Raw genomic sequence first — 70,666 nt, forward strand, 5'->3', positions numbered from 1 at the left:
AGGCCTGGATCTGAAATGCTCTCTGCTGTGTTTCTGTAATCTCTGCACCCTGAGTGGAAAAATAATTGGCAGATACCTTTCTCAGCCATTAATTCTTCACAACCAACACTGAGCCCTTGGGGCAGAAGCTGATTGTCTGCTGTTACTGCCAGCCTGGTCCTGAATTCAGAACAGGAATCCTGACTCTCCCCCTCACTCTACAGACAACCACTCCTCTGCCCTGGTGCCATCTCCCACCCACTCCCAGAGCCCAAGAGGGGCCTGAGAAAGCTGTTGGTGCAGACTGAAGGCAAGAAATGGCCCTCAATCACTAGACTAAGGGATGGAGTCAAAAATCATGGAAGGTGGAGAGTTTATGCTTCCTTTTTAGGAAAAAAAATTTCCACATTCACACTTTTCCCCATGATCTCCGTTAACACTTGCAACAACCATATGTACTAGGTATGATTATCACGCCCACTTTACAGATGAAGAGGCTCAGAGAAGGCAAGCACGTTAACTTAGATAACAAAGAGACACTCTTTGAATAAACTTTAATCAGATTTCTCTGAACTCTCTTCCCAGCTAGGGCCTGATTTTGAAGCTTCTGTGTTCATCTCTGCTAATATATACAATTTTTCCAAGAATCCTGTCAAGTTGGTTTAGCTAGAGCTCCCCACCCTAGGTATCTGATCACATTCAATATTTGATCAGGTTCCCTCATCTTCTACCATCTTCCAGGTGATGACTAATCACCCTGGCCTGCCTTCAACAAGAATCCTGTTAGGTTGGTTTAACCAGAATTTCTCCCTTACTCCTGTTGTTACTGCTCCATAATTTTCCACTTGTCAACCTGATACACCAGGCTCTTTGGCTATAAATTACTTGTTTTCCTTACTGTATTCTGATTTGAGCTGAATCTCATTCCCTACTACAAAACCCCATTACAGTAGTCCTTATGTACTTGTGTGCGTGCTAAGTCACTTCAGTTGTGTCCAACTCTTTGCGACCTTATGGATGGTAGTCTGCCAGACTCCTGTGACCATGGGATTCTCCAGGCAGGAATACAGGAGTGGGTTGCCATCTCCTCCTCCAGGGGATCTTCCTGACCCAGGGATCTAACTCACATCTCTTTCATCTCCTGCATTGGCAAGCAGGTTCTTTACCACTAGTGGCACATGGGAAGCCCAGTAGTCCCTATACTTATCTCAATGTTCCCCCTGAATTGAGTCTGCTTTCCCAGTTTGTTTTTTTTTTAAACAAGGGTGGTGAATAATTTTTTTTCTTCAACACAGGTCACAGGATTTGAACCCAGGTCTGCTTGATTCCAAAGACCATTCTCTTCCCAGTGTCGTATGCTGTTTTTCTCCCTTCAGTAAACACTTCCTGAGCACCTACATGCACCAGGCCCTATGCTGAGCCCAAAGGAGGACAAAGATGAGTAGGAAACATTGCTTCTCTCTAGGAGAGAGAAATAAAAACCTCCCCATTCTGCCCATTTTCAATTCTGGGGCAGAACTTGTTTTTCTTTTTTTTGGCTTGTGCTGGGTCTTCATTGCTGCATGAAGGCTCTCTCAAGTTGGGAGCGAGGGCTACTCTCTAGCTGTGGTGTGTGGACTTCTCATTGAGGTGGCTTCGCTTGTTGCAGAACATGGGCTCTAGGGCTCACAGTCTGCAGTAGTTGTGACACACAGGCTTATTTGCTCTGTGGCATACGGAATCTTCCCAAACCAGGGATGGAACCCTGCAATGGCAGGCAGGACCTCCAGGGAAGTACAGAACTTGTTTTTAAGACGTTTATATATACTCTATGGGGGCTTGAGCCTTACAAGGGTAGATTGGAGTAAACGCAACAGAGATTTAGCCCACAAAGCCAAAGTATGCATTGCCTCACCTGTTACAGAAAACATTTGCTGACATCTGGTCTACCGGGCCATGAGTTACTTCTCAACTCAACACTATGACCTTATCCTATAAACATGTCCATTTTACAGATGAGGAATAAGGTTCAGAGTCATGAGAGGACTTGGCAACACTGGCATAAAGTTGAAAAGTTGGGTAATTCCCAAGCCCTCCACCCTGTTCTCCCAGGCACTCCTCCAAGTCACATCAAAAACACTGATGGCCAAAGTTTTGAAACACTGACATTTACTCTTGAAACAGCCCACAGTTCCCACCAGGAGTGGGCCACGGGGTCAGCCCTGGTCTCTACCCTCCCCATCTCCAGACATCTGCCAGGCTGCTCTTAGAGCTGAAGTCCATCTGGTCGCCAACCCTGTATCATGCTTTTCTCCAGCTGGTATCAAAAAGTCTTTCATGTGATAAATATGCTGGGAGGGATTGGGGGCAGGAGAAGATGGGGACGACAGAGGATGAGATGGCTGGATGGCATCACCAACTCAATGGACATGAGTCTGAGTAAACTCTTGAGAGTTTGTGATGGACAGGGAGGCCTGGCGTGCTGCGATTCATGGGGTCACAAAGAGTAGGACATGACTGAGTGACTGAACTGACTGACTGATACATTTATGTGCTAATACAAAATGTGAGGTCCCAATTAATTACTTCTGTTGGTTTTATTATTGAATCTTTATGGGAAGGGCAGAGGGACAATCACTGGGGTTGGCATGTCAGGGTGGGGCTGGTGAAGGCAAGAGTTGGGGGGGTGGGGGACTTCAGTGTTCTACATGACAAAAGTGCCCTAGATCAGTTCACAAGAAACCGACATCAATTCATTCTTAGCAGGGGAATAGGCCCTGAAGACAGAGTTGCAAGGGGAGGAAAGTTGGTCGACCTGCCCATGGCAGATGCTGAGCCAGCTGCTTCATCTTTTCAACACTCACCTGCACAGCCAAGGTCGGAGTGCTGGGAACACCTTGCTTCTCTGCCCCAGAGCTTGATTTCTGGCTGCAAGAGACATTCAGTTACTAGGGCAGCTGGAAGTAGCCCTCCCTCAACACAGGTAGCCAGCTGATATACAGATTCCCCGGCTTCCTACCACAGCTGTGAAAAAAACATTCTCTTCGCTAGCGTGAGGTGTGTTCTGCACTGGCTCCCAGAGTCCTCAGGGGCTTTAGGGCCCAGTGGCTCACTATGACATCAGCCCAGTAACACACCCCTTATGGCTTTCTTCCCTTCCTTGTCCCATATCTTCTCTCTCCTACCACTGTTTCCCGGGATCACCTCCCACATAAACTATTTGCACTTGCATGTTGTTTCAGGGCCTCCTTCCAGAGGACTCCAAACTCAGATAAGCACCAAGAATGTCACAAGCCATCTCATCTGATCTCACCAGAGCCCTGGGAGTTGGAATCATCCCACTTTCCAGACATGGAAACTGAAGAACTCAGAGAGGTTAAGTGATAAGAAAGCCAACCTGACAGGCATCATCAGCAAAGTCTAGAGAGTGCTCAAGAAAGATTTCCAGGGAGACGGGATTGGAGCTTGTCTTCTTGAGAACAGGTCAAAACTGTCCCAGACCCAACTGAACTCACTCTGCTCCAGCTACTACTCCTACCTCTCAAGCGGCCATTCCCTTGGAACCCTCCATCAGTGAAGACAACTGGAATGGGATGGGAGACTGCTTCTAGAATCAGCCTGTCATAAACCATGAAGAACCAAGAGTTCTCAGCTTGCAGCAAGTTCATAAAAATGATCTCCATAGGGAAAAAAGTGGGATGGATGAAATCTGCACTTACTAAATGATAATAACCAACATGTATTTAGTACCTACTATGTGCTAGGCACTGTTCTAAATGCTTTACCATATAATAACTTTTTAAAATTTTCACTCTTTGTGACAGGTGTTATTCTTTTCTCCATTTTACAGATAAGGAAACTGAGGCACAAAGAGGTTAAGAAATGTGTCCAAATTCATACCCCAGGAGATGGTAGAGCTGGAAATGGAAGCCAAGTAGTGGGCTACACTCCACAGGCATGTAAGGCTTGTGCTTGCCCAACTTCAAAACTGGAGAAAGAACTTGGAGTCAGCAACAGAGACATCAATGGTTTTACGGATGAAGGATCTTACATGTCTAAAGCAAGGTCCTGGAGTGACACCCCACCGTGTGCAGTCTGTACTTGGGGTGGGGTAGGGGACAGATCCACATCAGGTTGGCTCCTTGGTTACCAGGGAAACTAGCAGATTGGCACACACCTCACTGCCCCTTTCGTAAGAATTCAGTTGCTAGCTGGGCGTGGGGCAACTATGTAGCAAGGTCAGTCATGTGAGCAGGGTATAGATGAAGCACTGGTCCAGCAGGAGAATACAGAAAGCAAGAAAATAGCAACCTTGAGCGGCCTGACCATATACCAAGTAATCTGGCTTCCAAGATATGCTTTTATTACTTGTTGGAAGATAAATGGAGGCACATTAGATTTTATATGAGAAAAATGGATCCAAATTAGGCAGCAACAAACCAACAAACGCTCTCTCCCACAGGGTCATTGGAAAGACTTAAACAGAGAAGGAGGAGAGGAAAAGAAAGGCTGCGGCTTACAGCCTAGTTGGTTGTGATGGGTTATCCTTACATTTACATTTCTTAACCTCAAGACATATATACCTGCTTAGGTTTTGGTTTGCTTACATAGGGCACCAAAGAGTTAGAGCCACTTCAGCCTGACAGTGTTCCTTGCTTAATTAATTTCACACTCTCTTCACTACACTCTGCCTATAGCAGAAAGTAAATTTCTCCTAATGTCCTATTAAAGGGAGACACTGCAAGAGACAGTGCCCCCATCAGGCCTGGAGAGCCAGGGCTCATTTTTGGCAAGATGAGGAGGAAATTCAGGTATGTGGAGTGAGGTGCAAGACAGTGAGGGGTGGCTTAACCTAGGCTCTCTGGAAACAATACAGATGGTTGAAAGCACCGGATGGTCTTGGTCTTATTGCATGTCTTTTTTTTTTTAATCATTTTTATTGATATATGTGTGTTTGTGTGTGTGTGTGTGTATGTGTGTTAGTTGCCTAGTCGTGTCCGACTGTGACCCCAAGGGCTATAGCCCACCAGGCTCTTCTGTCCGTGGGATTTTCCAAGCAAGAATACTGGAGTGGGTTGCCATTCTCTTTCCTAGGGAATCTTCCCAACCCAGGGATTGAACCCAGGTCTCCAGCACTGCAGGAAGATTCTTTACAATCAGAGCCACCAGGGAAGCCCTATCATTGACATACTATTTATATACAATCAAATACACCCATTTTAAGCATCCACTTCAATGAGTTTTGGTAAATGTATACGTTTGTATTCATACCACCACAATCATGACACAGAACTCACTCCAAAAAGTTCCTTCCTAACCTTCTGCAGTCAATCCTCAACTTCATACATTAGCTCCCTACAACCACTAATCTGCTTCCTGTCCCTTTAGTTCTGCCTTTTCCACAATATCATATAAGTGAACTCACACAGCATATAGATATTTGAATCTGGCTTCTTCCAAAAAGTATGACACATTAATCCACATTGTTCCTTTTTATTGCTGAGTAGTATTCTAATTTGTGAATCTATTTACCCATTCACCTGGGCTGTTTGTAGTTTGGGGTTATTACGGATAGAGTTGCTGTTTACATTTAAGTATGAGGTTTTCCTGGCTTTTGCAAAGATTTTCATTTATTTAATTACCAAGTAACACATAAATACACTCTTCCTTTCATCAAAATAATAAGTAGAGTCAAAAGGAGGACTCCCTTGCAGCTTGCCCTGGCAATGCTTCTCAACCTTGAACGTGCACACAAATCTGCTGAGGAATCTTGTTAAAACGCCTGTTATGATTCAGCAGGTCTGGGGTGGAGTCTGAGATTCTGCATGTCTAACAAGCTCTTGGGGAATGATGATGGGAGGGAGGTCCACAGACCACACTTTGAGTAGTAAGACCCCAGGCCAGTATTTCCCAAGAATGCTCACTTGACCATGTGCTTTACAATCATGCAGGAGGATGTTAAAAATGCAGATTCCCAGGCCCTGCCCCTCCCCCACTGACCCCATCTCTGAAGATAGAGCCTTCATTTGAGTTGAAATCATGCTCACCAGTCTCCAAAGATCACAGCTTTGGGACTAGCTTTTGGAGGGTCTGACTGGATCTGTTTTGACCCTGCTTATGTCGCCTGAGCCCTGCACAATGCCAGGGCCATGCAAAACGCCTTTTATTTATTTTTATTTATTTATTTTTGCAAAACACCTTTTAAAAGACTTAATTCCCCTCCCTCTGCTAGGAGATGGGTTTCGTGCCCTGGGAACACCCCTGGATGCTTTCCAACAGGTTCCACTCAGCTTTTCTGCCCTACAACGTGAGAAGGCCATCATGTGACACAGCTTTTGCTGCCAGGATAAAAGCTGTAGTGACAAGCATGAGCACTGACAAGGCATTCAGGAATAAGCTTCAGTTTAAATTTGTCCAAATAACAGCAACAGTGGAACTAATGATGGGGAAAATGTCTGCAAACTGAGCTCAGTGCCAGGTGGAAGAACAGAAACCTTCATGCAGCAGCCTCAGGGAATATCTGCAAGGGGACCCACCGTTGCCTCTCATGGGACTCTGACAGGCTTGGAGCCCATGGCACTGGCTGAAGTCTGCTGTGGGTTCTGTAGTGATTTTTCTCAGATTTCCTCCCCAGCCCTGTGTTCCTCACCTGACACATGGCCAACTTGGATCTTCCTCATCAGCACTTCTATCTCCCGGCTGACCCAGGAATTGGAGCACTGATTCTGCATCCACCTGCCCAGAAGCCCTGGATTTCCATCCTGCCACCTTGCCTGCTTCCATTCGCAAGCACTGGTTGCCACAGTGGGCTGTTCCAGGAGCTTCTCGAAGCCAATTTGGCTCCATTCAGAAGGAGAGGCAGGGCTGAGTGAGGAATCAGACAGCAGCCACCATCTGTGCCAACAGGGGCCACAGCTCTTAACTGGCCCAGAGAACACTGGGGCTGCAGCAGCAATGGGAAGGTCCAGACAAGGTCCAGGGGAGGCAAGCTTGAATCTGAAGGCAGCGCCTGAAGAGGGTCACAAATGAGTCTCAACACATGAACATTCAGCAGCCCAGGTGACAAACGGACTTGAAAGTAGCCCCGGGAAAGTTTTGGGGGAAACTAAAAATCAGCCAAAAGAAAGAATGAACAGGAAGAGGGTCTGTGTGCTGCCCCCAAATATTTGAAAGACCTACGTGTGGGAAACAGGTATGGTTACTGAATGGCCGCAGGGGCACACTCAGGACCAGAGGGTAGACAATTCAAGAGAGCAATTTTTTTTCACTCTCTTAAAGAATGTAATCACAGTGTGAGATGCCCTAGAATGGACTTAGCTGCCTAGTTAGGCAGTGAACTCTCTATTAGGAGAGGTGTTCAAGTCAGGGCCAGAAAACCTCTGGGTAAGTACTGCTACTGCTAAGTCACTTCAGTCGTGTCCGACTCTGTGCGACCCCATCCCTGGGATTCTCCAGGCAAGAACACTGGAGTGGGTTGCCATTTCCTTCTCCAATGCATAAAAGTGAAAAGTGAAAGTGAAGTCGCTCAGCCATGTCCGACTCTTCCCGACCCCATGGACTGTAGCCCACCAGGCTCCTCCATCCATGGGATTTTCCAGGCAAGAGTACTGGAGTGGGGTGTCTGGGTAAGTAAGGGTTTGACAATTAGAAGGTTTGGATTTAGAGACCTTTAAAGATCTATCACTGAGCTTCATGAAGCACGGAAGAAGCGGCAGGTGGAATTTATCTAATACGCTAATAGCAAATAGCCACCAGGTGGCGACAGAGCCATATCGTCCTGGCCAAGGAGCAATTCAGTAACACAGAAACCTAATTGGAAGCAAACAAACTGATTCAAATTGACATTTATGGACAAAATCTATGAATCAAATCCTCAATAGATCTTTGGTCCCCAGCAGGACCTGGGGGCTCTAAGTAAAGGAAGTTATAATCTTTTCTGAGAGAGGTAATCTTTTTTTTTTTTTTAAATTTTCCACTGAAGTACACAAATCATAAGCATACAGAGCAATGAATTCTCACCACTGGAGCACACCCTTATAACTAACACCTAAATCGGAAAAAATATGACCAGAGCCTCAGAAGCCTATCTAGTCACTCCCACAGACCCCATACCTGATTTCTAACAGCATAACGTAGTTTTGCTTTTCAGTCTCACATACATTGAATCATATAGTGTGGATTCCAGTGGAATCTTAGAGGGTTACATCGTTGTGAGAGCCACTGATTTTGCTGTGTATGGCTGTGATTCCTTTCTTGTTGCTGTGTAGTATGAATATAGTAGTATGCTCTGTAGCGTGAATAAACCACAATTGATTTGTTTACTCTCTGGTCGATGGTATCTGAGTGATTTCTTATTTGGGGGGCTACTACATGTTATGTTGCTATGAATTTCTAGCACATTCCCTAAGGAGAGCATATATGCATGGTTCTGTTGAGTGTATAATTGTTAGGTCATGGGGTAAACACTAGCAGCTTTCACCTTTAGTAGACACTATCAACCAGTTTTTCCAAAGTAAGAGTATTAATTTGCATTCCTACTGACAATATATGAGAATTTTGGTAGCTCCGTAGCCACCCCAGCCTTCTTTCTCTGTCTAGATAAGTGTGGGTGGAGGAAGTGTAGGATACTTATAGCTATAAAAAACCTAGACAACATATTAAAAAGCAGAGATATTACTTTGCCGACAAAGGTACGTAAAGTCAAAGCTACAGTTTTTCTAGTAGCCATGTGAGAGTTGGACCATAAGGCTGAGCACCAAAGAATTGATGCTTTCAAATTGTGGTGCTGCAGAAGATTTTTGTGAGTCCCTTGGAAAGGATGGAGATCAAATCAGTCAATCCTAAAGGAAATCAACCCTAAATAATCACTATAAGGACTGTTGCTGAAGCTCCAATAATTTGGCCACCTGAGGCAAAGAGCCAACTTATTGCCCCTTCATTGCCAACTCAAAGCCCCTGATGCTGGGAAAGATTGAAGGCAAAAGGAGAAGTGGGCGGCAGAGGATGAGATGGTTAGATAGCATCATCGACTCAATGGGCATGAATTTCAGCAAACTCTGAGAGACAGTAGAGGACAGAGGAGCCTGGTGTGCTGTAGTCCGTGGGGTCACAAAGAGTTCGGACACGATTCAGTGACTGAACGTGAAGGACAACACACCTCTTACCCTCAGATGAGAGTGAGTGTCTGGGCAGCATGAGTGGGTGAGCACGAGCCAGGAGGAGGAAAATGCCATCCCACCAGGATGTCCTGATGAGCCCTTCGGAGCATAGGTGTCTGCTGAATGAAGAGCCTCACTTCACAGGCTCTGAACAATGACCAGACTAAGCTCTTACTGTGGGCCTGGCACTTTCCTTTATGCTGGGGATATAGCAGTGAAGAGACAGACACCATTCTCACTCTAATGACACATATGCTCTAGTCGGGGTGGGGAGAGAGTAAACACATGTCACATGGTGAAAGTTTTATATTGTTGTTGAGTCGCTAACTCATGTCCAATTCTTTGCGACTCCACAGACTGTAGCCCACTAGGCTCCTCTGTCCATGAGATTTTCCCAGGCAAGAATACTGGAGGGGGTTGCCATTTCCTTCTCCAGGGCATCTTTCCAAACCAGGGATCGAACTCGAGTCTCCTGCCTTGCAGGCGGATTCTTTACCACTGAGCCACCTGGGGAAGTTTAATAAAGAAAAATAAAAGAAGGTAAGAAAATATAGTGTGCAGGAAGGGATGCTGTTTTTTATATATATATACTTATTTACCCATCTATTTGGCTATGTTGGGTCTTAGTTGTGGCACCAGGATCTTCATTGTGTCATGCAGGATCTTTTGTTTATCAGTTCATGCACTCTCTGGACTTCCCTTGTACCTCAGACGGTAAAGCGTCTGCTTACAATCCAGAAGACCAGGGTTCATATCCCTGGGTTGGGAAGATCTCCTGGAGAAGGAAATGGCAACCCACTCCAGTGTTCTTGCCTGGAAAATCCCATGGACGGAGGAACCTGGTAGACTACAGTCCATTGGGTTGCAAAGAGTCGGACATGACTGAGCAACTTCACTTTCTTTTTCTTTCATGGACTCTCTAGTTGTGGCCCTGGGGCTTAGTTGCTCTGTGGCACGTGGAATCAGTTAGTTCCCAGCAGGGGGGATATCAGTTCCCCTCACCAGGGCTCCAATCCATGTCCCCTGCATTTCGGAGGCGATTCTTAACCACTGGACAAGCAGGGAAGTCCCGGGATGCTATTGTAAAGTGGGTGATCACAGCATCACCTCACATCTGTTAAAACTGCTGTTCGGTCACTAAGTCGTGTCTCACTTTGCGACCCCATGGACTGCAGCTCACCACACCTGTTCAAATGGCTGTGATCAATAAGTGAAGATGTGGGGAAAAGGGAACCCTTGTGCACTGTTGGCGGGAGTGTAAATTGGTGCAGCCACTATGGAAAACAATGTAGAGGTTCTTCAAAATATTAAAAATATTGCTCTTGTATAATCCAGCAATTCCACTTCAAGGTATACAGTATATCCAAAAGAAAAGAGAAAGCTATCTCAAAGGATATCTGTACTCACATGTTCACTGCAGCATTATTCACAGTAGCTGACACATGGAAACTTAAATGTATGTCAACAAGGGAATGGATAAAAACCATGTGGGGGATATGATATATATATATATATATATATATATATATATATATGATATACACACAGTGAAAGGTTATTCAGCCATAAAAAAGAAGAAAGCCCTGCCTTTGTTACAACGTCAGTGGACCTTGAGGGCACTATACTAAGTGAAATGTGAGATAGAGAAAGACAAATGCTCTTACACACAGAATCCAAAAAAGTGGAACTCATAAAATCAGGAGTGAAGAGTGGTTGCCTGGGGCTGGGAAGTGGGAGAAATTGGAAGATGTAGGTCAAAAGGTACAAACTCCCAGCTGTAAGATGAATAAGCTCTAGGGAATCTCATATACAACATGGTGACTAGATTAATAATACTGTGTTAACAACTTGAAAGTTGTCAAGAGAGTAGATCTTAAAAATTATCACCACACACACATTCCAAAAATGGTTATTATGTGAGGGGAATGGAGGTGAAGGGTGTTAACTAACCTTATTGTGGTAATTATTTTGCAATATATACATGTATCAAATCATCACACTGCACATTTTAAACTTACAAGTTATATGTCAATACTGTCTCAATAAAACTGGGAAAAAATAAAATGAGTGGCTAGAGAAGTGACACAGTGATTTTGAGCAGACACAGAAAGTGAGGGAACCATCAGAAAAGAGAGCTCCAAACTCTGGGAGATGGTCAATGCAAAGGCCCATGCGGTGGCTGGGTACTTGGCACATTCAAGGCACAGGAAGAACCAAGTGGGAGGAGGAGTAAGGAATGTTAGGAGAGCATTAGGAGGGAAAAGATTGGGTAGGACCCACCTCTGAGAATGACCAAAGACAACTACAAACCCAACCCTTATAGACATGTATGTTCATATATAGCACTGAGGCATCTTTACAAATACCTAACTTGGGTCAGAGGTAAGCAGACTTTCCGTGAAGAACCAGCAAGTAGGCTTTCTGGGCAGTCTCTGCTATTGAATCTCTGTTGTGACTTAAGAGCAGACAATAGGTAAGTGGATGTTGCTGTGTTTCAAAAGAACTTCATTTACAAAACTCAAAGGCAGGCCTGCTTGCGCCTGGGGCCATAGTTTGCCACAGACACTCCACTTCACCCTCTTGGGTTGTCAAAATCCATTCAAAAGTACAGCCTCTGGTATATAAAATTTTCAAACAAAAGACAGCAAAACCTGTCAGAAACCAGCTTATATCACTTTGAATCACATGGATGCTTGGGAAATACTTTTGATTTCCAGCTAAGTATGTTAAGAATTCCTATTGGATTTAAAACCACAACAACTATGCCCTACTCCAGATTGTACTTTACAATTTCCGTAATCACTGTGGATGGTGACTGCAGCCATGAAATTAGAAGACCACTGGTTGTTGGCAGAAAAGCTATGACAAACCTAGACAGTGTGTTAAAAAGCAAAGATACCACTTTGCCGACAAAGTTCCATATAGTCAATCCTATGGTCTTTCCATCCAACTTCCCTTGTAGCTCAGTCGGTAAAGAGTCTGCCTGCAATGCAGGAGATCTGGGTTCAATCCCTGGGTAGGGAGAAGGAAATGGCAACCCACTACAGTATGCTTGCCAGGAATACTCAATGGACAGAGGAGCCTGGCAGGCTACAGTCCATGGGGTGGCAAGAGACAGACACAAGTTAGTGACCAAAGCACCATGGCCTTTCCAGCAGTCATGTACAGATGTGAGAGCTGGACCGTAAAGAAGGCAGAGCACCAAAAAATTGATGCTTTCAAATTGTGGTGTTGGAGAAGACTCTTGAGAGTCCCCTGGACAGCAGGGAGATCAAAGCAGTCAATCCTAAAGGAAATCAACCCTGAATACACTTTGGAAGGACTGATGCTGTAGTTGAAGCTCCAATACTTTGGCCACCTGATGTGAACAGCTGACTCATTGGAAAAGACCCTGATCCTAGGAAAGATTGAAGGCAGAAGGAGAAGAGGGTGACAGAGGGTGAGATGATTGCATGGCATCACCAATTCAATGGACATGAACTTGGGCAAAATCCTGGAGTTGGTGATGGACAGAGAAGCCTGGCGTGCTGTAGTCCACGGGGTCATGAAGAGTGGGACATGACTTGATGACTGAACAACAACAATCATGGATTTGAAGTTATTAACTCTCTTCTGGATCAGGTTGTGGCTCCTTTCACCCTCTCTTGCTGACAGATTCCCTCTCTTGCTGACAGACACTCCACAACTTTTAAGTGAGCAGTGATCTTTATCTGCCACCATGATTATAGACACTTCAGACACTGCCAAATGCTGTACATCCATCATTTCTCCTTTGAGTTGTTCTTTCAAAATATCAACAGAAGTAAGTTAGATTATCAGCAAGACTCCACAGAATGCTGCTGGCCCAACACTCCCTTCAATAATGATATTTGAGACCATTTCCTCTTAGGCAATTTAAATTTTTCGTTAAGAGTAACCACTGGGAAGGAATTCCCTGATGGTCCAGTGGTTAGGACTCTGTGTTTCCATTGCAAGGGGCAATCAATCCCTGTTATGTAGGAGATAGATGGGCTCCATATTGTAGACATTTACAGCTGGCCTCCTATTTACATTTTATAGGGCAGGAAGACATGGGCTTCAGGCAAGATACTACAACAGCCTTTCCTGAGACAAGAGCTCACATTCCTTATTAGTGGGTGAACAATTCATCGCTTGGTGAATTCAGCTTCACAATGATAGGAAGAGCTGACATTGAAGGATCAAAATGCAACGTCGTTATGAACACTTGGCTGCCACAAGCCAGTTATCACTGTGGTAACTTTTCTGACACTTCCTGCTTAAAACCTCAAAAGTTAGAAGGATGGTGAGGCCCCCTTTTCACAGTCTGTGTTCATACTGAAAATCAAGATCAAGCGAGCTTTAGCCCTTCTTCTGTTCCACAGCTTTCTGTTCTCCCTAAGCTCACCTTAGGAACCTGCATTACCGTTTGACAGGTGTACTGCCCCAAACTCCCCACCTGGCACTGTCCCTTGACGCCAGAAGTGAGAACGCCTTTGGGCTCACCACCCCCCCACCCCCAACTCACTGAGTCAATGAAAAAACAATCAGACAAGAGCTAGGTGGGCTCCAGTTAAGGAGGAGCCTTAACAATCAGCCTGCCATTTACAACCAGCCTCCCTGTTTGCCCTCGAAATGGAAGTAACAACAGAAACAGGGTAAATAGCCAGTGCTTGTCTCTTGTCAACACCTTATGGTAATAGTCATGGCAAGGACAAAGAAGGGCAAGATCCTGTTTGAGTAAAGGATTAACGATCAGGCTTCCCTGGTGGCTGGTAGTAAAGAACCCACCTGTCAACGCGGGAGACAGGGGTTTGATCCGTGATCTGGGAAGATCCCACATGCTGGGGAGCAACTGAGCCCATGTGTCAAGAGAAGCCACTGCAATGAGAAGCCTGTGTACCACAAATAGAGTAGCCTCCGTTTGCCACAGCTATAGAAAAGCCTGCTCAGGAACAAAGATCCAGCACAGCCAAAAACTGAAAAATAAATAAATTTTTTTAAAAAAGGATTAACAGGTCTCCCGTCTCCCCTTCTTTTGGGACAAGGGAGACACTACACAGCACAGAAAGGCTCCTTGTGAGTCAAAAGTCAGGAGATAATGTCAGACCAACCTTCCAGAAGCCTTTACTTCCGAGATTCATGTTGGTTGACGGGTGTGTATGCACTCAAGGGAGAGTCCCAGGGTAGGTCAGGTGTGGAAAAAGAAACCGGTAATTGGCCTGAAGCAAGAGAAAGGCCCAGAAAAACTGCCCTATGTAAATGTCTTAACTGCCTTTTTACTGCACTCCTCCTCACTAGGGAGGACACCCACACCTTTCTGTCCAGGTGTGCATCTCTGCCTTGCTTCTGTCTTAACTAAACAAACCTTTTTCCTACGTCCTCTCCCACTCATTGTGCCTTGTCTCTAATAATAAACTTTGTACCTGCATTTACAGTTTCTGCCTCTGGGTGATAAATGCATTTTTTACTGGGGCAAAGATCCAGGGGGGAAATAGCTTCTAGCCCCTAGCCCTCACTGATTTGGTGGCTAGGATTTCTGGTTTTCATCCCAGCTACCCAGGTTCAACTCCTGGGCAGGGAATTAAGATCTCATTTCATGCCATCGCTCACTGCTGCCTCACCAAGATCATCACCTGGTTAGGGAACTAAGATCCTCCAGGTCCCACTGTGGCCAAAAAAAAAAAAGAGTAGCCCCTGGGCTCTGGAGAAAAAGAGGTGAGGGAGAGGAGGACATGTCAGCTGCATCTTTCTCTGCACAAATGAACTGCAAGGAGAGAGGAGGTGACACCCTACTTCCCATATGCATCTTAGTTCAGAGTGGGGTGTCGCCTCTTGCCAATAATAAACTTTTGGACAGCTTATGGGATATTAGTTCCCGGACCAGGGATTGAACCTGGGCCCGAAGGCAGTGAAAGTGTGGAGTCCTAACCACTCGACCTCCAGGGGATTCCCAGACAACAATGAATTTCAACAAACTTCAAAATACTGACAATTCAGTGAGTGAAAAAAGTTATCCCGTTAATTCTCCTTTCCCCAATTACTATATTCCACAAACACACACACAATTTTTACGATCCACCTATATATTTTATTTTTCTAACTTTAAGCACAGTGTAGCCTCTACCACCAGATGCCAGTTATTAACACTCCCCCTCCCCCAGCCGTGACAACCGACAGACTCTCAGACTTTGCCAAATGCCCCCATGAGGGGAGGGGGAGGGAAAAATCATTGTCTTTAAACCAGAAACTGTAGATCAAGGCTGCCCCGCTGGAATACACGAAGATACCCTAACAGCCAGTATTAACCCCATGATGCCCTTTCCCCTCAGCTTGCGTTACACCTTGCCCTCCGACCCTTCTTCCCACTTTTCTAGTCACTTCTTACCAGCATCTTTTCCTGCACTTAAGTTTCAGAGAACTACAGGGTCTTCTGATCTCCACTTAAACTTACTCCTCTGGGGTTTAAATAGTATTTCTAGTGGTAAACTCCAAAATGTGCGTTTCTGCCACATAGATAAGACACCCTTCAAACCAACGGGTGGGGGCGGGGAGGGATCACGTTGGGACAACGGACGCTCCACTGAGGGAAGGAAATGAGCGTACCTCTGTGGGAGGGCTGTCAGGGCTTGCTCAACTTTGTTGGGCCAGAGGTCTTGGCCCTGCTCCCTGTGTCAGTACCTACAGCAAGTGGGCTTCCCAGGTGGTGCTAGTGGTAGAGAACCCGCCTGCCAAGGCAGGAACCGCAGAAGACGCGGGTTCCATCCCTGGGTCGGGAAGATCCCCTGGAGGAGGGCATGGCAAACCTCTCCAGTATTCCTGCCTGGAGAATCCCATGGACCGAGGAGCCTGACAGGCTACAGTCCATGGGGTCGCACAGAGTCGGACACGACTTAAGCAACTTAGGACGCACATTGATCGTGGGATTGCCATGTATACTTCAATCTGCAGGTCTCCAGGTGTCAGTGCTTCAGAAGACTCCTGGAAGGACAGTTGGACCTACTGGGAGGCAGTGAAGTGAGACCGCAATGGCGGCTGTGGGGGCACGAAGGACAGAAGCCAGCAGGGCTGTGAACCCCGGTGCGGGTCCACACGGCCTCGGAACATAAACTTTGTATGCTGTGGAAAAGGGCACTTAACCCACTAACTAGGTGCCTTCCACACAAGCGGAGCGTGAGCCCAATGATCCGCGAAGAAAATTCGAGCCTCGTTTGGAGGGACCAATCAGAGATCGTGGAGGCCTATTATGACAACCTTCAGAACCAATGAAATAAGGGGATTCTCCGGGATGGCCTCCCGAGCGCCCGTCCAGAAGAGCTAGCATGGAGAAAGTTTGTGGGTTGTTTTTTTTTTAAGCACAAACTAGAAAACAAGTCCTTGGCTGGAGACAGAATGTGACGCTAACAAAGATGTGTGGGAAAAAACTCGGTGAGCGGGTAAAGCCTCACTTCCCCGAAACTTGGCGGGCTGAGGAACAGCAAGTCACCCTCGAGCGCCGCGCTCCGCGCTCCAGAGCGGGAGAGTACGTGCAGCGCGCTGACGTCACACGCAGGGCACCGCCCCCTACCGCCCGCCCTTATAGCGTAGCCCAGGCGCGCGCGCACCATTGTGTGGCTGGACTCGGCCGCCGCTGTGGTGTGAGGTGCGTGTCCGGGCTCTCGCCGTCACCGCACCCGCACCGCGGCTACTGCCGTGCGGTCCGCCATTCGACCGCCAGCCCTCGGGCCCCTTGCCCGCTGCGGACATGCCGCGCGTCTACATAGGACGCCTGAGCTACAACGTCAGGGAGAAGGACATCCAGCGCTTTTTCAGTGGCTATGGCCGCCTTCTCGAAATAGACCTTAAAAATGGGTGAGTCGGGCCCCGGGAGCCCGCGTCCGCCCGCAGCGCCCCGGGCCTGCGGTGGCAGGGTCCGTCTGAGGGAGAAGACGGTCAAGGCCGCGGCGCCGCGTGGCAGGGCCGCCAAGATGGCGGCGGCGCGGAGCCGCGAGAGCGCGCGGGGACGGGGGCGGGTGCGCGCGCGTGCGCGCCCTCGACCTAACGACGCCCGTCGGTCTCCGGCCCTCGCACCGCCCCCCAGGTACGGCTTCGTGGAGTTCGAGGACTCCCGCGACGCCGACGACGCCGTTTACGAGCTGAACGGCAAGGAGCTGTGCGGCGAGCGCGTGATCGTGGAGCACGCCCGCGGCCCGCGCCGGGATCGCGACGGCTACAGCTACGGAAGCCGCAGTGAGTTCCACCCCCGCGCGCTCCGCGTCCTTGGGACCCCGGGGGGTGGGCGCAGGCTTAGGGGGGACGGGGTGGGGCCTCCCAGCCGGGCAGGCGAGGTGGCCGCGGCCGTTTGACTCGGGTGCTCCCGGGGTTCGCTACCTTCGCGCCTGCCCGGGGAAGACACGGGACGCCGGAGCGCGGGGACTGGGTGGTGGGTTTTGCCTAGGCAGGGTTTGGGTGTTTGGGGGCGGGAATTGCCAAGTCGGGGGGGGGAGTGACTTGTTGGGCCCCTGTCAGCACTGTCGTGGGCTCTACCCACGGAGGAAGTGAGGGGTGGCTGTATTTGTTGTATGCCCTCAACTTGCCTATCAGTGCATTAGCTAGAAATGTGAATGACTTAGCGTAGAAGTTTGGGACTGGTTGGGGTGGAGGTGGGGGCGGGGCGGGGAATTAGGTGGGGTTTTAAGTGTAGGTTTTAGCTTTACGAAAATTGACGGGGGCCAAAGAAAATATAAGTAAGGTGGTTTTACACCACAAAGGAGATCTAAATGAACTTTATGCTGTATATGCACTAGTTGGGGCATGTTATTGGGAGGAGGGGGGGGGTTGGTTATGTTAAATGTTTGATGTTGAAATTGTTGCATGTTGAATTCAAACTTTTTAACAAGTCCTTGATGTTTCAATTTGAAAGTGACCAATGGGGCTGAGGCTGTGTCCACTGAGGCTAAGATGACTGCCTTTCCTGATTGGCCTTGGCTTTTCCATACATTGTGTGACCCTTGCCCTATGACCCTTTGGCTGACCTTACCGGAAGCCATGACGACAGCAGCCTTTTGCCATTAGACGCAGGGTGATGGTGAGGATTCCAAGGGTTAGACAAAACTGGTTAATCTGAACTAGGTGACTGTTACCTTGCGTGTTTTGTGGCCAAACCACCACCAAAAACCTCACACTGTGATGTAAGTACTTAGTGTAACTAGTAAACATTTTTGTAAAATGTAGAAATGCATGTAATCAGTTAAGTTTTATATTTTACAATGTTCTGTAAAATAAAACTTAGCGAGGTAAATTGAATAAAGGAGCAGTCACTCTCTAACAGAATGTAGGAGAAGTTTAGTTGGTTTTAGTCTGTTTTGACTTGCCCTTAATTTAATTTATGGCAAATCATAACTGTATCGAAGGTTTAGCAGTATAATAGCAAAGTCCTACTCCAGTAAATAAAAGTTGTTATGTTTGTACTAACTTTCAAAAACTTTATGCATGCCTATCATTGCAAAGCATCTAATTTTTCTCTTCACATGATAAAGGTGGTGGAGGTGGATACAGCAGTCGGAGAACCTCTGGGAGAGACAAATATGGGCCACCTGTACGCACAGAATTCAGACTTATTGTAGAAAATCTTTCTAGTCGTTGCAGTTGGCAAGATTTAAAGGTAAGTGCTATAATTTGGGATAAAAGATTTGACTTAATGTTTAGAAGATAAGTTTTTGTATTCTTTTATATCTGAGAATCAAATACAGCAAATCTTTTTTCTTTAGATTTCTGGGAATGACTAGTCATATTGCTCTTTTAGGATTTCATGAGACAAGCAGGTGAAGTAACCTATGCAGATGCTCACAAAGAACGCACAAATGAAGGTGTCATTGAGTTTCGCTCCTACTCTGACATGAAGCGTGCTTTGGATAAACTGGATGGTACAGAAATCAATGGGAGAAATATTAGACTCATTGAAGATAAGCCACGAACAAGCCATAGGCGGTCTTATTCTGGAAGCAGATCTAGGTAATTTATTGAAGGATATGGGGGGAGACAATATTTGCCACAAACAAAAGAAAATTCAAACAGCAGTATTTCAATTACTGCTGAATTGAAATTAGGTCAGCTTTTAGTTTCTTTTGTTATTGGCCTTTTTGAGTTCTTTTTTAAATATTTTGATACTAGATTTAATTTGTAGTGAGCAATTAAGGAGTTTTATGTTTGGCTTGTCTATAAATTGTTCATTCGTGTTGTGGTGTCTTGAGATGAAAATGTATTTACCACATTTCTTGTTACAGGTCACGATCTAGAAGACGGTCACGATCTAGAAGTCGTAGGAGCAGCCGCAGTAGATCTCGAAGTATCTCAAAAAGTCGCTCCCGGTAAGTGTGTTCTTGAGTGTTTTTTTGAATAACTTATTTTGTTTATAGAGTGCTTGTGTGCTCTGGCAAGGTACTGAAAAAAAAAATCTGACTTTTCTTGTCTAGATCCAGGTCTCGGAGCAAAGGTCGGTCACGGTCTCGTTCCAAAGGCAGGAAATCTAGATCAAAAAGCAAATCTAAACCCAAGTCCGATCGGGGCTCCCGTTCGCGCTCTCGGAGCAGATCGAAGGATGAGTATGAGAAATCTCGAAGCAGGTCTCGTTCTCGATCTCGTTCCCCCAAAGAAAATGGAAAAGGTGATATAAAGTCCAAATCTAGATCAAGGAGCCAATCCCGTTCCAATTCACCCCTACCTGCTCCACCCTCAAAGGCCCGTTCTGTGTCCCCTGCACCAAAAAGAGCTTCAAGATCCCATTCTAGATCTCGTTCAAAGTCAAGGTCACGATCCAGATCAAGTTCCAGAGATTAACCCAGAACTCTCCATTCTTTGCACACTATTACAGAACACTTTCCTACTTGCTTAGTCAGTTACTCTTTCATGTTTCTACTTGGCCTCTTCTGCAAGAAGAAACCTCCCAAAACGGGCACACAGAAATTGGATTTGTAGCCAAATTTGATGAAAAAGATGAGGTTCTAAAGAAATGGCATGAAGTCAAAGATCCTCTCCCTTCTTTGTAGAATTAAGATAACTTTGATTTTATAGCTTTTGAGCTAAAATAACTTTTGTAAAGATTAAGCTCATTTAGATTTTTTTTTTTTTAAGTATTTCAGCAGGATCTGCTGGAGGGGTTTTGTTATTGTTATATTTGTTTGCTTAATTTTAAATTAACTGTTTCAGGCTTTGAATACTTAAGGCTTTAGAGGGAGAACCCAATTTTCAATTATGTTGGCTTTTTATAAAGCTTGAGTTATGTAAGATTTCAATAAAAGTTTGCTACCAAGATGATTGCCTTACTTGAATAGGTCACTCTTATAAATTTCTCGAGATATTGATAATCTATCTGTGGAAACGATGTAAACTCTACTTAAGTGTAAAACAAGGCAAGTCTCAGATGCAATAAGTTTGGATATGTTATTGTGCTGTTAATCAAATTTGCCAAAGTCATTTTGGCCCCTTAAAGAGGTTTAAGTTAAAAATAAAAGATTTTGTAGTGGACCTGTTATACAGTTTTGCCTAAGTTAATAGCTTTTTAAAATGTTCTTTAAACTAAAATTGGTTGAACTCAAAAAAGTAGTTCTAATACTTGGGATCTCATCTAGCCTGGTAATCCCACTTTCTGAAAGTGATCATTGTAATTAGTGTTTTGTAAGAGTAAGGTTCCGTGATCTTTACTGTTTGTTATGTAAAAATAGAAGTAACCTTTCTTTGATCAGAAATTTAGTATGTTATTCACAATGAAAAAGCAAATACTGTGTTTTCTACTGGAAAATCCTTAATATTAACAGGCACTTAACAGATCATTTGGTAAATCAATTACCATTTAAAGCAAAATTCTGCCTAACAGTCATCCTTTTGTAGCTAGTGGGATTCTGTGATAATTGGTTAGATCATCCTTATGAACTTAATGTGGTTGGCTTGGAAAAAACTTAAATGGGTTAAACCCTAGTACTTCATCATAAAGTGTAATAAATACTGTGGAAACCAGATTATAATCTGCAAATTCATAGGAGTTACTGGGTTACAATTAGTCCTTATGTCCGTAAGCCTAGTTAGTCGAAATTGCAGTTTGAGAAATGAATTACCTTATATCTCTCTGTTCAGGTTCGTTAAGGTAATTTCATTTTAAAAACCATTCATTAATCTTAGTCTGAAATTGGGCTGTAGGTTGTTTGGCTCAGCTTTAACATCTTTCTAGGAGCTGTCAGTGTATAAAATGTCATGGGCTGGGTAGTGTTAGGGTACAGTGTGATGGATACCGTCATTTTGAGAATTTCTGGGCTTCCTGTTATGAAATCTTAAAGAGTCTAATCTTAGGAACATAGTGCCCCAAAAGGTTGATGCTTCTTTGACGACCTTATTATTTTCTTAAATGCTTTTGATATTTTTTTAGATATTCATAAGAAATATGGTTTGTTTTTGTTTCCCCATGTAGACCTTGGATTTTGAGAGAAAAAAACTGGTATCTGTAATTATAGTTTATTGTTCTGCCTGTTTGAAAGAAAAAGAGTTGCGACTGTTGCATAAAGAGGCAAGTCTCCACTGCCTTTCAAAATGTGTTTAAGGACAAGTTACTTTTAAGAATTGGCTTTGACCAAAGTTCTCTTGTTTTCAGGGAAAGAACAAAAGCTTTTAAAACCACAGCCTTTTAAAGTGAAGGAGGGGGGAATACTACAATATACAATATGACTTTCTAAAAGTATGCAGCATCCTTCAACTGGGCTGTCTTATGACATCACATGGTAATAGGCAGGTTTTCTATCCTCGTTAGCTGCCACCCCCACAGGTGGGTAATTGTATAGGTGAATGCCTGCACCCATAAGGATTTAATAGCAAAGACCAGTTTATTAAAACTCTAGTTCCTATTCCACGCCTGTGGACCCCCATCATTGGACATGCTAAACTACTGTTTATATATAAACACTGGCCCACTTAGAGTTGACCAATAAAATGCTTAGTTCCTTGCTAACTTAAGTAGAATCTGAGTCTCTGCAACTTGCCACGTTTTTACCTGTGGCTAGATGGGAGTGTTAAACTGGTAGAGAGCAGAATAGAAGTGTGATAACCTGGATCCCCCGTTCTTTTACCTGATAGTGTGTTAACATGCCATAGTGCCTTTATGGCCAGTTCGAGTCTTTCCTGCCCTGTGACTTAACGTTCCACTCCTGTGTTGTTACCGTCTTTTCTCTTGGTATCTTCTTTCTCCCACTTTGTTAACCTATTTTGTGCTTTATTGCCTCAATAAAATGTTCACTGAGGGAAAGGCTTGATTTGAGTTTCTTGTGTATTCCCACTTAGCATCAGATATTTGGCAAATATCTGATATTTGGTGTTTTTTGATTCGGAGTTGCCATTATCAAGTTTGTTTCTTTTCCTGACTTGAATATGAGAAAAGGACTTTTCAGCTCCTCAGAAACATGAGGTTAGGACCAACATGGTATTAATAGATGGTGTATCATGGGCTTCCCTTGTGGCTCAGCTGGTAAAGAGAATCCACCTGCAATGCAGGAGACCTGGGTTCAACAATCCCTGGGTTGGGAAGATCCCCTGGAGAAGGGAAAGGCTACCCACTCCAGTATTCTGGCCTGGAGAAGTCCATGAGGTCGCAGTCGGACACGACTAAGTGACTTTGATCATCATCATCATATCTGGGGCAAGCCATTAACCTTCGTGCTTCAGTGTCACCCACAGTGGTAGGGATAACCCCTCATGGGTTATGAAGAGAAAAGTTTAATACATGAAAAGTACTTAGATTAGCACCATAATAAATAATTGCTGTTATGAAGGGCTAAACATGCTAAGTCTTTTGTATTCAACTAAGTCTTTAGATTTCACATAAAATTTACCTCCTTTTATCTTGTAGCAGTTTATGTGATAGAAACTGTAGAACATTTTCTGTGATAATTACCCAGATAAACTAGGAAACTGTCATCTTTCCCCAAGTCCTCAACCTAATTTCACTCTTACTTACCTTGCTTTCAGAAAATGTTTTCTGATTTCAGTTTTTGTGGTTGTGTGCAATTTTAGTCTTGTGAAAATGGAATGTCTCGTAAAGTATCTCTCTTCTAGCGTCCACTTACTAAGGTAGCCTCCCAAGTGGCGCAAGTGGTAAAGAGCCTGCCTGTCAGTGCTAGGAGACTTGAGAGACAAGGGTTTGATCCCTGGGTCAGGAAGATCCCCTGGAGTAGGGCATGGTTATCCACTCAGTATTTTTGCTTGGAGAATCCCTTGAACAGAAGAGCCTGGCAGGCTACAGACTGTAGGGTCACAAAGAGTCAGACACAACTGAAGCGACTTAGCATGCATGCACTAAGGTAGCTGCTTCGAACACTGTATTTACCCAGGCTAATCCATCCGTAATGCCTGTGTTCTTCAGTAAGCAGTTCATACCATGAGTGTGTTCTGCAGCTCACTTAGAGTAGTACAGAGATCTGCCACTCTAAATGGTGCACTACCATGAAATATATAAGAATTTTTTTCAGTGCCACCTTTTTTAATGAAGTAATTTTTTGGTTTATATAACCAATAGTCCTTCATAAAATATGTATTTTAGAGCTCTTAAAACATTTTAGCGCTTGGTAATTACCAGTTTATACTCAAGTTTTTCTTTTTTTTGTAAAGCTGTGCAGCTTGAGGACCTCAGTTCCCCAGCCAGGGATAAAACCCAAACCCTTGGCACTAAAAGTATGGAATCCTAACCACTGAACTGCCTGGGGATTCTCTAAATTTTGAGCTTTTTGAAGCAGCAACCACATCTTAAACTTCGTGTGCCTAAAACCATGTATGCTTCCATTAATTGAAAGGATGAGTAGGTGCAGTTGTGTTTTGTAGTTGGTCTAGATCCTAAGTAGCTTGCTTAGATTTGACTGTTTTACAGCAACTTCACAGATGGGCCCCAGGGTAGTGATTGGTAGAGTGATTAACTTAAATAGAAAGAAATGGTTCAGAAATCAAAAAGTGAATACAAACGGGTAATAAACAGTAAGTTCCATCCTTGACCCCTTGAAGGAAGTCAGGATTACTAGTTTTTTGAGATCATTACTGTGGAAATTATGATATTTGTATGGGAATTTGTTAACAGGCAGGATTTAAATCCTGGTTCAGTTCCTAACAGCCTTAAAGAGTGTTTTTTTAAAAAAAAAAAAAACACGCCTATTTCAGATACTCAGTTCCTCTTCGTGAAAAGCACGGAAGAAACCTGAATGAGCAGGCTTCTTTTACAGTTGTTTAGACAAAAGTTTCAAACTTAGGGAAAATTTGCACTGTAGTACAAAAAGTTATATCCCCTTTGCCATTTACCAATAATATTTCATTTTACTTACACTGTTCCTGAGCCATCTGAAAGGTAAGTTAGACACATCTGTTTTATTCTTAAAACTTTGTGTATTAACTATAGTTAATACTATCATGTTTACTTAACAAAACCAGGAAATTAGCTTTGATATAATCTTGTCTTTTCCACTGTTTTGTCAGTTGTCCAATAACGTCCTTTATATATATTTCCACTGGCCCTAGGATCACTTACTCCTTTTTGTTGTCATGACTTTAGTTTGCTTTAAACTGGAACAGGTCCTCAACCTTTCTTGACCTTGTCATTTTTTAAGAGTAAAGGATGATTTCATAGAAGTTTTCTCAATTTGGGTTTGTCTGATGTCTCCTCATGATTGCATTTTTGGCAGGAATATCACCCAAGAATGAGATTGTCTTCAGTATATCATATCTAGTGGCATCTTCTAATAATAACCTGAGTCACTTACATAAAGTCACTTTTTCCCTTTATAATCTAATTTGTGGGAGGTAACTAGAGCCTGTTAAACATCCAGTTCCTTTCAAACTGTCACCCACTGTTAACATTTGTTGATTTTCTAAGTTCTGTTCATTGGCATTTCACTAAGGTGGTGCTTTCTGTGTGGGGTAGCCTTAAATAAAGGTCAGGAGAAAAGAAGGGGTGTTTGGTTTTTAAGAGGAAATGGAATCATTTTGGAGCCTGAGAAAGTTGCTGAAGAGAGAGCTTGAACTACATCAGTTTGTATTTAATAGCTCTGAAAGTAGGACAGTGGTTCTTCTGGCCAAGGGCCAAAAAGAGCCGGAGGTAACTTACATAGATGAGAGGAATGTGCAATAGAAAGCAAGCTGCGTCCTCAGCTGTAAAACTGTCTTCTAATACTGTAGACAGTAAATGCTCTTTTCAGAGCATTTGGCACAATCACTTGTGAAATAGTAGCTGCTTTTATCATAAAACATTCCAGGGACTTTGCTGGGGGTCCAGTGATTGAAAATCCATCCATCTTCCAATGCAAGGGACGTGGGTTTTATCCTTGGTCAGGGAACTAGGATCCCACAGGCCATGGGACCCACAGGTTACAATTAGAGGCCCAGCTCAACCGACAGTGGTTAGGACACTGCTTTCACTGCCAAGTGATGAAAAATCATAAAACCAGGAATGCCCAGTGAGGGATCATTTAAATGTGAAGGAGAGGGACTTCTGGTTGTCCAGTGGTAAGAATCTGCCTGCCAAAGCAAGGGACACGGGTTCGGTCTCTGGTCCAGGAAGGTTCCACGTGCTGTAAGGCAGTGAAGCCAGCACACCGCAACAAGAGAAGCCACTGCAGTAAGAAACGTGTGCACCACGATGGAGAGCAGCCCGTCAGTACAACTAGAGAAGTCCCACAGGCAGCAGTGACAACCTAGCACCACCAAAAATGACAACTAAAAAGTAAATTTGAAGGAAAGATAAAAGAGTTTTAGGGATAAGCAAAAGATAAAAAGAGTTCATCACCATTTGGATTTCTGACTTCCAGAACTAAAAGATAATAAATTGGTATTTTAAGCTACTTTGTGGTATTTGTTCTGCAGCAGTTAAAAACTAATAAGCTTAATTCAGAGGTTCTTTTCCCCCTTTGGGTTTTCGGCAGCCGCATGAGACATGAATTCTATCAAATGTGTTGAGAACAAAAGTCAGATATTTAGCAGGGTTGGAGTAACTGAAATAGCTGAGGCTCTGGCCCACACAGACAAATTTTCCTAGTGCTTGGAAATACAAGCTTCAGTTACAAAGCTAAAATATAAATTTTGTCAGTCGAGTCTTTGGAAAGCATACACCCATACACGTATGTCCAGGGGGAAAGCAGGACCTGAAGCTAATTATATTTGGAAACTTGGGCCTCCCCTGCCTTTTCCACTGTGGGGCCCCCAACTATATAGTCTGGCGGTCAGGGGTGTCCAGTCTTTATACAAGGGATTCAGTTTAAACTCCCAGTACTGCACGGACCCAAGATCCCATCTCCCGTCAGTAGTGTGTGTTGAAGCCCAAATCCCTGTCCAGTAACCACCTCCAGGATGAGAGGTGTCAGGCCACCCCCTGGTTCCTCTGTGTCCATCTTTGTTTCTGACTCCTGCTGATTTCTCTTCTTGCAAATTCAGCCATAAATTTACTCTTTTTTCGTTCTTGGCTTGCCTGCATCCTTCTTGTAATATTTTATCCAGGATTTGGGTGTGTTTATGCTAGAAAGTGCTCTGTATTAGCAAAATGTGCCATACCGCTGGAACCAGAAGTGTTTTCCTATTTATAAAAAGGGTGCATTTTCCTAAAATACATGCACTGTCCCAACGGTGAATTAAAATCTAGGAACGGAAAGGTGTGGGCTGCTCACTAGCAGTAGTTTTCTCTCTGCTTCTGTTCACCAATATTTCAAAAAATTTGAGGTCCGTCCACTCTCGACTACAGACTTTCAACTCTAAATATTCACTGGAAGGACTGATGCTGACGCTCCATTACTTTGGCCATCTGATGTGAAGGGCCAACATTGAAAAAGACACTAATGCTGGGAAAGATTGAGGGTAAGAGGGAGAAGAGGGCAACAGAGGATGAGATGGTTGGATGGCATCACCAACTCAACAGACATGAGTTTGAGCAAACTCAAGAAGGTAGTGAAGGACAGGGCAACCTGGCATGCTGCAGTCCATGGGGTCGCAAGGAGTCATAGATGACTTGGCAACTGAACAACAGTCCACTCTTGAGTAGGGAGTTAACTTGAAAATACTGAAGGCTATTAAAACTTGTAGAAAATGGGGTTGTCACTTGAGGGAAGAATAGGACTTCATCACTTTTGAGGGCAGACTGGACCAGCAGAGCAAGCTATGGTTACATTAGAGGTAGGACCTTCCCCAAACACATCTACTTGGAGGAACTCTCCATCCCTGAATGTGTTCAAGGAAGCAAGACCACCAAAATACTGCTAAGGAGCAGAAAATATATCGTCACCTCGGACCTGCATTCTTTGTTTATTCCTGCATCCCACTGGCCCAGATTCCCTTAGTCTAAAAGATACATTCCTTATTGAGAAGCTAAGTGTGTGGCCCAATCACTTTCTTTTAAACTTCTGAATACCTAAAATAAACCTTTTGGAATCTAGAACAAGCACAGTCTGGGTAAAGATGAAAGAAAAGAGTGGATGGGGGTGTATGTTGGTGTGTATAAAGAGACTTATATTGTTATGGCAACCAGCATCCTCAACTGATGCAATCCTGTTCCCAATAATACGAGTTTTAATTAAAATTTGACACTGCAGTGAGGAAGAACACATGTAATGCGTTGGTGTAGCAACCGGAATAAAGTCTGCATAAATTTAAACCTGAGGATCACAACAATTTGTGGGATTTGCCTACAATTAATTAGGAACCCTTTTCTCCTCTGCACTGGCGGTTGAACCTGGTGGCCTGACCTTTGGCCGTGACCTTAGGCCAGATGGACCTCAATATCCTGTTCTGTAAAGTAAGAGATTAAGTCACTATGAGGGAGTGGACACAATTCCAGACTGTACCAGGATCCTTGTTTTCCTCTGCATGCAGTCCATCAGTCAACAGACAGTTATTGAGCACCCACCGAGTGTCCAGCTCTGTACTAGGTACTAGAGATACACGTAGATTATCGTGTTTCCTTCCCTTTTAGAGCTTGCAGTCTCTCAAGCTCTCAATTACGCAAATGTACGTGAAGTCATAGCTGCCATTATGTTTTAAGAGGTGTTTTGTACTACAAGAACCAATAACGGAGATTTGATTAGTTAGATGAACTAAGGAAACTGAAGCACAGAGAAGCAACAATTTGCGCAAGACAACACCATCACGGTAACCCATTCAAAAAACAACAAAAACCCTTTGCGGTGAAGTAGGTGATAGTCTTTACAAACAGAAGAATGGAGGACCAGGAGGATTAAGTGAGTCACACCACCAGCCAACAGCAATGGGGTCAGGTCATCCAAACTCAGGCGCCGCTGATGCTTTCCTTTAGGCTATGAGGGTCAGGAAGGGAACCGCATCTCACAGGGGGGCTCCTTTCTTCTGGTGGCACGGCCCTCCTTTCACCCTCCCTGAGATGGTTTTCCGATGTTCCCTGGCTCGCCTATCTCAGGTGAGGAGCAGGAGCCGAGGAAAGGCGTTGGACAGCGAAGCGACCCAGTTGGGGTGCGCGCGGGGAGCGCAACCTCGCTTTTTGTCACTGACCACTCAGTTCAGGGCCCACCAGGCTCTCCCGGCTCCGTGGTCCCCATTGCGTGCTGTAAGGTAAGGAGTTGGGGGCCGGAAGAATCTCGACCCGCCTCGCCCGCGCAGCAATCCAACCCCGGGGCTAAAGGACACTAGGCCCACGCAGCTGTGGCCTGGCCAGAGGGCCCCCGGCCCGCGCTCCCCAAACCTGCTCTGCCCGCGGTTTGCTCCCCGCGTCCTGCGGGAAGGCGGGCCCGCCCCCCTGTGCGCGCAGGCGCGCGCCGCGCGGGGCTCGGACCGCAGCTCGGCGCTCGGCGGCCGCACGCGGGCCTTGCAGGTAGGGACCCGGGGGTATGAGGCTCCGCTGCGCCCGGCCCCGCCCCGCACGGCAGTGCTGGGGCTTGGAGCCCCCGGGCATTGCTCCTCCCGAGCGTGAGGCGGGGTGCACCGGTCCAGGAGGAGGCTCGGGGAGCTGGCGTGCAAGGGGACCTGGGCGGTCACGGGGCTCGAAGGCGAGGCGAGCGCGTCCACTGTGCTGCCGCTGGAGGCGATCCAGAGGGTGGAGAGGGAGGCGGCTTGGTTTTTAGAGAAATGCAATCAATTAAGAGTTGTTCATTAATAAAGAGAGGGCGTGGAGGGCGGGGGGTTGGTTTTCTTAGGAAATGGGTCATTTGGCAAACTTTCTCTTTCCTACCATTAATTTCCAATTTTTATAACGGAAAATTGAATTATTATTATTATTTTGCCATAAAGAGAAAGAATAAAAAAGAATTCCGCCATTTTGGCGTTTTAAAAAGTAACCGTTCTGCGGGGCTGGCGGATCGGTGACCGCCCCGCCCGCCTCCGTTTACACCAGTCCCGGGAGGACTCGGAAGGCGGGCGGCGGTCCCAACCCTGGAGCCCGCATCCATCCCTCCCGCGTTCCAGCAGCAGCTGCAGGGGGGGGGGGGCGGGGCCGAGGCCCCAAGTTTGAGGCGCTCAGTGTTGCTGGGGCTCTGAGTGTGTGTCAGGGGTTATCTGTCTGGGGCGATAGCGCCCCACCTTCCACACCTAGAGTGAGAGTATTTATTGAGCGTCTGTTGTATACGAGGCCTTAATGGGCAAGAGGTAGGGGAAATCTTGACAGACAGACCAAGAGAAAATAAACACGGACACATTCACTCAATAAATATTTATTGAACACCTGCTATGTGTCAGACACCAATTTGGGTTGGGGATCCAACAGCTGTTTTAGGCCGGGTTCTCTGGAAACAAGACTCTGAGGTTTAAGTGTAGATGTATTAGGGTGCCCTTGGTGTTATCCACCTGCAGGAGAGGGAAGACAGCAGGGCAGTTGGGTGGACGACGTTGAACTGCTGATGTAGTCTTAACAGAGGCCTCCGTCAGTCCCAAAGGAAGTTCTGGAGGGGAGATGGCTCTGCTGAAATGCCCCAGATGGAGGCAAGGGGGCGAGGCCTTTATACCTCGGGTCCAGGAGAGGGCACTTGGGCGAGGCAGCTCCCCTGGCTGAGGGCAATTCAGAAAGGAGATGATAGCTGAGGGCTGCCAGTGACAGCCTTCACTGTATCCCCTCCTCTTCTAGCCTCTGAGAGACACAGAGGAGGAAATAGTGCTCTAGCCCCTAGGGCAAGAATGTCTAAGCCATTTATAGGTTTCAGAAATTTGTGTTTCTTGTGTTATTGACCACTCTTTACTCCCACCTCTTTTTCTTTCTTTTTAAAAATATTTATTTTTTCGGTTGCACCAGGTTTTAGTTGCGGCACGCAGGGTCTTTAGCTGGGGCATGTGAACTCTTTAGTTGCAGCTGTGTAGGATCTAGTTCCCTGACCAGGGCTCAAACCCCGGCCTCCTGCATTGGGAGCATGGAGTCTTAGCCACTGGGCCATCGGGGAAGTCCCCCCATCTCTCATTCATTCCTTCACTGACTTTTTGTGAGTGCAGTCTCTGGATCAGGCTCTTTAATGCTTTGTTCTGTCTCGTGGAAGAGAGACAAGTCAATGCATAGATAGACTGTGATGAAGTAGAGCAGAGCAGAGAGAGCTGTGTGTTAACTTTGTTTGGGGGGGACATGGATTCTGGGCCTTTCAGAAAAGAGGTATCACTCAAGCTGGATCTTGAAGGATCATCAAGAATTTCCCAGACATAGGGATGTGAAAATGGACCAAGCAGAAGAATCAGCACGTGCAGAGGCCACAAAAGTGGTGCTCTGAAGGTGTGACCAGACTGCAGCGGGGGAGTGGATGGATTCCTGGTATCTGGCTCAGGCCTGGGAGCCATGTCAGATTGGTGGTGCTGCTTTGTGGACCTAGTGGGACAAAGCTTATGAAAATGCTGTGTGAGCTGCAAATTTGGGGGTTGGCAGTGGTAGAGGATGGAGAAGGCAATGGCACCCCACTCCAGTACTCTTGCCTGGAAAATCCCGTGGACGGAGGAGCCTGGTAGGCTGCAGTCCATCGGGTCACTACGAGTCGGACATGACTGAGCGACTTCACTTTCACTTTTCACTTTCACACATTGGAGAAGGAAATGGCAACCCACTCCAGTGTTCTTGCCTTGAGAATTCCAGGGACGGGGGAGCCTGGTGGGCTGCCGTCTATGGTGTCGCACAGAGTCGGACACAACTGAAGTGACTTAGCAGCAGCAGTGGTAGAGGAGAAGTGCATTCAAATCACAGAGAAAGTAGTTCCCAGGTCTCAGGAAAAGCTAACAGTCTAGCTGGGGAAAAACACAGTTGGTACTGCTAGCCAGGAACCCAGAGCCACATGCAGTGGGTCTCAAACATCACAGGTGCCCTGGAGCCTCTCCCCTCCTGTGTTGTCAAGGACTTGTCTTCTAGAATTATTCTTTTTCCCCTGCTCTGTCAGTTTCTCCCTCTATAGGCTTATTTCCATCAGTTACAAACAGGCTGCATAGCATCTTCTATTTAAAAAAGCAAAATGGGGGACTTCCCAGGTAGTCCAGTGGGTAAGACTCCGAGCTCCCAATGCAGGGGACCTGGGTTCGATTCCTGGTCACGGAACTAGATCCCACATGCTGCAACTAAGACTGAAGATCCTGCATGCCACAACTTAGACCTGGCACAGTCAAATAAATTAAAGTTTTTAAAAATAGTCTTAAAAAAGCAAGATGGAGACTTCCCTGGTGATCCCAATGCAGGGGACCTGGGTTCCATCTCTGGTCAGGGAACTAGATCCCACATGCTACAACTAAGACTGAAGATCCTGCATGCCACAACTTAGACCTGGCACAGTCAAATAAATAAATTAATTAAAATTAAAAAAAATAGTCTTAAAAAAGAACAATGGAGACTTCCCTGGTCCCAATGCAGCGGACCTGGGTTCCATCTCTGGTCAGGGAACTAGATCCCACATGCTGCAACTAAATAAATAAATATTAAAAAGCAAAACAGGGCTCCCCTGGTGGCTCAGTGGTAAAGAATGTGCCTGCCAATGCAGAAGACAAGGGTTTGATCCCTGGTCTGGAAAGATCCCACATGCTGCAGGGCAACTAAACCTGTGTACCACAACTACTGAGCCTGTGCTCTGGAGCCCCAAAGCCACAACTACTGAAGCTCCCAGAACTAGAGTCTGCGCTCTGCAGTGAGAGAAGAGAAGGGAAGTGGCAGCGCAGACCCCCAACACTGCAATGAGAAGCCCGGACACGGTGCCTAGAGTAGCTCCCACTCGTCATAACTAGAGAAAAGTCCGCAGCAACAAAGCCCAAGCCCAGCAATAAATAAGTAAATAAAACTTTAAAATAAATAAATAAATAAAAAGCAAAACCAACATCCCTTCCTTGAGAACTCATCACTCTCCAAATATTATCCCCCACATCAATGTTTTTTGTATCACAACTCCTGGAAAGAGCTGTTAGTCTCCACTTCCTCCACATCCCCCGACAAGGACCAGTTCTTACTGTCAGTTTCCCCACTAGCATGCAGACTCAACAGAGGCCTTTGTGTCTTCTGTTCACTACAAATTGCATAGAAAAGTGCCTGATACATATTAGATGCTCAATAAATACTGAACTAATTGATGATTTCTCTCCGGAACCCACTCTGATCAGGTTTTTATGTCCACAGCTCCTCTGAAATGGTGCTTGTCAAGATTTCTCATGATTGCCTTATTGCTAAAATGGTCAGCTCTCTGCCCTCATCTGACTTGATCTGCTAGTGGTATTAACACCATTGAGCAGCCCCACTTTCTAGAAACTTCCCTCCAGAAGCTCAGATGCTGCTGGATATTCTTTCATCTCATTGCAGGCTCTTTCTCAGTCTCTGGCTAGATCTTCCTCTTCCCAACCTATTTTGATGAGCTCCAAGGCCCCCACCATTTTCTTTATACCCAGTTTTATGATTTTTCCCTGCCATCTGTACAGGATGGTTTTTAAATTTACATCTCCAGCCTCCACTTTATCCCTTACTTCTAGAATGTAGGCTCCATAAGAGGACTTTCTCTTGTTTGAGACTATTCCCACAGCACAAAAGGAGGATGCTGACTCCCAGTTGGTCCACCAGTGTCTGCTGGGAAAAGGACAGAAACCTGAACAGAAGGGAAGTTCTCTCAACCACCTTCCCTTAATAGACCTTGAGACAGAATGGAATTCTTTCAGGAGTAACCACATTCACTCCTAATGATTGCCAATGTTTTGAATAAAAAGATTGTTTAAAAGAACTTAAAATGGTACAACTATGTCAGCTGTGCAAAGCAAAATAATTTTAATTTAGAGAATGCTATTTTATAATTTTTTTAAACGGGAAGTAGTAGGGAGAACAAACCATGTGTGTGTGTGTGCGCGCACGCATGCATGCATGCAGACGCACTCAGTGGTGTCCAACTCTTTGGGACCCCACAGACTGCAGCCCACCAGGCTCCTCTGTCCATGGGATTTCCCAGGCAAAAATACTGGAGTGGGTTGCCATTTCCTCCTCCAGGGGATCTTCCTGACCCAGGAATTGAACCCATGTCTTTTGCCTATTTCTCCTGCATTGGCAAGCAGGTGCTTTACCGCTTGAGCCACTTGAGAAGGGGTAACAAACCTTGGGTTTTTGTTTGTTTGTGCCACGCTGAGCAGCTTGTGGATCTTAGTTCCCTGACCAGAGATTGAATCTGGGCCCATGGCAGTGAAAGCACTGAGTTCTAACTGCTGGACCACCAGGGAAGTCCCCAAACTTTGGTTTGAATGTTGCTTTAATTAATCAGGTTATATCTCTAAGCCTTTGCCTACTTGAATATTCACTCTATATATACTATATGGGGTGTCCTGTGTATTTTATTTTAGGGAGGAAAAGCTGGAAGATATATCAGTGACAAGAATGGATGGAGGGAGGAGTGGAGGGTGGGAAAGACAGCAACCATTACAAGCTGATTTTCCCATTTTTACTGGAGCTGCCAAGCTCCTCAAAATTTCTGTTCAGAGGGAATGAGTTGGTTTTTGTTGAAGGCCTGCTAGTATCAAGACTTTACATATTTTTTCCACTTAATCTTCATCAGAGCCCTTTAAGATAAATACCATTATCCCCTTCATTTTACACATGAGGAAACTGAGGCTCAACGACAGAAAGCTACTTACTCAGAATCACAGGCGTTTAAGGGGGGATCTGAGATTCAAACTGACTTAAGTCTAACTTAAGCCTGCACCTATGTTCTTTCCTTTAACATATATGCCAGAAGCCATTGTCAAGCCCTACTGACATCTTAAAGCAACCAAATATCACTTACTCATACACTGCTTTTTTTTTTTTTTTTTTTTTTGGCTATGCCTCTCGGCGTGCAGAATCTTAGTTCCACAACCAGGGATCGAACACGGGTCCCCAGCAGTGGAAGCACAGGGAATTCCCTATATTGTTTTTTATTAACAAGTTCAAATTAGTGAAATCCAACACAGCACCTGCTGCATGCCAGCATATTTAAGGAGTTAAGTAAATGATAGATATTAAGTATATTTGTTACGTCACTAGGTCTTTTTTCCCATATATGTACGTGTTCGACCCTTTATTAAAGGGTCTGCCTTTGCTTTATTAAAGCAAAATTTTGCACTGCCTGCATTCTCATACATTACCCCTTTGCTCTTCAGATGATGGGGTTTTTATGTTTTTTGTTTTGTTTTTGTATGTGTGTGTTTGTTTGGCTGGGTTTTTTGTTTTGTTTTTTCTTTTTTTTTACATGTGGGATCTTAGTTCCCCCAACCAAGGATCAAACCTGTGCCCCCTGCAGTGGAAACTTGGAGTCCTAACCACTGGGCCACCAGAGAAGTTCCCTCAACAGATGTTTGAGTGCCCACTCTTTGCTTGGGGTTGGAGGGAGTGGTGGGCAGGAGGCATAAAAGAACACTATCAGGAAAGATCATCTCCCAGGAAAATGACCTGTATGATTGAAGGAGAATCTGGTACTTGAGGGTTCTGAATTCCCAGAGGGAGAAGGGAGTGATTCTACTGGGGATGGAGGTGGAGGTTGAGAAAGAGGGGAGTTTGGACTTGGCCTGGGCTGTGCCATGAGATAGCTGACCAGGTAGAACCTCGGCCGGAGACACTCCCCGAGACTCCCTAGAGAGTGCACAGCAGTTTACAAAGCATCTTCACACATGCCCATCTTACAGGGCCTGGGGGGAGGAGCAGGGTCTGGCCAGAGCTCTCACCTGGGTGACCTGGATAGAGCCAGGAGCCAAACTTTATGCTGGGCTCCTAAAACACCTTACTCCCCTCATGGCTGAGGCTTTTCTCTGAGGGTGGGCAGCTCCTCCTCATGGAGGCCCCCTACCTCCCTGATCCCCTTGGGGGCTGTGTTCCATTTGTAGGCCTACCAGGATGGAGGGGCATGCTGAAATGGAGATGCTGAGGACACTGAAGGGACCTTCCACAGGGGAGGTCAGCGTGCACCTGGTGGCCAGAGATAACCCAGGCTCCGGCTCTCACCTGCCCGCTGCTGCCTTTATCATTCCAGGTGGGCCGAGCCAGGGGTCTGGGGGAACAGGAGCATCCACATCCATGTCCAAGCAGATGTGGGTCCTGGGGAGGAGACGATACTTTTCACCTGCCCCCACACTTGCATGGCAGGGTTGGGGCAGGGTCGTCAGGCTTCACCTGTGTCGTGTCTGTCCGTGTATCTGTTCGCAGCCAGCTCGGCCGCCCTGGGTCTGCCCAGCAGTGCCCTGGATGTGTCCTGCTTTCCGCGGGAGCCGATCCACGTGGGCACCCCGGAGCGAGCGGCCGGCAGCGTACCTGTCACAGCCACGGTTCTCCCGCAGTTGAGCACGGGGCCAGCGGGCAGCCCCAGCGCCAGCACAGTGCGGCTCCTGGAGTGGACCGAAGCCGCGGCCCCGCCTTCGGGGAGTGGCCTGCGGGTCAGTAGCCGTGGGGATTGGAGGGGTCCCGCGAGCCGCAGCTGTGGGGCGGGGCCTGCGGGCCCGGAGGCGGGGCCAGAGGCGGAAGGTGGGGAAGCTGGCCGAGAGGGAGGATTCTGCGGGCGGGGCTTAAGGTGAGGGACTCTGGGGGCGGGGCTTGAAGTGCTGCGCTCCCAAGAGGAGACAGTTGGGAGGTTCTAGGGCCTGTCTTACGGTGAATGAGCCTTGGAGGCGTGGCTTGTAGTGTGGCGGCGGGAGAGGGGACCATGCTGACTGGGGGTGGGTCAAGGGCCAGTCCAGGAGTTGTGCCCCTCTGACCCTCCCGCGCTACAGTTCCGGATAAGCGAGTACGCGCCGCCGAACATGGTGGGAGCAGAGCAACCCCCAAGCCCAGAGCTGCGGCGGGAAGGCGTGGCCGAGTACGAAGATGGCGAGGCCCCGGCGAGGGGTGGCGGCGCGGACCCGCAACAGCCGGGTAGGAGCCTCAGGCCCGCAGCTGGGCCCCTGCGGAGGCTGGGAGAGTCCCGAACTCGCAGGGGAGCCGAAGCCAGAGGCGTGGCCCGAAGGGGCGTGGCCCGGGTCCCGGGGGGTGTGCCCGGGCCGGCGTGTTGGTCTTGGGGCGGAGAAGGCTCTGGCGAGGGAGGCAGGGCTGTCCAGTGGGGAAAGTGGGGAACAGGACCGAGGTGGAGGCCCAGAGTGGGCTCCGAGATTGGCGGAGCCTGAGTGTGGATGTGTTGGGTGGGCGTTCTGAGGTGCCTTTGGTCTCCCCCAGCGGGCCTCTCCCAGGACCCTCCAGAAGGTCCGCCTCAAGACCCACCAGAGGATGATGGCACCTGCCCGTGCCAGGCTTGTGGGCCTCAGCAAGGCGCTGGTCCAGATCCTAGTTCCTGCAATGATGGCTGCCCTCAGCGCTTCCAGGAGCGGTAAGCCGGAAGGAATTAAGCCCCACTTCTCTGCCTTCTCCCGCCCCAAAGCCCCTTTGGGGCTTCTCTGGCCCCAAGGCCCCTGCTCCTGTTCTGAGCTTTGAAGGGAGGTGGATGGTGCAGGGTGGGTGGTTCCTTCCCTCAGGCTGCCTGTCCCTCAGGTCAGTCATAGTGGAGAACTCCTCAGGCCAGAACAACTGCACCAGCGCCTCTGAGCTCCTCAAACCCGTGAAGAAGAGGAAGCGCAGGGAATATCAGAGCCCATCCGAGGAGGAGTCTGAGCCCGAGGCCATGGTAGGAGGCGGACAGCTGGGAGGGCAAGGGAGGCTGGAGGCTATACCTCAATTCTCACCAGCCCCTCCATTAATCCAGATGGTGGGGCTGGGCCACAGAAGACACATAGTAACTCACTCATCATAATTTGGGGTCCTGTCTGGAGTCAGATCCTGGACTTGGTTCCAGGGAAATAAATAACCCCCTTTCCTGTTTTTCTAGAGCCCCCATCTCAGTCTAGAGGCAGGGCTGTCACGTTGACATGAACCAGCACCCAAGCAGGTGTGCAGGCAAATGGACAGATTCCTCAGTGGGGCCCCAGCTCTGGGCTAGAGGCCATGGAGCACAGGGCAGGTATTCATGTCCTCAGTTTCCCCACCTGGGAATGAGGAGAACTATAATCAGGCTGTGTAAACTAGGGGGTATGAGACTGTGCCCATGTGGTAAAGGGTTGTCTACCAGAGCTGTGTTCCTGCTGGTAGCCTAGAAGAATATCCACCCGTTGGGAGCAGAACACCGTGTGACCAGAGAGCTAGGCCTGGATCAGGAATAGAGATAGGGGCTTCACGCCAACTCACAAAGACAGGAAGCTGGGATCTGTTGCCTTCTACAGGAGAAGCAAGAAGAAGGAAAGGATCCAGAGGGACAAGCTACCACTAACACCCCAGAAAGTGAGGAATGGAACAGCAGCCAGCCTGGTATGATAGCCTGTGTATATATATTCATGAGCTGTGTGTGTACGCCTTTGGAGGTGTGAAACTGGGAGTGCAGGTTACCATTGTGATGGTGTATTGTACATATATAGATGACCATAAGTTAGTATGTATGTGTGCGTGTGTGACAGAGCATGTGTGTTTTTGGTTTGTGCCATGGTATATGTATCTTCTTGAGGCTTATATCATGTGTTTGTTTATCCTCTGTTATCCAGTGACTTAGCAGCAATAGCAGCAGCATCCAGTTGTGAGTAGGCCTCATAATATCTAAAGACTTGAGCAGACTTTAATGGCACCACATGGTATTGCTTCCCTGTGGTGGTGTGGGCAAGTCCATACTGGTCATTGGTCTGACCTTGCTATTTGGGCCTCCATTCTAATCCTTTGGATCCAAGAAAAATGGAACAAAGATCATTAATAGCCAGCTGTGGCCCTCAGACCTTCTGCATTACCATCTCCACTTTCTGTGACAGCAGCCAATTGGAGCCAAGTAGAGTTTATCAAACTCACCCAGAGACTGAAGCAATGTCTCGCTGCCTCCCTCAAAACTGAATCTCTTCTGCTAGTCATTATATCCCTGGTCCTTAGCCCAGAGGCTGGTGTGGAGTACACTCTCAATAAATGTTTGTTCAGTGGATGAATAAATGAGTTGTATGTCAGTGCTTCCTCTTGGACCATGGGTTAGTTGCATGAGTTACTGTCTTTCCTGTTCCTTAGAGAGCCAGAGAGTGAGGTCAGTTTTAGGACATCTTTCTCCTTTATGAACCCATTGCTAGTCAGAGGAGCCTGATCTGTGTCCAGGGCTTCAAACTCTATAGTACCTATTCTATATTCTGCCTATCTTAGCCAAATCATATTTTCATGGCTCTCTTTCTCACCCAAGGCTGTCACATCAGAAGTCAAAGTCTTAGCGCTCATTAGTGTTTGTCCTCTTTTAATTAATTTAATTATTTGGCTGTACCAGGTCTTTGTTGTGGCACAAAGGATCTTTGATCTTCATTGTGGCATGTGGGCTCTTTAGTCGAGGCATGCAAATTCTTAGTTAAGGCATGTGGGGGCTAGTTCCCTCCCCAGGGATCAAACCCAGGCCCCCTGCTTTGGGAGAATGGAGTCTTAGCCACTGGACCACCAGGAAAGTTCTGGTTTATGTCCTCTTAAGTCTTAAATAGAGGCTGCTGCTGCTGCTGCTGCTAAGTCACTTCAGTTGTGTCCGACTCTGTGCAACCCCATAGACGGCAGTCCATCAGGCTCCCCCGTCCCTGGGATTCTCCAAGCAAGAACACTGGGGTGGTTTGCCATTTCCTTCTCCAATGCATGAAAGTGAAAAGTGAAAGTGAAGTCACTCAGTCGTGTCCGACTCTTAGCAACCGCATGGACCGCAGCCCACCAGGCTCCTCCATCCATGGGATTTTCCAGGCAAGAGTACTGGAGTGCAGTGCCATTGCCTTCTCCGTAAATAGAGGCAGGAGCTAATATATCTAACTATATTGTATATATCTAACTATAGATATATAGATATATTGGCTCCACTGCTCTGTCTTTCTTAAGAAAGTACGTTCTTAAACAAGCATTTTTTCTGCTGGGTCCTGTTGACCAGGTTGAAGTTATCTTTTGATTTGTACATTTCACCATCTCAACTGTGAACATTAATGTGTGGCATTAGTTTCTGGATATTTTCTCCTTTCTGCCTTTTTCAAGGGAAGAAACCTTGTCAGTAGATAGAAGTTTGCTCTTATGGCTAAAATCTTTTCCCACTCATTTTGGGGATCTTTTGACAGAAGAATCTGGGAGTAGGAGTGGGCACGGCAGGGCTGCTCATGTGTCCTATGTGTGCAGAGAATCTGTGTCTAACATATCCATTTTTTTCTACAGTTAATGCTTTATACATGTTTTTGTAAGAAATAGCTTTCTAATAGTTTTATTGAGTTATAATTCACAAAACATGCAATCTACTCATTTGAGATATACAATTCAGTGGGTTTTGGTCTATTCATGGAATTGTATAAACATCACAATCAATTTTAGAACATTTTCATAACTCTAAAAAGAAACCCTATACCCATTAACTGACATTCCCCCCAAACCACGAATTCCCTTCCAGCCTTAGTCAACCACCAGTCTACTTTCTGTATATGTGGATTTGCCTATTTTAGACATTTCATATAAATGAGATCATATAGTATGTGGTCCTTTGTGACTGGCTTCTTGCACTTGGCACAGTGTTTTCATAGTTTATTCATGTTGTACCATGTATCAGTATTTCATCCATTTTTATTGCTGAATAATATTCCATCATAGGAAATATCACACTTTATCAACTGATGGGTATGTGTGTTCTTTCCACTTTGAGGCTGTTATGAATAACACTGATATGAACATCTGTGCACAAATTTTGTCTGGCCATAAGTGTTCATTTCTCTTGGGTATGTACATAGGAGTGGAATTGCTGGTTGCTGCGGTAACCATATGTTTAGCCTCTTAAGGAACTGCTAGAATGTTTTCCAAAGTGGCCAAACCACCGTATATTCCCACCAGTGGCGTATGAAAGTTCCAATTTATCCACATTCTCACCAAGGCTTGTTATAATTTGTCTTTTCTATTTTTAAAAAGGATTTATTTAGCTGTCCTGACTTTTAATTGCAGCATATGGGATCTAGTTCCCTGTCCAGGGATCAAACCCAGGTGCCCTGCATTGGGGCCACAGAGTCTTAGCCACTGGACCACCAGAGAAGGCCCTCTGTCTTTTTTATTATAACCATCCTAGTGGGTATGAAGTCATAGCTCTTTGAGGGGGGATTTTGACTGTCCTGGGTCTGTTGGCTTGCTTTGGTTGCTGCGAGCAGGGGCTACTCTTCTTTGCAGTGCCTGGGCTTCTCATTGTGGTGGTTTCTTGTTTCAGAGCACAGGCTCTGGGCACTAAGACTTCAGTAATTGCAGCTTTCTAGCTCTAGAGAGTATAGGCTTCAGTAGCTGTGGCCCACAGGCCTAGCTGCTCTGGGACGTGTAGAATCTCCCCAGACCAGGAGTCTAACCTGTGTCCCCTGCATTGGCAGATGGGTTGTTAACCACCTGCCACCAGGGAAACCCTCTGTGTGGTCTCTTCTGTTCTTCCTCCTTGCATGTTTTCCTCTCTGTTTTTTCTCTTTTTCCTCTTCTTTCCCAGTGAGCTTAGGTTCAGTCCTCTGGCTCAGGACTTGTCATACAGCTTTGGCCCTCTGTGGTTGAGACTTTGCAACCTCTGTTAGTGGGCCTGTAATCCAGAGTGCCTTTGCTGACAATGGTCTAGGAGTGGGGGCCGGGCAGGGTAGGCAGAATTTGGTGCAGCCTTACCTGAGACTGAGTCTCACCTGGGCCCTGTGTGTCCGGCACCCCTGTGGCTGAGTGGGCTCAGAAGGCAGCATGTGATCACAGACAGATGTTTGTTTTGGAGGTTAAGGTAGAGTTGGGTTGGGGGAACTGAGGAAGGTAGTATTTAAGAAACAACCTAGGACTTTCCTGGTGGCTCTGTTGGTAAAGAATCTGCCTGCAATGCAGGAGACGTGGGTTCGATCCCCAGATCGGGAAGATCCCCAGGAGGAGGAAATAGCAACCCACTCCAGTATTCTTGCCTGGAGAATTCCAGGGACAGAGGAGCCTGGTGGGCTGCAGCCCATGGGGTTGCAAGAGTCAGGATAGGACTTAGCGAGTAAACCACCAACCACCACCTGAGGGGTCAGCCTGTCTGCCTCCTCCCCACAGCCTCAGAGGAGAAGAAACCAGGCTGGTCGTGGGAATCCTACCTTGAGGAGCAGAAGGCCATCGCTGCCCCCATCAGCCTCTTCCAGGACGTGAGTTGTATACTTCTGTGTTAGAAAGGGCTTGTCTCCCAGTCCAGGGACTCACCTTCAGACTCAGGCCTTCTGCTGCTTTCTCTGTTTGACATGCCTCAAAGGACTGGCAGGATGGAAGGGGGACAGACTGATTAGGGACCCAGAGTAGACAAGGGCTCACTGTAAGGGGCTTCCTGGGTGGGAAGAAATAGGAGGTGGGACTCAGGCTTACCCATCACTGGGCCTGCAGACTTTTGAATTCTGTTGCCTTTAACTTAATTCTACACACTGACTTGGGTAAGATGAAGCCCTAAAGCCCACTTTTCAAGGGACCTGGAGGCTAATCTGTCCTGCTTTGGATCCCTGTAGTAAAGTTCCCCAAATAAGTTACCTCTTTGGTAGTGCTGAGCAGGCGGGCCCCAAAGGTAGTTCCTTTGCCCCCAGCCCACTAGGCTAGGATAATGCCAGAGGGGAGCTGGATCCTCTCCTATCTGTGCGTTAACAGCACCAGACGGTCACTCATAACAAGAATGGCTTCAGACCGGGCATGAAGTTGGAAGGCATCGACCCTCAGCACCCGAGCATGTACTTCATCCTCACCGTGGCTGAGGTGAGCTGAGGCTGGCATCCCCATCCTGATGACTCCCCTCAGGATGGACTGAAGGAGTCAGCCAAGGGCACGGAAGGCCTGGATTCAGACAGCATCCAACCTAATAGAGGGTTGAGGCAGAATATGCAGAACACTAAAATACAAACAAAAAGCAGGAGAAGGGTTGAGATGGTGAGGTTACTGAGGAGCAGCACTCCCTGGGGCAGGAATGGTGGCATGAGTCCAACAAGGTCCTTATCATCTTAGGAGCTCACAGTTGTGTGGGCATCAGCCAGATAAACAGTGATACCCCCCAGGGGTGATGACAGTTGTGTGCAGGGGGCCACTGAAGGGGCAGGAACGGCTTCAGGGGGAAGAGCCTCCATTGCTGAGTCTTGAGAGGTGAGTAGTGTGTCCCAGGCACAAGAGGCAAAGTGAGAAAAAGGCACTGGGCCACGGAACAACACGTTCAAGGGCACCATGTTCAAGGAACCGCCATTGGCAAGCTGAGGTCTGAGCAGTGAGAGAAGGTAGCGGAAGGAAGAGTCCTTGGGGCCCTGAGCTTTAATCAGTGCCTTTAGAATCTGTCCAGGGCTCAAAGGGGCCAGAGGGTGTCTGAGAATATCCTGTCTTGTGCCCAGAGCTCAGGCTCATTAGCACATGAGCTGTGCTCCTTGTAGGATGGGAGGGTGTATGGCAAAGTTTAGGATGCCGGGAAATCTGGGAGGCAGGAGGGGTGAAGGCGGGAACCTTGTAGCAACAGACCCCTGAGACTACCAGGCTGGCCGAGGAGCGGTGCGGGAAGGGAAACAGGGTGTCTGCTGGCATTGGAGTCCCCGTGCTTCCCCCTTACGGGGTCAGGTGTGTGGCTCCCGCCTGCGTCTGCACTTTGATGGGTATTCCGAGTGCCATGACTTCTGGGTCAATGCCAATTCCCCTGACATTCATCCGGCTGGCTGGTTCGAGAAGACGGGGCACAAGCTGCAGCCCCCCAAAGGTAAGACCTAGCTGGGTTGGTCCCAGTGAGGCAGTGAGCCCCCAGACCTTCCCTCACCCCTTCCCTGTGGTCCCCCCCCTTCCCTGTTCCCATTGCACAGCCAGCCTTTCTGCGTCTCATCCTGCTATGACTCGGCCTTAGGGCTTCTGCTCTGCCCTTGCCCTTTGAGAGAAACCCACCCAGGCTGCGTCCTGCATTGGCAGGGGGGTCCCTGGGCAGGTTCCTGAGGGTTGTGGGGTCCTCAGGCCTGCCTGATTCTGCTGCTTCCATGTGGGGTGCCCTCGCCACAGCCCAGCCTCTGTCTGCACGGCGCTCTGTTCATCCCCCCCGAGGGGCCTAGGTTACAAGGAGGAGGAGTTCAGCTGGAGCCAGTACCTGCGCAGCACAAGAGCCCAGGCTGCCCCCAAACACCTGTTTGTGAGCCAGAGCCACGTGAGTGCCCCCAGGACAGTCACTGCAGCCGGCCAGGGCATCTGAGTCGGCAGACGAGCGCTCACCTACGGGTGCTCTCAGCTCAGCTCTGGTCCTCACCGGACGGGAGGGGCTCCCTGGGCAGCTCCAGGGCCAGAGAGGAAAGCAGTTCCGGGTTTCCTCCAGTTCACCCCCCTCCTCCCTACTACTGAAATCCTCTCCTCCACACATACCCTCTGAGCCTGGACACAGAGGTATCCTTCTTTCTTGCTTGGGTTTCCCTGCAATTCTTGTTGTCAGGTCCAAATCTTTATTCTGGGAGCGGCTTTTTCCATCCTTTTGAGCAACATTGAGGCTCTCCCATGTGGTCCCAATGCCCTCCTCTTGTCCTTCTCTCTGTTTGAGGCAACTGGCAACTTTATCCCACAGTTAAAGCATCTTCTAATCCCAAACCAGAGGCCTGAGAGATCTAGGGAACTCCCAGTAAACATGTTATTGTTGTCGCTAAATCGTGTCTGACTCTGCGACTGCATAGACTGTAGCCCACCAGGCTCCTCTGTTCATGGGATTTCCCAGGCAAGAATACTGGAGTGGGTTGCCATTTCTTTCTCCAGAGGACCGTCCTGACCCAGGGCTCGAACCCGAGTGTCCTGTGTCTCCTGCATTGGCAGGTGGATTCTTTTACCACTGAGCCACCAGGGAAGCCCAGTAAACATGTGACCATCTGGAAAGTCCCGGGTCCCCTTGGGCCAGGGCCTGCCCCATGTTGTTCAGGCATGGACAGGTACCACCCACCCCGATCCTGCCCCAGAGACCATACTTACAGGTGACTGGCAGGCTTCTACCAGCTCTTGTGACAGGGGATGCAGATGTTAAAGTCAAACTGTTCAAGTCCCGGCCCCACCATTGACCAGCTTTGTGGTCCTGGGCAAGTCACTTAACTTATAAAAATGGAGACGATGATACCCATCTCCCTAGGGTTGTTGTAAAGACTGAGGGAAGTGATGGCTTTTGGAGTTTCTGTCCACCACAGGGCAGGTGCCTCCCTGCCGCCTCTCCCCACCCCCTGCCCCACATGTCAGCTCGTCTTTCCCCACCACCCCGTGGTGGACCCAGCCCCCTCAGCTCAAGCTGGGCCAGGGTTGTCTGGGGAGGGGAGGCTTGTGCTCAGCCTGGCAGGCTCTTTGGGTGAGTGAGTGGCCTCCTGTCAGTGATGCTTCCACAGTGAGGCTTCCTCTGAGCATCCCTCGGAGGCCAGAAGTGCCTGAGGGCTCAGGGCTGGGGGTTCTGATTCTGCCCTGGAGAGACCCTCTTCCTCAGCCTCTTTCTCCCACCCTCTCCCCGTGCCCACCCAGCAGAAACACAACCCCAGGGAAACTATTCCTCTTCCTTTGCCAGTGGGTCCTGGGCCAGCACAAGCCAGCCTGGGCCTGGCCGTGGCAGCCCCTCTTCTTGCCCCCAGAGTCCCCCACCCCTGGGCTTCCAGGTGGGCATGAAGCTGGAGGCTGTGGACCGCATGAACCCGTCCCTCGTCTGCGTGGCCAGTGTGACCGACGTGGTGGACGGCCGCTTCCTGGTTCATTTTGACAACTGGGATGACACTTACGACTACTGGTAGTGAGAGGGCCCAGACCTGGCCCCAGGGGGTGGGGGAAGGGGAAGGGGAGGGATGGTGGGCATGGGATGGGCCAGGTAGCCCTGGCTCAGCCCTGATATTCATATTGCTCAGGGGACAATTGAGTGCCCTGTGGATCTGATCTACAGGGTCCCAGCCTTTTTGGCACCAGGGACCAATTTCATGGAAAACAATATTTTCAAGGACTGGAGCTGGGGGGTGGTTTTGGGATCATTCAAGCACATTACATTTATTGTGCACTTTATTTCTGTTATATCAGCTCCACCTCAGATCAGCAGGCGTTAGATCCCGGAGGTTGGGGACCCCAGTCTGCATCAGTTAGCAATTATGATGACAATTAAATGTTTCATCTCAAAGTACCAAGGTTAAGATAAGCAGATCCCTGTGACCCATGATTTTCTCTGAGATACTAAGGCGGTGTTAGAATTTTTAGTTACTGTTGGAATTTTCTGACTCCCTCACCAGTCACCAGTCTGACTCTCCCTCAGAAGCGACATGAGGGTGGGCCCTGTCGCCATGATGTCACAGGACAGCGGGCTCCAGGCCTCGAAGTCTCACCTTGAGACAGTGAAGAATTCTTGGGTTTCAGGTGTGATTCCAGCAGCCCCTACATCCACCCGGTGGGCTGGTGCCAGAAGCAAGGAAAGCCCCTCACCCCTCCGCAAGGTGACCCTGAAGCCTGAGCCACCCCCCCTCCCTGGTCCCTTACCAGTGCCTCATTAGCCGGGTCTCTAGGGGCAGGCCGAGGGCGCATGTGTAGCCTGGAGCCTTCGCTTCTTTGCCTGGGAGCTGAGAACCCTTTGATCTTAGGAGAGTCCTGTTCAACCCTGACTCTGTTGAGGCTGAAGGGAAATTCCTGGTCCAGGGGTTAGGACTCTGCCCTTTCACTGCCAGGGTTCAGTCCCTGGTCAGGGAACTAAGATCTCACAGCCAAAAAATAAAAAAGACGAAAGTTAGATGAGCCCTCTCAGTAAGGGAACAGGAATCCAGAGTGAAGAAAGCGTATCCTTCCCTGTCAGGGTATGGCACACCCCTGTAGTATTCTTGCCTGGAGAATTCCGTGGACAGAGAAGCCTGATGGGCTTCGGTCCATAGGATCGCGAAGAGCCAGACACGACTAAAGCGACTTAGCACTCAGAACATACATTAGTGGTTCAGATGGGACTGGGGCTGGAGCGAGGCAATAGAGCCAAGGAGAGGACTGGGAGCCAGGGTTCCCAGATAACCAACTAAACTGCTTGCTTCTGCCCGGCACCCCTCCCCTTCAGGAGACCACTGCAAGGAGCAGGCTGTGACACAGGGGGATTTCTGTCCACGGGCTCCTGTCCTTTCCATGCCCCCGGTCCTGCTTGGAGGGGAGGAGCTCCCCGCTACACCCAGGTGCCTAGACATTACTCTCATCCTCTCCTCCAGACTACCCAGACCCTGACAGCTTCTGTTGGGAGAAATATCTGGAAGAAACCGGGGCCTCTGCTGTGCCCACCTGGGCCTTCAAGGTGGTGAGTTGGCTTTCTCTGCCCCCAGAGCTGAGTTCAGGAAACCACAGAGCCCTCAGTCAGGCAGGATGGGGCCCCGGCCTCCCCCTTTGGCCACAATTTCCCCAAGCACAGCACCTGGGCATCCCTCTTGGGGCCTCAGCTCTGCTGAGCAGGGCCTTGGCCTGAAGACCCCTCTCCCCCTGAAGCGACCCCCACACAGCTTCCTGGTCAACATGAAGCTGGAGGCCGTGGACCGCAGGAACCCAGCCCTAATTCGTGTGGCCAGCGTGGAGGATGTGGAGGATCATCGGATAAAGGTGGCTCTGGGCCCCTCGGGCTGTGGGAGTGGACAGGCCAACGGGGCAGGACTTCCGTAGACAGTGCTGAGGTCAAGGGTATGGCGTGAGCCAGACTGCAGGGAAGCTGCATGTTGCAGGGAAGGGAGCTCTAAACTTGAGGCCGAAGATCTTGGGTCTCAGTCAGGTCTCATCTGCCACTTAACCTTTGTGAGTCAGGACAAGTCCTGTCCCTTCTCTGAGCCTATCAGATGGGCCCACGAATCCTTGTCCTGCCCAAGGACTGATGGGAGATACCAGTTAACTCCCGGGCTTCCCTGGTGGCTCAGCAGTAAAGAATCCGCCTACAGTACAGGAGCCGCAGGAGACACGGATTCTGTCCCTGGGTCGGGAAGATCCCCTGGAGGAGGGATGGCAACCCACTCCAGTATGCTTGCCTGGAGAATCCCCGTAGACAGAGAAGCCTGGTTGGTAGGCTGCAGTTCATGGGGTCCCAAAGAATTGGACACGACTGAAGCAACTTGGCATGCATGCATGCCAGTAGCTTCAGAGGTGGAACCCTTGGGAAGTGTGGTGGTCGAGATGGATTATTGTGAGATTGGCCCCTTGGTCCTTCTGATTCAGGATCTTGCTTCTGACAGGCCCCAGGGATGGGGAGAGCCTCCTGGAGCCTGGAGGACCTCCCGGCTGAGCTGGGCTCCACGAGGAACACCTGACCTCTCGGGCCTTTCCTCCCCAGCTCCACTTTGATGGCTGGAGTCACGCCTATGACTTCTGGATTGATGCTGACCACCCTGACATCCACCCGGCGGGCTGGTGCTCCAAGACGGGGCATCCCTTGCAGCCTCCTCTCCGTGTGTACCCCTGGGGTGCTCTGACCCTTTCCTCCTGATGTCTGGCCCTGCCCCTGAGCCCTGGCACACCCCTTTCTACAGCATGCCCACAGTAAACTCTGGGGTCCCTCATCCTCCCCACCCTGGGGACGGTCTCTGCCGCACTGAGCAGTGCTTCTGGCCTCCCCAGTTGCTGGGTGGGGGACCTGGAGGTGTGAAGGGCCAAGCTCACCCGGGAGCAAATGTTTAGGAGGTAGCTGTGCCCTGAGGAGTCCTCTCAGCATTCAGCAGAGCCACGCAGAGCATGTGCGGTGCTTGCTAAGGCAGTGCGGCTCCCTGCATCAGATCCTGCTCCCCACTGCCGGCAGGGCTTGGAGGTCACCCACATCTGTTTCACATGGGGCGTGGATCCTTCTCAACTGTTCTCCAAGCATAGGCAGAGACTAAAAAATATAATCCCCAAAGTCTTGGGGTTGAAACTGAAAAACAAGAATAACATGAATCTGCCTGATGTAGCTTTTGGGTGCAGCTGTGTCCACACCAGCCCCGAGCTGATCGAGGGCACTCCTCTTTCCAGAGGCAGAGGGTATGGCCTGCAGGTTTCCACAGTGTATATGAGAGCCAAGCCCCCGTTCCCCCAGGAGGGGCTGATGTCCATTTGCAGGAAGTGGTGTCCCAGCCTGGCTCAGGACCCCTGTACCTGGGAACTGGTTCCTAGCGCTGACCTTCCCTACCTCCATGTCCCTTCCCCCAGGCCCACCTCCACCCCCAAGACCCCGCGCTGACCCTTTTCTGCCTGCCCCTCCAGAACCCAGAGAGCCCAGCGCTGCCTCCCCCACGGGCTGTCCGCCTCTCACCTATCGGAGCCTGCCACACAGCAGGACCTCCAAGTACAGCTTTCACCACCGGTGAGTGAAGGGCTCCTGCGCAGGGACCCTCAGGCACTGCTCAGAGGGGTCTGTCTTGTACCCACCATGGGTGGCCAACCAGGGTCCACCCGACCACTCTCCCAGTGGGGCCAGGGTTGGGAAGAGCCAAGTGGGACCAAGCAGCTTCATCTCAAACCTTCTTCTGCTCCAGGAAGTGCCCCACTCCTGGTTGTGATGGCTCTGGCCACGTCACTGGCAAGTTCACAGCTCACCACTGCCTCTCGGGTTGCCCCCTGGCCGAGAAGAACCAGAGCCGGCTGAAGGCAGAGCTGTCGGACACGGAGGCCTCAGCCCGCAAGAGGAGCCTCTCGGGCTTCTCCCTAAGGAAGAAGCCTCGCCATCACGGCCGGTGCGGAGGGCAAGGGTGCGGGGCCTCAAGTCCTCCGAGGCCAGAGCAGGTGCTTAGTCCCTGCCACGGGCCCAGCTCCTCTCTCTCCAGGATCGGGCGCCCTCCGAAGTACCGAAAGATCCCACAGGAAGATTTTCCAAGTGAGTCCTGGGTCATTTGTTCCCTGTGTCCTCCCCCATGTTCACTGTGGCAGCTTGGTGTTTGGTGGGAGGACTCACCAGCATCTCACAGGGTGGGAGAGGCTGGGAGGCAGGTGTCACAATACTTGGAGGTACAGAGCAGTATTGAGACACAGCATGGGGCCTCTAACGGCCTCACATGCTAGCCCCTTTGTACCTCAGGCATTGCTGTGAGTCTGCCAGCAAGATGCAGAGCCTCTCTGGGCTCCTGATCACTCGCTTTGAGGTGGGATGATGCCCCCAGCTCTGCTTTTCTCAGTCTTGGCTTCCTGGGAGGGAAGTCACGGCCGTTACTTTCTAGCTGTGTGACCTTGAGCAAGTCACATTTCTGAACTTCAGCTTTCTTATTTGAAAACATGAATAATACCTGCTTTTCAGGTGTCAGTTACCTGAAATAATAGTGGCTGCTACACTATCAAACACCTGCTATTGGCCAAGCACCATTTCAGGTACTTTATCTATACCATCTCGCTGACTCTCACAAGTGGTCTGCAACATGGATGTGGTACACCTGGTCAGCTTCCATTGTAAGGCTGTGTTCTGACTGCCAAAGGGCGCTGGCCTGCTGTGTTCATTCCAGAATTATCCTGAGAACTTGGGAAGTCTTTCCATGGATGAGGCTGTGTGCCAGATTGGACTGGGAAGGATTCACCCGAGTCCTGAGACACTTCAGGGACAGGGCGGGGGACAGTGCCCAGGCCTTTGACCTCTGGGCAGGGCTCCCCTGTTCCATCAGCTGGCTCTCGCATAGGGGACACTGGTCCCTCTGGGTTTTGTTCCGGAGACTTCTCACGCATCCGTGGGTAGGCCTGCTCAGTGTGGGTCTGCTGGAAAACAGCTCCCTGGGGAAAGCTGCCTGCCTGGAGAGCTCAGGACTTGGCTGTGCTCACGGTGCTCATGGGGCCCTCCAGGGCCCGTGAATGTCAGCTCTTGGAAAGAACGAGGAAACCACCATGATTTCCTTACACAACTTCTTTATCTTTTTATTTCTTCTTAAAATTTATTTGGCTGCACCGGGTCTTGGTAGCAGCATGTGAACTCTTAGTTGTGGCATGTGGGATCTAGTTCCCTGACTCGGGCCCCTGCATTGAGAGCTCATAGTCTTAACCCCTGGACCACCAGAGAAGTCCCCTCAACCAGTTCATTTTCGAATGGGGAAACTGAGGCCCATGTTAAGTGAGGTGCCTGGCATTAAAAAAACAAGTTAGACCAAAAAAAATTAAAAAATTAAAAAGAAATAAAAAACAAGTTAGTAAGGAACTGAGTCCAAGTCCAATTTGTGTTTTCTGTTATACTGAATTCCCCCTCTTCCCTGCCCTCACCTTCCCACAGTGCCTATTCAGCACATAGTTGCTAACTTCCAATAATAAAACTCTGGACTGAATATTTGTAACCCCCTAAACGCATATGTTGAAACTTAATCCTCAATGTCAGGGTATTTGGAGTGGGGCCTTTGGGAGGTGATTAGGTCACAAGGATGGACCCCTCATGAATGGGATTAGTGCCCTCCTAAGAGACCCCTTGCCCCTTCTGCCATGTGAGGACACAGTGAGGAGATGGCAGCCTGGGGGTCAGGAAGTGGGCCTTCAATATATACCCAGTCTGTTGGTGCCTTGATCTGAGACTTCCAGCTTCTAGTACTATGAGAAACACATTTCTATTGTTTTTAAGCAAAAGAAAAAAAAAAGAAGAGGTGCTATAATAGATATTTAGCAGTTAGATAAGATACCACCCTGGTGACTCAAATGGTAAAGAATATGCCTGCAATGCAGGAGACCCAGGTTCAATCCCTGGAGAAAGGAATGGCAACCCACTCCAGTATTCTTGCCTGGAAAATCCCATGGACTAGAGGTCTGGCGGGCTACAGTCCATAGGGTCTCAGAAAGTCAGATAAGACTGAGCAACTAACACACACACACACACACACACACACACACACACACACAAACACACACAGTAGATGTTTTGCAGTTAGATAAGATACTACGGGCTGCCTACAAATGCTTCTGTCCTGTGCTCTGGGGAAGAAAGATAAGGAGCTCAGCCCCCAGACTCCTTGCCAGGATACACGGAGCACCAGATAGCGGACTTCAAAGAGGGACACGGCGGGGACAGGAGGCCAAGTGCTGGTGGCGGCAGCTGTCATGGGAGATCCAGGCTGTACCCTAAACAGGTCCTGCAAGAGCTGACTGGGCTGTGCAGCGGTTACAAGCTCCGGGGTTGTCCTGAAGGCTGGGTCTCTTCAGGGTGTGGATGGGAGCCTTGGTTTGGACCAATGAGCAGACAGACAGGGGGTGGGCAGTTAGAGAAGAACAATCAATGAGACTGGAACCAGGATCCCAGAGGCTCTAAGGATGATTGTGAGGTCCAAGGAGTCAGGGCAAAAGGCTGAAGTGAAGGGGAGGGATGGAAGGACACGGTAATAAGCAAGGTGGGCCTTGGAGAAGAGGGCAGCAGGGGGCCACGTGCATGAGAGTCTGGAATTAGCACCAAGTGAATAGGACAGAGCCGGCTCTCTTGGACTCTGGGCAGAGGCAGGGCAAGCCCCCTGGGACAGTGGCCACATGGCCCAAGGCCAGCCAAGGCAGGTAAGGTAGGCAGAGGCCAGGTTTGCCAGAGTCCCCAGAAGTAGATGAAGTCCAAGCACGCAGCTGCCAAGCCCGGCCGAGGAGGAAGCCAGGGAGAGCAGGGTCACTCACCAGATGGTAGAGCCGCTTGGAGGCTGGAGGTTGGGAGCCAGGGGTTCCAGGAGCAGATGAAGCAGAGGGACAGGCAGTGTGGGTAGGCGAGTGGGTCAGGGATCACCCTGGAGGTGCCAGAGTAGGTGGGGGGCTGGCATGCAGGGAATGAACCAGACCCGGCTGGGGACATAATGGGAGGAGAGGCGCTTAAGGCAGTGGCATCGGCTGGGGGCTTCCCTTCAGACAGGGCAGGCTGGTTCTCCCCCACCACCACCACCACCACCCTGCCATGGCACATGAGGATCTTAGTTCCCTGACCAGGGATCAAACCTGTGCCTCCTCTCGTGGAAGCGTGGCGTCTCAGCCACTGGACTGCCAGGGAAGTCTCCTGAGAAGGCTGACTCCGCTTCTCAAACAGAATCCCCCTGAGGCTGCAACAGTCAGGGCCCAAAAGGACTTAGCAAACGGAGGGCAAACAGAATGGGCTTTTGATGTCTAGGCTGAGGGTACAGCAACCCACTCCAGTATTCTTCCCCGGAGAATCCCATGGACAGAGGAGCCTGGCAGGTTCTGGTCCATAGGGTCACAGAGTCGGACACAAACTGAAGCGACCGAGCGCACGGCACACTGAGGTGGCTTGGATATCGGGGGCCATGTGGATGCAGGGTCTCCAGAGAGTGGTGTTTCCAGGATGCTGCCACAGCTCCAGGAGAAAAGAGCATCCTTGGGGGCCCAGGTGCTATAGCCTGGGGGGAGGGTGAGGTCTTCCTACATGGTCTGTAACATGAGGGACAAGCGCCGGGTGAGGAGTTGCGGGATCTGCCTCACCCCCTTGGCTCTGCAGGGCTGTCTGAAAGGGGCCACAGTCCGGCGCCCTCTGCCAGCCAGTCTCCCAGGTGGCCTGAGGATAAGCAGGCTTTGGAGGGAGACAGGTTGGTCCTCGGCCCTGGCCAGCTGGCCTCTGCCTCTGCCTTGCAGCGCTGACCACCGATGTCACGCAGCAGTCCCTCTTCATGTCGGCCCTGTCGGCCCACCCTGACCGGTCGCTGTCTGTGTGCTGGGAGCAGCACTGCAAGCTCCTGCCTGGCGTGGCGGGCATCTCAGCCTCGACAGTCACCAAGTGGACCATTGATGAGGTGAGGGGCGGGGACCCCTCCCTCTTCCTCTGCCTCCTCTTTGCTCTCACCATGCCCCGGCGGGAGGGCTCAGGAAAGGGCCCCGTCAGGTGGAAGCCCCATACCGCTCCTGACTCATCATCCCTCCATCCACAGCCTCTCCCAGCTGCCCAGTGGGGGCTGCCTGAGCACCATTTGATAGGCCCGTCCTGGGGGGTGGGGAGGGGGACGTGCCGCCAATCCAGCAGGAGAGACCAGCTCAGCCCGGGCCTTGGGAGCAAGTGGCCTCACCTTGGGCCCCCAGCGACACAGAGAATCAGGATCCTCTGGGGCTGCTAAGAAAAATGACACTGTCAGAGCCCAGGAGGCACCAATGCCATGCAGGGGCACCTCCTCCCTCCTCTCCCGAGCCCCGTCCCCTTGGCAACACGTCTCCTTTGGTTTCCAAGGTCTTCGGCTTCGTTCAGACCCTGACAGGGTGTGAGGACCAAGCGCGGCTCTTCAGGGATGAGGTGGGTGCTCGGTGCAGGGTGGGAACCGAGCAGGGTCACGGTCGTTGAGATGGCAGGGCGTGGGCACCCTCCCCAGCACTGCCCCCCAGCTAGGGAGGACCTCTGTTGTCCCACCTGAGGTCGGGGGGACCAGTCACAGTGACCCACGTCTTTGGGAAAAACCCGGTATGGATGACCATGGCCTGGCTTGGGAACCCAACCCTCTGTGTTCAGACTGTCAGCAGGAAGGGAAACCATCCCAGAAACACGATTCCATTCACTCCTTTGCTCTCTGTCCAAACTTAGCTTCCCTAATGGCAACCAATTAAAATGTATTTTGACTGACACGACTATCGCTGTTTACTGCAAGGATGCTAACACACACATAAAATTAAGACCCAAAAACTTACCGAAGATGAGAAAGAGTGAGTTGTAGGTGAAAAACCACTAGCTTCCTGGGCAGGTGGGTGTGAATTCTGATTCTGCCTGTTAGATGTCTTTTGAGTCTGCATCTCCTCATCTGTAAAATAGAGATAAAATGGGTATAATGATGACTACCTTGCAGGGCCACATGAGCACTGGAATTGATGAGTGGATCCTGGTACCAGAATGTCTAGTGTAACTATGTCACTAGTGTCTACATATAGCCACAGGCCCGATACAGGGAGGGCTCAGCCAATAGTGGTTCTGGCTTTCACTGTGTAGTTGTCCTTAAATAAAGAGCTTTATCATGACTTTCCTAATTTGTATAGTTTGAAATCAGATGAGACCTTTTGAGTTTATTTAGGAATTCCTTCCAAAGACTACATGTACCCTCTTCACCTAAGAGAGTGTAGTCTCAGCTCCCCAAAGATGCCGCCTACAGGTGCCCAAGAGAAAGAAGTCTACTCTTTCCCAGGAAGCATCTCTTTATCCAGGCCCAGCATGGCCAGTGTCTTCATCAACCCTTGGGTGGTGGCCCTCCCAAGCTCCTCTCCTTCTTGGTTCGTGATCTTCTTGTCGGACTGTGTGCAGAGCCCTGTGTTTCAGATGCCCTCTGATCAACACAGAACACACTGGGCTGCTGATCCTCTGGGTGTTCGTTCCTTTTGTTTTTAAAAAGACTTTATATGTTTTTAGAGCAGTTTTAGGTTCACAGCAAAATTGAGAGGAAGGTGCAGAGAGTTCCCATGTATCCCCTGCCCCATTATCAGCATCCCCCATGAGAGTGGTCCCCAAGAGAGTGGCTACACCTGATGAGCTGACACCTAGGTTTTTTAAATGGAGGTAAAATATGCATGGAGTGAAATGTACACACACATATATAACTATGCTTCTCAAAAGTATAATTCTACAGGTTTTGTGAAATGTGTACACCCTGAACCCAATATGTCAATCAGATATGAAACATCCATCATACCAGAAAGTTCTTTCTTGACCCCTGTTGTGAGCTCCCATAGACAACTGCTGTTCTGATTTCTAGCTCCATAGATTAGTTTATCTGTTCTTGAACTTCATGTCAGTGGAATCACACAGCACACAGTCTTCTGCATTTGTCTCTTCAGTGTAGTATTTGGAGGTTCATCCGCGTTACGTGTAACTGGTATTCAGCTCCTTTTTGTCGTGAGCAGTGCTCTGTGTTATGAATATCCCACAGTTCTCCTGTTAACGGGCCTTTGGGTAGTTTTCTCCTTCTCCAGATTTGAGCCCTGTATTTTTGTTGGCAGAAGTTCACACGAGCTTTATTATAGCCACATCACACCAGCTTGGAGTTCATGAAAGTCCCCAAGTTGCCCCTTCTATCAATTGTCTACTATAGTCTCACTAAATCTTCCAGTGTGTTACTAGTACCACTGGAGGTTTTTTGGTATTAGCCTTAATGTAAAACTTTACATGTATCCCTATTAAATGATCTCTTGCTGGTTTCATGGTCTCATTGTTTTAAAGCTTGATTCTGTCATGTCTAATATTAATAAGGCTTCCCATCCTTATACAACTTGTGCTAAGCCTTCTGTCTTGCACCAAGTCTTCTCTGCATGTGTTTAATGAGACAGAGCAGAAGATGTAGCATCCATTAGAGGTCTTCCTTTGGGTGGTGACAGGTTGTAAATCAATGCTCTTTGAGTTCAGGGGCTTAGCCAGCCACGGAATCACCCCAGAGTTTGGTCCTCAGGCTTTCTCCCCTTTTTAGGAGAAGAGCAGTCTCTCCCTTGAGCATCTGTTATGTATTTCAGTCCAGCATGATCTGAAATACAAGAAAGCATTTTCTTGTGATACAAGAAAGCAATGCCAAAAGGGGACAGTGTGCTGGTGGCCCACTGACGTCCAGTAGAGTCTGCCCAGGGTAGAGGGGGCCCTTTGCAAGGTCTGAGGGTTGCCTTCTCCAGGGTCTGGTCTACATCATCTGTCATCTCCAGGGAGGATGCTGCTCCAAGGAATGGGCTTTCTCTGGCTGAAGTGATGCTTTGTGGGACATGAGTCAGGATTCATTCCAGCTGGGACAGACCAGTCATTAGAGGAATGCTTCATGAGTGAGAAATTGGATTTGCTCCAATTCGGGATCAGTGGTCTGATGGGTAGCCTGTCCAGTCTGGTGATGAGCACACATCTCTTAAAAACTAAAGTCTTTCTCTGCCTAACCACCACCTTGTTATCCCACCGAACAAATGGGCAATAGCTGCTTTATATCACCTGTGTTCTGCTGTATTCAGATTTCCCTGCTCGTGCCTGGGATATCTTTTGCAGTTGGTATTTTTGAGCCAGGACCCAAGCAAAGTTCACACAGCTGATCTGGGTCATCACATCTCTCAGGTATCTTCTGTTCTAGAATAGTTGCCCTCTGTTTGTTTCTTTTTGCACAACACTGAAAACAGTCTCGGTGAATGTGAACTTGTATACTTGTTTCATTGCTTCCTCGAAGTGTCATCTAACTAATTCCACTCTCCCCTGTGTTTCTTATAAACTGGACATCGGGTGCAGAGGCTTGGTTAGATAGATTCAGGTTAAATCTCTCTCTTTTTTCCTCTCTTCCTTCCCCACCCTGCCTTTTCTTCTCAAAAAGAGCTCACGGGTAACAGCGTAGAGCTTAGCCCACATCCCGTGGGATTGCCCGCGGTGTCTGCTGGTTTATTATTCACGGCACTGATGTAGACTCGTGGGTTTATATGAGGACAGCAACAGCAGGTTCTTAGAAGCCCCTGTCAGTGAGGAGGCAGAGTGTTTTGCAAACACACTCTGAAATCCAGACCAGCCAGCAGGAAGAGAGAGAGAGACTGTGTGTGTGTGTGTGGACACGGGGAGACCAGTGGATGTCTTTCTTTCCTTCTCTGTCCCCATCGCTGTCTTCCTTTTTTCCTCCCTCCCTTCCTTGTCCTTTCTCCTTTTTCCTTCCTCTCCCCGCCTTCCGCTGCCCCTCCCCACACCTGTCCTTCACGCCCATCTTCTTTCTCCCTCCCCACCCTCCACGCATACCCCTACCCTCCTCCTTCCCCTCTCCGCTTTCCACCTCCCTCCCGACCCCTCAGATGATTGACGGCGAGGCCTTCCTTTTGCTGACACAGGCGGACATTGTGAAGATCATGAGCGTCAAGCTGGGCCCAGCCTTGAAGATCTATAACGCCATTCTCATGTTCAAAAACGCCGATGACACCTTAAAGTGACTGGCTCAGGGCTGGGCCCTCCCTCCGCAGCTGATGCTTCTTCCCCACTTGAGTTCCTCCCATCCCACCTGTGCCCCGCCCCCGCTCCCCCCACCCTCTGGCCCTTAACCAGGGTGGTCCTTCTCTCCGGGGCCACTTCCTGCAAGGTACAGGGGAGCAGAGGAGCCCTGGGGAGGATGGAGTCCTAGCCCCCCCCCCCCCCCCCCCCCGAGTCCTGGAGCTCATCCACCACGAGGCACACCAGTGAAGGTGCGAGCGGCCTCGAGAGCGTCACTGATGGCGAAGGTTGAAGGTGCCCCACCCACGACGGCCCCATCTCTCCAGCGACCTGTTTCATCACCAAAGGGTCTTTCTCTCAGCAGTTAAAAGAGAGTATGGTAGAACGGGAGTCCTTCAACCTGAAGCCCTTCTTTCTTAGGCATCTCTCTGTGCTTTCCCCCCATCTCCTTTCCTCCTTCCAGGAAGCCACCCTGCCACAAACACCTTTATTCAAAAAAGCACCTCCCCTGTTTCTGTCTGCCAGTTTTGTTGCCCTCATTCTGCTGTCTGGTTTTCCCAGACATTCCCAGAGGTATGTCTTCATAGCATCCACTGAGGGCTGTGGATGCCTTTCTGTCTCTTGCCCGGAAGTGGGGAATTCTGAGCCAGGATGCCTTCTTCAGCGTGCCCATGGCTGAATTTACTTGGACCGCTCGGTATTTAGTATCGCCCATGCCCTGTCTTGTTCCCAGAAGAGGGGTGGTTAGAACCTGTTTGGCTTCTGCAGCAGAGGCTAACTTTCCCCAGATGTTCCCACACACCCCTCCTGTGTCAACTGTGGAGAGGAGGCAGGCTGGCCGGCTAGGTAGCCAAGGCCAACCCCCTGGGTACATCAGATAATTCCGGGCCATGGGCCTGCAGGGTGGTCGGCAGACATGGTGGCTCTCAAAGCAGAGCAGAGCATCCTTCCCTGCTGCCATGGGTCTCAGCCAGCATGTTTCCCAGGAGGTAAGGGCCCCATGCCTGCCAGGCCTTTTGCCATGGGAATGCCTGCCTGGGATGCACTCTGCCTGGCATGCACCTCCCCCCCATGGCGTCACATTCAACCTGTCTCTTAGATGTCTTGGTTTTGGGAAGTCTTACAAAGGCTCTTAAAAGGTGGGAGTTGGGAAGAAGGTGAATTCCTCTAGCTTTGAATTCTCCATGTCCCTTAAGCTTCTCTTACCACCCTCCATCTGTCTTGCATTGCCAGCCGGGTACCTGCCGCGGCTCTGGGATTTTGACCTTTCTGTCCAAGTGTGGCCTCCACTGAGCCACTGCCAAACCTGCCTCCCAGCCTACAGGGGCATGGGGCAGAGGCCCTGGTAGGACCCGGCTGCACCCACAGAGGTGAGGTGCCACCACCAAGCTCCTGTGGAGCCAGGGGCCTCCCCCGGACCCCTTGTCTCTGCTACGTGATACATACGCGCAGATGTGTGTCGGGTACTCTGAGATGTGCTTGTCAGGGTGCAGAGGTGAGGTTCGGTGTGGGAAAATGTCAAGGGCTATTGTGAAAATATGAAGCTTTATCTTTGGGAAACCCAAAGCTCTGTTGAGTTCCTGCCCCGGCCCAGGAGAGGACCTGGAGAGGACCAGGGCAGCCGTTCAGCCCCCTGCTGCACTGCCACAGGGCTGCGGACAGACCTCAGAGACACCACCTTCCCGGGAAGGCTTGGCCCGGCCCTGCCATGGGCAGGGGTCTGGGTTTACCGAGGTTGCATGGGCGTCCCCTTGCCCAGGAGGAAGGAGGAGCCCGTCTGAGCCTCTGTCCTTGTTGCTCGGGTGGCACTGAAACCCACCAGCTCCATGGCCTCGTCTGCTCCCCGATGAGACCGAGAGATCTCGCTGGTTCTGGCGTGAGAAAACAGCAGGCACACACAGCCATGCTGTGGGGCCTCTCCACGTCTAAGGAGCACAGCTGGGACAGCTGAGCCACGTGGGTCTGCCCTCCGCTGTCCTAACCCTTGTCTACAGGAAGGACAAGATGGACCAAGCGCCCCCGAACTTGGAGCCTCAGCACTGTCTTGCACCAATGTCAAACTCTGAAAAGAAACCAAATCATAAAAATAAAGGGGGGGGGGGGGATGAGAAATCTGCCTTCTGTCCACCCCACTGGCCCTTCACCCCCTCCCTTCCCCAGATGAGATCGTTACACCATGACCTGGGCACACAGTGAGGGATGAAGGAAGGGAGTTGGCATCCTTGCCTTGTGCCCTCTGACCTGCTCTCCAGCAGCAAGAACTGCCTATACTTTGGCCCTGGCAGCCTCTCCCAGCCCTTGCCCTGGGTTAGGACAGCGAGACGCTTTCTGTTTAATTTCTGAAGCAGAGAGAATGATCCTAGAGTTGGAAAATGAAGCCTGTTTGCACTTTCATTCAACACGCACTTTGGTGGAGTTATGTTTTTTCGTACTTGCCTTGTGAGAGTGTGCCTGTGTGTGTATGTGTGTGTGTGTTCATGCATGCACGCACGCGTGCGTGTTCTTTAAGAGAATCTTCTGGTTAAAGATAAAGTCACTCTTGAGAGAAAAATTTACAAACAAAATGTGGTGTATTTTGTCAGTGTATTGAAACAACATAAATAAACTTGAAGAACAGGATGGTTTGCTGTCAGTCTGTTTCTATTTTCATGGTCAGAGATCCAGAAAGCACAAAATGAATTACCGTTCCATTAATGGAGAGAATAAAGCATTCTTTATTGTAACATAATAAAGCTGTTAGAGGTCCTAAAGCATCTGATTTTTATTCTAAAGATAAGAAATAAAGGATAAAGATAGATGGCTACATAATAGTCATATTAGTCAACATAATTTAAACAATGGGAACCCCCTGAGAATAGTGTGAAAATGACCTGATCCTTGACAGTTTATAAATGGTCAAGAGTGGAAAATTCCATGAAGCCTCCAGGTTTTCTGGGTTTTGTTTTTTTTTTTTTTTTTTCTTTTTGTTTTGTTTTTGTTTTGCTGCACTGGGTCTTCGTTGCTGTGCATGGGTTTTCTCTAGTTGCAGCGAGCAGGGGCTACTCTCTAGTTGTGGTGCATGGGGTTCCCATTGCAGTGGTTCCTCCTGTTGCAGACCCCGGGCCCTGGCGCACGCGAGCTTCTGTAGCTGCGGCTCGCGGATTTAGTCGCTCCGCGCATTTAGTCGCTCCGCGGCTTGTGGGATCCTTCCAGACCAGTGACGGGGTGCGTGTACCCTGCAGTGGCAGGCAGATTCTCATCCACTGTACCACCGGGGAAGTCCCTCCAGGTTTTTTAAATGACCTCAAATTGAGGGATGGGGAAATGTCAAGATGAACGGTTAGAATTTGTTAAAGTTCCCAGAGATGGTGTGAGCAGATGCAGAAGTGGCAGAAATAGTCCATCACATCAACGCCAGCAACATCCTTAATTCCTGGGCTCTGCTGCTCTTCCAGACTGCTGGGCTAGAAGAATGCCAGCCATGGAGCTGCCTAAGAGCCCATCTTTCCCACACTGTAACCAGGAATTTATCTTACTGAGCAGGTTGGAACCGTGGTGGACTGATGTTCTTTGGCTTCAACCCTTACGGCTGCCCAGGAAGCAGCTGGAATTTGGGGTGGGGGTGGATTAACTCTGACTTCCCTTTACCTTGCTCCTCAAACCAACTACCCCGTTTACCTTTCACTCTGTCTCAGTAAATGTCTTCACCATCTATGTCACAGAGAAAATGGAGGTCATCAGAGGGAATACCCCACCTTCCTGCCACCTTATCCTGCATCCATCCTTCCTTCTTTCCTACCTATCACAGTGGAAGAACTGATCCTTCCCTTTGTCCGAAGTTAACCATCTATCAGCCATGGCTGCTATAAAAGGAAAAGAAATGGTATTGAGAGACAAATAAGGACTTTTGGAAATTTCAAATGTGATTGCAGAGATAATTCAGCACAAGGGTTGAAAGATTAAGTTGATATTGTCCCAAAAGTAGAATTAAGAAAGAGATGAAAATTAGGAGGAGAAGAGGATGACAGAGGGTGAGATGGTTGAATGGCATCACTGACTCAATGGACATAAATTTGAGTAAGCCCTGGAGTTGGTGATAAGACAGGGAAGCCTGGCATGCTGCAGTCCATGGGGTCTCAAAGAGTCGGACACGACTGAAAGACTGAGCTGAACTGAACTGAACTGAAGAAAATTAGAGGACTAACTAGAAATCCAATATACAACTAATAGAAATGCCATTGAGAGAACAAATAAATTATTATAATAAAAAGGAACTTAAAATAAAAAAGGAAATTTCACAGAGAGACAGATGGAAAGATCCCACTGCATGCCCAGGCCAGTAGATGTAAAAGGAATGATACCAAGCTATAGTATTGTGAGATGTCAGAATAATGAGAACAAAGAGGAGATCTAAAAGCTCCCAGAGGGAATAAAACAGGTCACATCCAAAGGAACATGAAATACAGTAGCATTGACCTTCTCAACAGCTATGCTGGAAGCAAGAAAAAAGAGCAATGTCTTCACAGTTTCAAAGAAAAATTCTGTACCCAGTCAAGCTGTCAATCAAATATGAATGCAGAACATTTTCAAATCAAGGTTTCAAACTTTTACCTCCCATGCACCTTTCCTCAGAAAGCCACTGGACAATGTGTTCCATCAAAATGAAAAGAGTATATCAAAAAAGAGAAAAATCCCAGGAATTCGAAGATACGTCTTTTCAACATAAGAAAATCAATCTATATAATATTCCACTTTACTGGAATGAATGGGAAAGCGTATCATCATCTCGATTGATATATTAACAGAAAAGGCATTTGACAAAAATCCAACACCATTTCACAATAAAAGCTGTCAGAAAACTAGAAATAGAAGGAAAATTCCTCAACATGACAAATAAACGGCAAGACAATATTCATGGGTAGGAAGACTTAACATTGTTAAAACATCAATACTTGCACGCAGTGATCTATAGAGTCGGTGTAAACTCTAACAAAATTCCAGTGCACTTTTTTGCAATATATAAGCTGATTCTCATATTTGTATGAAATTGCAAGTGGCAAAATCTTGAAAAAGAACAAAGTTGGAGGACTCAGACTTCCTAGTTTCAAAACTTACTACAAAGGTAATGTAATCAAAATGGATGATACTAGCATAAGGGCAGACATAAAGAAGAACTGAATAGAACTGAGAGTCCAGAAACAAATCCATACATTCATGGCCAATTGATTTTTTTTTTAATCTTTCAGCAGTACTGCTCGGCATGTGGGATCCTATTTCCCCGATACCAGCAATTGGTGGAACTGGTGCCCACTGTATTGGAAGTATGGCATCTTAATAACTGAACCTCCAGGGACATCCCAGCGGCCAAATGATTTTCTTAAATTTTTGTTTAAAGCCAACTGATTTTTGATAAGAATGTCAAGTCCATTCAATGGGGAAGGAACAGGACACCGAGATTTCCACTTGTGAAAAAGTGAGGTTGGATGCCTACCTTACACTCTATAAAAAATGAACTCCAAATGGATCGATGACCCAAATAGCAGTTAAAACCATAAAACCCTTATAAGAAAACATAGAGGTAAATCTTTATGACCTTGGAATTGTCAGTGGATTCTAGATGTGACACCAAAAGTGCAAGCAACAAAAGAAAAATCAGACAAGTTGTACTTCATCAAGATTAAAACCTTCTGTACATTGAATGAAAAAGTTGAAACAACAGCCTACAGAATGGGAAAGAATATGTGCAAATTACATATCTGACCAGAGTTTAATATCTAAAATATATAAATAATTCCTAAAACTAAACAACAAAAAGACAATCCAAAAAGAAAAATCGCAGAGGACTTGACTGAACATTTCTCCAGAGATACACAAATGGCTAGAACGCACAGAGATGTTCAACATCATTAGTATCAGAAAAATGCAAATCAAACCACAATGAGCTACCATGTCACACCTACCAGGATCACTATAATAAAATAAAGGAAAATAATAATTGTTGGAAAGGATGTGAAGAATCTGCTGCTTGGAATGTAAAATGGTGCAGCCACTGTGAAAAGTTTGGCACAGTTTGGCTCCTCAAAAAGCTAAATATTTAATTACCATACTACCCAGTGAACTTTCCAGGTGGGGCTAGTGGTAAAGAACCCGCCTGCCAATGCACAAGACATAAGAGACACAGGGGGTTTGATCCATGGGTCGGGAAGATCCCCTGGAGGAGGGCATGGCAACCCACTCCAGTTTTCTTGCCTGGAGAATCTTATGGACAGAGGACTCTGGCCAGCTACAGTTCATGGAGTCTCAAAGAGTCGGACATGACTGAAGCGACTTAGTACACACACATCATATATTACCCAGCAATTTTACTCCTAAGTATATATCTAAAATGGAGAAGGAAATGGCAACCCACTCCAGTACTCTTGCCTGGAAAATTCCATGGATGGAGGAGCCCAGTAGGCTACAGTCCATGGGGTCGCAAAGAGTCGGACACGACTGAGCAACTTCACTTTCACTTTTCATATATCTAAAAGATTTGAAGACAGATTATTTATATGCCAGTGTTCACTGAAGTATTATTCACCATGGTCAAAAGGTGGAAGCAACCCAAAAGCCCATTAATAGATGAATAGGTAGACAAAATATAGATGAATAGATAGACGTGTGTGCGTGCTAAGTCATTTTAGTCGTGTCTAACTCTTTGCGACCCTATGGACTCTAGCTCGCCAGGCTCCTCTGTCCGTGGGGATTCTCCAGGCAAGTATACTGGAATGGGTTGCCATGCCCTCTTCCAGGGGATCTTCCCTGCCCAGGGATCGAACCCACATCTCTTATGTCTCCTGCATTGACTGGCACCACCTGGAAATCCTCGAATAGATAGAGAAAGTGTGGTATATCTATCCATACAGTGGAATATTATTCAACCACAAAATGGACTAAGCAACATGGATGAATCTTGAAAATATTACACTAAGTGAAATAAGCCAGGCACAAAAAGACAAATATTGTATGATTCTACTTACGTGAAATATCTAGAATAGGCACATTTATAGAGGCAGAAAGTAGACTGGAGGTTACCAGGTGCTGGGTGAGGAGGGAATTGGGAGTTATTGCTTAATGGCCACACAGTTGTTCTTAGGGGTGATGAAAAAGTTTTGGAAAGAGCTAATGATGATGCTTGCACAACACTGTGAATACTTAATGACACTGAATTGTCCACTTCTTAATGGTTAAAATGGCAAATTTTATTTACATAGATTTAACCACAGTTTTAACAGTTAAGTAAAAAAGAGGACACCCATAGGATCCAGGAAATAGGACATCCAACAAGGAGAGGGACAAAGAAAGAGCTTCTCTGGTTCAGTGGCGAAGATTCCATATTTCCCCTGCAGGGGGCATGGTTTCATCTAAATCATGCTATTTAGACACGTGGAAGTATTAATAAGATTCTGCATGCCACATGGCACACTCAAAACAATTTTTTTTAATTGTTTTAAAAAAGAGAAAGACAAAGGGAATTTCCAGAGTGATGGAAAAAGAAGGGCCAGGCTGACAACTGAGCAGTTGTCCAGGTGAAAAGAGAAGGATGAAAATCTCCAGGAAGAATGAGAAAAAAAAACAACCAAACAAACGCAAATTAATTCATTGGGTTGGCCAAAAAGTTCATTCAGGTTTTTCCCTAAGCTATTACAGAAAAACTTGATTGAATTTTTTTAGGCTAACCCAATATTATTGTATTAGGAGGCTATTTTCAGCTCTATCAGAGCATTTGAGAATTATTTGCATGTGTGTTTGTACAGGTGTGCAATATATGCAGAGGTATACATTGAATATTTCAAACAATCAAATGAGACAATGACCAATTAATTTTAGGGAAAGCAGAGGTGAATGTTTGGATGGGTGAGATGGAATTATTGTAAGGAAACCAGTTGAGAATTTCCAAAGAGTGACAGATGGAGGGAATCTCAGTATAATCGTGCTATTTAGACATGTGGAAGTATTAATAAACACCAAAGGAAGCTCTGTGACAACCTAGAGGGGTGGGATGGGGTGGGAGGTGGGAGGGCAGCTCAAGAGGGAGGGGACATATGTATACCTGTGGCTGATTCATGTGTGGCAGAAACCAACACAATATTGTAAAGCAACTATCCTTCAATTAAAAATAAATACATTTTTAAAAAAATACCAAAGGAAGCAGCTAAAGCGCGTTCCTTGTCCATAAGGAAGGAGATGGGAAGCAGACCTTTCTCATTATCTGCCTCACAGTCCAGCTCCGTTTTTAAAATGCTGTACATTTATCACTTTCTGAAAATCTTTTTCTTCTAAAAGAAAAGTAAGTGAGGTGGGGGGGGGCTCATCTCTAACCTGTGTGTGAACTCTGTTGACCCAAGGGTCTTGCACTCAATCCACATGGATAACAGGCTTCTCAATCCTGACCCCTGATCTCCCTCTGCCTATGGATGAATCTGCAGATGTGAGAGGGTATGTGTAGGTGGGGATATTGGCAGGAGTAGGGATGGGGCGAGACAGATAAAGCAGGGAAAAGTGGGCTGAGGGATGCCAAAGTGGAGGGAGTATTCACAGTGGTGGACTCCCACTGGTTCAGTCTTGTTCCCCCTTCTTATCCCTGAGAACAAATCTTTGACCATCACATCCAAGCTACAGAAGCCAGCCAGCTGAAAGAGAGGATACAGGGAGATTGAGAGGGAAAAGAAAAAGGAAAATGAAGGGGGGAAGGGGGAATGCCTTACTGCCTTGGCCTCAGGGAAGGAGTGGCCTTGGCCATTTTCTGCAGCATCTTTGAGAGAAAAGGGCAAGTTTAAGCACCACCAGTGATAGCATGTCAGTTGGTACAACTTTTTAGAGTAACTTGGTAGGTAGGTCAAAATGAACCCAGAACTCCCACTTGCAGGAGTTTACCAGAGAGAAACACTTGCCAAGGTCACACGATATTAACACAGAGATATTCTCTGCAGCCTCATTAGAATTACTGTGATTTTGGTTAACAGTCTGAGTGTCTATCAGCAAAGGAACGGAGGATGGAAAATAGTAGTGGGGAAATTAATCCCACATTAGGAATGTGATACAGCGAGGCATGCAGGACCTTTAGTTCCCCGACAAACTCAAGCTCCCTGCAGGAGAAGTGTGGAGTCCCTGATACAGATATCTTTAAAATGCTGTATGTGTTGACACGGGCTTCCCAGGTGGCGCTAGTGGTAAAGAACCCACCTGCCAATGCAGGTAGACTTAGGAGAGTTCCATCCCTGGGTGGGTGAAGATCTCCTGGAGAAGGGCATGGCAACCCACTCCAGTATTCTTTCCTGGGGAATCCCACGGACAGAGGAGCCTGGCAGGCTGCAGTCCGTGGGGTCACACAGAATTGGACGTGACTGAAGTGACTTAGCATGCAGCATGTACACGTGTGTTGACACGGAGAGTTGTGTCTGAGGGGAAAAAGCGAGTTGCTGAACAATATGCACAGTATGGTCCATTTTTCAGTGGGATGGGGGGGGATGGATGAGATATGCAGATGAAGGTGTAGGCAAAAGTCTGGAAGAAAAGTCACCTTTGAGTTAATAGCAGTTATCTCTGGAAATGAGGTTGAAGATAGGCTGGAGGAGAAGTTTTCACTTTTTATTTCAAGGTCTTCGGTGGGTTGGAATGCTTCCGTACTGTTTACGCAATACCATCTTGTGGGGTTTTTTTCAAACTGGCTGGAAGAGAGGAGGAGGTTGGCAGAGGAGGAGCAGCTCAGACCAGGAAAGAGGCAGGACCCTGGGCTCTGCCCTGATTTGCTCGGTGCCCTGGAGCCAGCCGCTGCCCCTCTCTGGGCCAAAGCCAGGCAACTGCTGCTGTGTGTGCTGGCGGAGGAGTGAGGCATGCAGAGCTGCCCAGAGCACATCACCAGTTTCTAAGGCACTGGAATGACTGGGAAGTTGTTGACATTTTAAAAAATTTATTTTTGGCTGCACTGGGTCTTTGTTGCTGCTCGTGGGTTTCTCTTGTTGTGGAGCACAGGCTCTAGGCATTTGGGCTCAGTAGTTGTGGCAAAGGACTTAGTTGCCCCAAAGCATGTGGGATCTTCCCAGACCAGGAATCAAACCAATGTCCCCTGCACTGGCAAAGAAGGGGGACACGGGGCAAAGCTTTGCTCACCTGTCCAGCAATCCAGGCTCCACCCCTGCCCTGAGTTAGAACACTCAGTCTGGGCAGCTTCAGATCAAACAGGACAAAGCCTGGGGTGAGCTGAGCCCTGGTTCCTGAGTCTCAGTTCTCCAAAGGGCAAAGTGGGGCATGGGTCTCCAGTCAGACAGGGTGCTCCTCCCAGGTCGGTGCCCAGACAGTGCTGGGGCAGGTGAGCTCTGCGCCCAGGATTTGGCTCAACATAAGAGAGTTCCAGGGGTATCAGGTGGCAGGGCTGGCACAGCGGGCAAATGAGCTGCTCTCCCCCAGATGGATCCACGATTGGGCTAATCAAAGAGGCTGGGGGTCCCCATTAGTGAGAACCGTGCAAAACAAGTGCCTTCCTTGGTCAATTTCTCAGGCTCTAAGTGGAAGGGATAGCGACTCTGCTAATGGAATCAGGGAAGGCTACGTAGAAAGAGTCAGCATTTGAGCAGGGCTTGGAGGTGGGGTTGGTGGGGGCAAGATTTCAGAGAATGAAATGTGACAATGTTAAAGGGACTTCAGAGCCCCTCCCTGCTGGGCAGCATCACAGATTCACACGAGGTTCTGGGAGCTGGAGTCACTTGCCCAAGGTCACACAATGTAAGTTGTGCTGTACCTTTTAAAAGACGGTGCCCAGGGCAGGGCCCGGTGGAGGAGCCAGTGGACACGGCCAGCATTGTGATTCAGGTCCAGCGGTTAATTAGTAACCGGAAAGCCCGGTAGCCAGTGCCCAGCCAGCAGGGCTGAAGGTTGAACTTCAGCTGGTTTGGGAGCCTGAGCGAGTGGGTGACAGGTCGCTCCTGCCTGGGAAGGTTGTTCGGCCAGTCAGGATTGGGTTGTGGGTCAGAGGGACCATGCAGAGAGCCTGGAAGGCAGAGCTGGGTACGGGGCCGGAGCCCAGGACCTGAGCCGGACCTAGTTTTTTTCAGGTGAGCGACTCCACCATGAGCAGGACACCTGCCTGCCAAGGTGTTTGTCTACCAACACGGGAAACTGGTTACCTAGCTAATTTCCTTCCTAACTCCTGTATTGACTTCCTTTCCTTTTTGACACCCTCCTCCCTAACTCCTTTCCTTCATTTTTTGCTTCCTATCACTTCCCTCCCTTCATTCTTCCCTTCTTTCCTTCCTTCCCTCTCAGCTAATTCTCTACCTGTGCTGCCTAATTTTCTTCCTTCCTAACGAATCCATTTCATCCTTGCTTCCTTCCCACTAACTTCATTCCTTCCTTTTTTTTGAATTTAAAAAAAAATGGTAAATGTTTGTTTAATTTCTTGGCAGTGCCACGCAGCATGTGGGAACTTAGTTCCCCAACCAGAGTTTGAACCTGCACCCCCTGCATAGGAAGTGCAGAGTCTTACCCACTAGATCACCAGGGAAGTCCCCGTTCCTTCTTTTTCTAAATTCCTAACTTCTCCCTGAAATTCCAGGCCATGGGCTTCGGCATCAGACTGGCTGGTTTCAAATCCCAGTTATGTCGTTTACTATCTAGATGTCTGAGTCACATCACTTCACCTCTCTGTGCCTGTTTCCTCCTTTCCAAAACAAGAATGTTGATAGTTCTTAACCCATGGCACTGCGGAAACAAAATAAGACCGAAGTGATACATAATGTCACTGGCATGTCATTGCTAGGCGCTGGGCAAGCAGGCTTGTAAATGGATAAACAGCAATGAGTGAAGACTGTAACAACAGAAGTGGGCACAAGGAAGGAAGGGTTCGTGGGATTGGGGGTGGTCTGGTGAAGCTTATGGGAAAGGCTGGTGAGGACAGATGCAAACGGTTAGCGGAGCAGACCTGATTGGTTGAGAGGGTGTTCCAAAAAGAGGGAACTGTGTGACCACCCCCGCCCCCCGCATTCCCACTGCATCCAACAAGTCCAGAAGATGCGAGCAGGAACATGGAGTGATGGGGCAGAAGGGTGCACGTCTAGGCTGGGGCAAGTTAGAGGAAGGAACAGGCTTGAGGGCTCTCAGAGGAACTTGGACCACCTCCTGAGAGTTTGCAGGGGTCTCTGTAGGTCTAAAGAACTGGGAGAAAATGCTGATGCTCATTCAACCTCTAGCCAGAAAATCAGAAGGCAGTGGTGCAGGAGAGAAAGATGCTGAGAACTACTCAGGTGTGGGCGTCACAGTCAAGGTGATGGGAGAGTCTGGTGGTGGGCAATGAGCCTGTCAAAGTTCCCACCAGGACTTAGTACCCAAGTAGTAAATGAACAGCAACACCTTGAGAATTTTTACGTAATGGTACAAAGATAAAAAGATAACTAAGGTAACCCAACCCCACTGTCACCTTGGGTCATGTCCCTCCAGCCATTTTTTGGTGGTTATGTGCATTATGTCTTTATTTTCCTAACAAAGTCACCTACCATTGGTCACCTACCATTTGGAAACCTGCTTTTTTTTACCTTGACATTGTGTTACATATATGTTCCCATTTCTGTTTACATAGGCCAATATGTCATTTTTTAACTGGGTGATTTTCCAAATTATAGATATACTCTAATTTATCTTATCAATTCATTCCTCGATTCATTAGTCACATATGTACTGTGCTCCAACCCGATCCCAGGCTCTGATCTGGATGATAGAGATTCAGAGTGAATAAGAGAAGTCTTTGCCCTTGCAGAGCCAACGTTCAAGTTCAAGACAAAAAATAAACAATCAAAGCGTTGTAAGATAAGGTGTCAGAGAGTGATGTAGAGTAAAGTTGTAAAGTAAAGTATTGTTGTTGTAAAGTAAAATATAAAGCAAAAAAATGTGGATGGGGAACAGGTGGGACTGGTATTGCAGAGTGTTCAACCATCCTGGTTTGCCCAGGATTGCACTGGTTGAAACACTGAAAGTCTCACATCCCGGGAAACCCCTAACCAGGACAATTGGTCGTGAAAAGGGCCTCTCCGGGAGGTGATGTTTGAGCAGAGACCTCTGTGATGTGAGTGGAAGGCGATCACGCAGATGTCTGGAGGAAGAGTACTCTAAGCAAAGGGAAATGTAAGGGCAAGGGGCAGGAGGGCACACAGGGCAAGGCTCCGTGTGTGTGAGGGACAGCAAAGAAGCCAGGCTGGAGCGTAGTGAAAGGGAGAGCCTGGAGACCAAGGAGGAAAGGGAGACAGGAGCCAGGTCACGTGGAATCTCGTAGACTGTGGTAAAGACTGGATTTTAATCCTAAATTTGGTGGCAAGTACACTGGAGCTTTTGAGCAACAAAGTCACATGATCTGACGTCCAGTTATAAAGAGTC

General features: G+C 48.2%; 2 protein-coding genes across 2 annotated transcripts; both read left to right on the plus strand.

Annotated features, from left to right (window-relative positions):
* Positions 1–16,706: 16,706 nt before the first annotated feature.
* SRSF6 (serine and arginine rich splicing factor 6) lies at positions 16,707–22,383 on the plus strand. Its single transcript, XM_061127309.1, has 6 exons — positions 16,707–16,964; positions 17,194–17,342; positions 18,632–18,756; positions 18,898–19,106; positions 19,379–19,462; positions 19,568–22,383. The coding sequence occupies exons 1-6, from the start codon at positions 16,858–16,860 to the stop codon at positions 19,929–19,931; spliced, it is 1,038 nt and encodes a 345-aa protein (XP_060983292.1). The 5' UTR covers positions 16,707–16,857; the 3' UTR covers positions 19,932–22,383.
* A 13,026-nt stretch (positions 22,384–35,409) lies between these two features.
* Positions 35,410–57,368, plus strand: L3MBTL1 (L3MBTL histone methyl-lysine binding protein 1). The gene is made up of 20 exons (XM_061127311.1): positions 35,410–35,545; positions 35,719–35,945; positions 36,279–36,420; positions 36,718–36,868; positions 37,030–37,162; positions 37,755–37,839; positions 41,593–41,681; positions 42,169–42,273; positions 43,114–43,249; positions 43,590–43,681; positions 45,123–45,274; positions 45,886–45,962; positions 46,710–46,795; positions 46,981–47,091; positions 47,810–47,924; positions 48,712–48,811; positions 48,984–49,321; positions 53,020–53,177; positions 53,606–53,668; positions 57,187–57,368. The coding sequence occupies exons 1-20, from the start codon at positions 35,410–35,412 to the stop codon at positions 57,283–57,285; spliced, it is 2,595 nt and encodes an 864-aa protein (XP_060983294.1). The 3' UTR covers positions 57,286–57,368.
* The last annotated feature ends 13,298 nt before the right edge of the window (positions 57,369–70,666 follow it).

This window comes from Dama dama, chromosome 23 (genome assembly GCF_033118175.1).
Source record: "Dama dama isolate Ldn47 chromosome 23, ASM3311817v1, whole genome shotgun sequence".
NCBI classification, from domain to species: domain Eukaryota; kingdom Metazoa; phylum Chordata; class Mammalia; order Artiodactyla; family Cervidae; genus Dama; species Dama dama.

Coding starts and splice junctions, on each gene's coding strand:
- SRSF6 (XM_061127309.1), top strand. CDS start 16,858: ATGCCGCGCGTCTACATAGGACGCCTGAGCTACAACGTCAGGGAGAAG. Junction 16,965..17,193: donor GAAATAGACCTTAAAAATGG/GTGAGTCGGGCC, acceptor ACCGCCCCCCAG/GTACGGCTTCGTGGAGTTCG. Junction 17,343..18,631: donor CTACAGCTACGGAAGCCGCA/GTGAGTTCCACC, acceptor CACATGATAAAG/GTGGTGGAGGTGGATACAGC.
- L3MBTL1 (XM_061127311.1), top strand. CDS start 35,410: ATGGAGGGGCATGCTGAAATGGAGATGCTGAGGACACTGAAGGGACCT. Junction 35,946..36,278: donor CTTCGGGGAGTGGCCTGCGG/GTCAGTAGCCGT, acceptor CCCGCGCTACAG/TTCCGGATAAGCGAGTACGC. Junction 49,322..53,019: donor CCCACAGGAAGATTTTCCAA/GTGAGTCCTGGG, acceptor TCTGCCTTGCAG/CGCTGACCACCGATGTCACG.